The 72,089-nt window shown below is 39.0% G+C and overlaps 2 protein-coding genes and 2 pseudogenes across 2 annotated transcripts; all 4 read left to right on the forward strand.

Moving 5' to 3' along the window:
- The first annotated feature begins 9,576 nt into the window (after positions 1–9,576).
- LOC139187316 (olfactory receptor 6B9-like) lies at positions 9,577–11,120 on the forward strand (annotated as a pseudogene).
- A 20,141-nt stretch (positions 11,121–31,261) lies between these two features.
- On the forward strand, positions 31,262–32,404 carry LOC139187151 (olfactory receptor 2AG1-like). The gene has a single exon (XM_070803156.1). The coding sequence runs from the start codon at positions 31,262–31,264 to the stop codon at positions 32,195–32,197; it is 936 nt and encodes a 311-aa protein (XP_070659257.1). The 3' UTR covers positions 32,198–32,404.
- A 7,787-nt stretch (positions 32,405–40,191) lies between these two features.
- On the forward strand, positions 40,192–41,115 carry LOC139187152 (olfactory receptor 2D3-like). The gene has a single exon (XM_070803157.1). The coding sequence runs from the start codon at positions 40,192–40,194 to the stop codon at positions 41,113–41,115; it is 924 nt and encodes a 307-aa protein (XP_070659258.1).
- A 22,291-nt stretch (positions 41,116–63,406) lies between these two features.
- On the forward strand, positions 63,407–64,402 carry LOC139187153 (olfactory receptor 2D3-like; annotated as a pseudogene).
- Positions 64,403–72,089: the final 7,687 nt, after the last annotated feature.

Consider the following 72,089-nt stretch of genomic DNA (forward strand, 5'->3'; position numbering starts at 1 on the left):
ATTCCAATTATGTGCTACAACTTCCTTTTTACTAAATGGAAAGAAAAGAGCAAGTAATGGACTGCGCTTTTGAATGGTCATGAGGCGGCAGCATGTGTAAGTAGTTGCTGCTGTTTATAACTTAGTTTCTCAAAGAATCTTTGGAGCAGGATTTTGTTTCCTTGTATAGGTGCATACTGGTTCACATAATCTGAAAACTATACACATCTATGTACATGGTGAATCTAGTATTGCACAGATTTATTCTCCCATGTAGGATCATTCTACACAATGCATTTAATTCAGCAAGGACCTTGTCACATATAATGAACAGCACTGTGTACTCGTAAAAGGCCATGGACATGGAAGCTGGAATTGGCAGAAGTCAGTGTGGCAAGTTTGTGGAAGGAAAGTGATGACCAACCTAGATAGCATATTCAGAAGCAGAGACATTACTTTGCCAACAAAGGTCCGTCTAGTCAAGGCTATGGTTTTTCCAGTGGTCATGTATGGATGTGAGAGTTGGACTGTGAAGAATGCTGAGCGCTGAAGAATTGATGCTTTTGAACTGTAGTATTGGAGAAGACTCTTGAGAGTCCCTTGGACTGCAAGGAGATCCAACCAGTCCATTCTGAAGGAGATCAGCCCTGGGATTTCTTTGGAAGGAATGAGGCTAAAGCTGAAACTCCAGTACTTTGGCCACCTCATGAGAAGAGTTGACTCATTGGAAAAGACTCTGATGCTGGGATGGATTGGGGGCAGGAGGAGAAGGGGATGACAGAGGATGAGATGGCTGGATGGCATCACTGACTTGATGGATGTGAATCTGAGTGAACTCCGGGAGTTGGTGATGGACAGGGAGGCCTGGCGTGCTGCGATTCATGGGGTCACAAAGAGTCGGACACGACTGAGTGACTGAACTGAACTGAACTGAAAGTAATAGGTCATGAGTAATAGTTACTTCCCAGACAACCAGAGAGTGGAAGAAAACCAAGCTTTAGAACTAAGATTAGGATAAATCACCAGATTGATATTCCATAAAACTGTTACTATTCTGTTTCTCCAACTGATAATCACTCTGTCTAGTGGCCTAGGAGGTCACTAGGGAAATTTCTCTAACTTCTTCATCATTATTGCTCTTGAAAATCCTATAGCACATGTGAACCAAGATGTGTCTTTTAAAGAACAGTTGCCTCTACTGAGCAGTTGGCTCATTGTGTCCTGGAATTGTCCAGCTCTAGGTTCTGCCTGAATGAGGTCTGTGGGAAGAGTCAACATATAAAACCAGCCCAAGTTCAGTGGCAAAGAAACAGAGCAAGAGCAAGAAGAGAGGAGTAGGAAGAGGTGTACATTGAATAGATACAGAGAAAAAGCATATAAAACAGAAAAAATATCTCTCCCACCTTGGGCTCTTACCATCCAAAAGGGGTATTTAACAGGCCCAGAAGTAACTTTTGAATTTTGGACTTAAAAGTCTTGTCACATGTATGTATTAAGTTGATTTTGCCTTTTCTTTGAGTAAACAGAAGAAAAAAATTTCCATTTCCCTAATCCATCTGGACCTTAGTATCTCTCCCAACTGAGGAGAATTACAAAGTCATGGAACTCTTGCGTTTCACAGAGAAGCAATTTTCAAGGATTTAGATTAGGTTATTCCAAAACTTCTCCTTTATTTCCCTTCCCTTCCCCTTTTCCTTTTTATCCCCTAACTTCAAATCCTTTCAGGTGAAGAGGCAAAGACTCGCAGGGTGGCACAGGTGATTTTCACCAAACACCTCTCTAATGGTCAGAGTACTAGACAACTGAACCAAGATCTCCAAGCTAGACTCGACCAGGATGACCTACTTCACTTGCGTTCCTAAAACAAAAAAACAGAGTGCATCATGGTGAGGCATCTGATCTTAATAAACATCAAAATTTTTTTTGCTTATTTAGTGACAGCCATGCTTCAGGAACTAAGCTAGACATCTAGAGATAAAAAGATGACCAAGCTGCAAGTAGTATAAGATTGGTATTTTCAAGGTGTTCATAAATCTAGTAGTGATAATAAGTAAGCAAAATGATGCATGTTACCATGATATGATGCTCTTTAGTTCAAAATGTTACAAAACCAGAGAGCTGGAGTGATGGGCAGGAGGTGGTGATAGCAAGGGGTGGTTAGGCATAGTTTGATAGGGAGGATGAATCTGAGTAGGCATTTACCAGGTAGCAAGATTTAGAATGAATTTCAGGTAGAAGATAGAGTATGCACAACTGCATAGAGTCTTGAAGGAGGATGTTGCACTAAAACACATCAAATTCTTCAGTGGAGCTTGAGCTTGAATTGAGTAGCTGAGAAAGAGTATTAAGAATGTGGGGGTCAGATCCTGAGGCACTTGCTATGCAATGTAAGGAGTTCAGTTGTACAGTATGGTCACTGAAAGATTTGAACTGGAGAATCACTTGTTTATGTTTATATTTTAGTAAGATCACTCAGTCTGGAGGCAGGATACTATTTAGTATCTTTGTGTGTTGCCTTATACAGGCAAAAGCCCCTGTGTGTTCCCAGTCCTTTGGAGTGCAAGCCCACTCTATCTCTTCTGAAACTTGAACTTTTTATTTTCCTTTCCATCTACCTTCCCCCTGAATTGCACAAACCACCTTCCTCTATTTACAATATTCCTCTTGTTCTCATCTAACTTCTTCCTCCTTCTTGAGAAAATCTTTTTCCCATCTGTAGTATCTTCTAAGTAATACACATCAATGCATTTGTTTGATTTAGCAGGTGAGTCTATCCTCCTTTCTGAGCCAACATTCTTTTCCTAACAAAGACTTTCAGCTAGGAAATGGTGACTCAGTGAAACATGCCAGGTCAGTGGCTGGATTAGAGGTCAATATAGAGTGGGGAGAGGTCACACTGATGTAGATATATATAAGGGTCAATGTGGGTTGGGGGAAAGATCATCATGAATATTAGGATGTCTGGAATATTACATGGACTTAGGAGGCATGTTGCTCAAGACAAGAAAATTAGACAAACCAGATTTTGGAACTTTAGACTGATCTCTAAAAGCTCAGATGGATTGTGAAGGCTAAGTTCAAAAGTGAGGAATTTGTGCAAGAAAGACTTGGTTGAAAAGGAAATCGATGTCAGTATGATCAAGACCAGGGATCAGGAGAATGGGTGGTACAGAAAGTTGGAAAGAGCAGACTAGGGATGCACAAAACTGGGGACATTAACTGGGAGTGTGGCAGTGGGAAGAGAGGAGGGAAACAATAATTAAAGAAAGAGGAATGCTGCAGAGTAGAAAGAGTATAGACTTTGGAGGCCTACAGTGTTAGGTTATAATTCCATCTCCACCACTTTTTACTTGTATGAATTTAGCCAAGTTATTTACCTAGTATCTGTAATGGGGAACCAATAATATCTATTAGGTTGTTGTGAGAATTGAGTGAGATGAAGGATAGGAAAGACTGAGTACAAATTCTGCCATATAATAGACACCCAGTAAATGGTGGATATTTTTATTATTGGACAGGTTATACAGGCAAAGGCAGGGATGAGGAGTGAAGATGATGAAGGCCAAGTAGGAAAACTGCATGAGCATTCAGCAGGGAGAAAGTATAGGACAGTAGTCTCATGTGGGACTCATGTGTGCTCAGAATGGTGGGTGTATGCAGAGATCTTGGTCATGCCAGAGGCAATACTGTACTGGCTCAAAGTTTTAAGAATAAAATGTGGATCTTAAAAATCAAGGGAGTTCATAGACCTAGAGATGATCATGCTAAGTGAAGTAAGCCAGAGAAAGATAAATATGATATTGTTTATATGTGGAATCTAAGAAAAAAAGAATGATACAAATGACCTTATATACACAACAGAAATATAGTCCCATACATAGAAAACAAATGTATGTTTTGGTATGGTTACCAAAAGGGGAAGGGGAGGAAGGGATTAATTAGGAGTTTGGGATTAACATATACACATTCAGTTCAGTTCAGTCACTCAGTTGTGTCTGACTCTTTGCGACCCCATGAATGCAGCACGCCAGGCCTCCCTGTCCATCACCAACTCCCAGAGTTCACTGAGACTCACGTCCATCAAGTCGGTGATGCCATCCAGCCATCTCATCCTCTGTCATCCCCTTCTCCTCCTGCCCCCAATCCCTCCCAGCATCAGAGTCTTTTCCAGTGAGTCAACTCTTCTCATGAGGTGGCCAAAGTACTGGAGTTTCAGCTTTAGCCTCATTCCTTCCAAAGAAATCCCAGGGCTGATCTCCTTCAGAATGGACTGGTTGGATCTCCTTGCAGTCCAAGGGACTCTCAAGAGTCTTCTCCAACACCACAGTTCAAAAGCATCAATACTATATGTAAAACAGATAACCAACAAAGACCTACTGCACAGCACAGGAAACTGTACTCAATATTGTGTAATAACCTATAAAGGGAAATAATCTGAAAAAATAGATACATATGTATATATAACTGAATCCTTTTGCTGCAGAGTGAGTTATCAACTTGAAATGACCACAACACTGAAAATCTACTATACTTCAATAAAAAAACAGATATTTACTATCTTTTAAAAAAATAAAGAGGGTTCAGGCTAATGTTAGAGAATATGTAAATGGAACTCATTTTGTTTTCCATATGATGTCAGTGAGACAGGAAGTACTCTGTCAGAAACAAGGAGAATGATTTGGGAGAATGGCTCATTGAAACATGTATAATATCATATATGAAACGAGTCGCCAGTCCAGGTTCGATGCAGGATACTAGATGCTTGGGGCTGGTGCACTGGAACGACCCAGAGGGACAGTACAGGGAGGGAGGAGGGAGGAGGGTTCAGGATGGGGAACACGTGTATACCTGTGGCGGATTCATGTTGATATATGGCAAAACCAATACAGTATTGTAAAGTTAAAAAATAAAATAAAATAAATTTTAAAAAAAGAAAGAAACAAGGAGAAATACTGCATGACATCCCTTATATGCAGAATCTAAAAAAATGAATACAAATGAACATATTTACAAAGGAGAAACAGACTCACAGAGAACAAACTTGTGGTTACCAGCGGGGAATGATGTGGGGAAGGGATAGTTAGGGAGTTTGGGAGGGACGTGTACACATTGCTATATTTAAAAATGGGTAACCAACAGCACCTACTGTATACAGCACAGGGAACTCTGCTCAGTGTTATGTGGCAGCCTGGATGGGAGCAGAGTTTAGGGGAGAATAGATACATCTATATGTATGACTGAGCCTCTTCACTGTCCACCTGAAACTTATCAGAACATTGTTAATCAGTTGTATTCAAATATAAAATAAAAAGTTAAAAAAAGAGGTACTCTGTCAGATGTTATAGGACTCAGTGTATCAGAAATGGGGAGAAGGCAATGGCAACCCACTCCAGTACTCTTGCCTGGAAAATCCCATGGATGGAGGAGCCTGGTAGGCTACAGTCCATGGGGTCGCTAGGAGTCGGGCACGACTGAGCAACTTCACTTTCACTTTTCACTTTGATGCATTGGAGAAGGAAATGGCAACCCACTCCAGTGTTCTTGCCTGGAGAATCCCAGGGACTGGGGAGCCTGGTGGGCTGCCGTCTATGGGGTCGCACAGAGTCGGAAACGACTGAAGCGACTTAGCAGCAGCAGCAGTAGAAAGGTTTAGGAAACAGTGAGGGGTAACTGTATAACCTCATCTTCCAGCCTTGTCTTGATCCATTTCTTTCTTCCAGGCTATCAGTGCTTTCTAGTCAAAATGCAAATCATCCCATCACCAATGTTTTAATGCTTTGTGCCTTTGCATTTGCTTTTTGCTCTATTTGGTATTTCTCCTTCCCTTCAAAACTCTATGATGCTTTATTTCAGTTAAAATGGCACTTTTTAATGACATCTTTCTGGATTCTTTTAACAAAGAATTATTCTACCCTGGATTCCTAATACTCAGTATCCTATCACCATGCTTATTGCATTATATTCTAATTTTCTGACCCCTTCTTTGTCTCCTTTACTAGACAGCTCCAATGTCTATTTGTCTTGGTGTTTTCAGTGCATGGAACTACTTGACCCATAGTAGAGCTAAAGGTGTGGGGACTACGGTGAGAAGAGTCAGAGATTAGGAAACTAAGCAACAATTTTAAGACGGGAAAAACCTGCATATTACCAGAGAGGTAGTAACAGTAGAAAGTAAAGGTAAGGAAAGAGAGGGCTTGATGGGTGGTACAGTGTTCTGAAGCAGATACAAAAATATGATCAGAAAAGAAGGATTATATTTAGGAAGAGGAAGAACTGTTTGACCATTCTTAAAAGTCGTCAGAAATGACTCAGATAAGAAGAACCTGCCAGAAGACTTCTTAAAACATCAGTAAGATTAGGTTAGTCAACCGCTCAGAACTTTCCAAAGTGGCTCCAATCCACACAGAGTAAAAGCCAACATCATTACAACTGCTTGAAAAGCCCATGGTGACCTGCTCATCATCACCTGTCCTTACTTTTTTTACTTCACTTCTCCCACTCATTCTACTCCAACCATACTAGACCTGTTCTCTTTTTTTGGAAAACGATTTCATCAGTCAGATGACTGTTAGCTTCTTCGTGACTCTGCTCAGTGAGGCTTACCCTGACCATCCTGTATAAAACATGAACCTTCTACTCTGCCACACACTCTTAATTTTACTTACTTTGCTCTGATTTTTCCCCAGAATGTGTCAACTCCTACATTTATATCCATATTATATTTATTCAAAGTCTTGAGAATGACTGTATTTACTGCCTGTATCCCTTCACTAGCATGTAACTTCTTAAGATTAGGAGTTTTTTGCCTTTTTTTTTTTTTTTTCTGTTTTGTTCAGTGAGCTGTTTTAAGCATCTAGAACAGTGCCTCCTGGCATGTAATAGATGCTCAATGAATGTTTGTGTAAAGAATTTAATATATGAAAAGAGATAGGATTTCTGACAACAGTTTCCTGAAAAATGAGATGTAGAACAGATAGAGGGACCAGTCTTAGATAAGAAGTAAGGAAAGAATGAACAGAGATGTCAGAGTTTAGCATAATGATTTGGAAGTGGAAAACTAATCTCATTTGTCTTTATAAGAGGAGAAATTGTCTGCTGAGAGTTGGAGGAGAGTGAAATGGCAGATTAGAGATCAAAACCAAGAAATCTTTGGGAAATATAGAGTGAATCAATTTAAAACGTAGTGTAGGATACCAGCCATTGTATGTGGTTCAGTTGAGCTATGTGACTATAAATTTATGCTGATATCATCTGTCCTCTTTTGTGATTTTTCTCCAGTAGTGCTTACTTGCCCAGGTGCAGATAAAGCCTTATTGCTTTCTTTGAAGGCCACCGCTGAAGGCAATGTTAAGATCATCTTAGACCCAGGGGCTACCTATCTTACTTGTGGCTGTAACATAGAGGACTGTAATGGCTTGTTTCCTTATATTATCTTCTCAAGATCTGAATATAGAAATTCGACCTTTTCATCTTTACTTTCAAAATGCCATGTGGGACCAAGTCTCCAATGAGCGTGAAGTAGATCTTAATCTTATGTGCTTAGTCGCTCAGTCATGTCCGACTGTTTGTGATCCATGGACTGTAGCTGTCAGGCATCTCTGTCTGTGGGATTTCCCAGGTAAGAATACTGGAGTGGGTAGCCATTCCCTTCTGCAGGGGATCTTCCCCATCCAAGAATAAAGCCTGGTCTCCTGCATTGCAGAAGATTCTTTACCATCTGAGATACCAGGGAAGCCTAGATCTTTATCTTAACCACTAACAATTCTATAACGGAGAAGGCAATGGCAACCCACTCCAGTACTCTTGCTTGGAAAATCCCATGGACAGAGGAGCCTGGTAGGCTGCAGTCCATGGGGTCGCCAAGAGTCGGACGCGACTGAGTGATTTAACTTTCACTTTTCAACAATTCTATAAATTGTCTGCATCCATAATTTGTTGAATTTTTTAGTATTATAACCTTTTTTAAGGGAATTAAAGTTTGGTAACTTGAAGTTTACATCAGATTATAAAGTTAATAAGAGAGAAATCGTGGACTAGAATTCAGGTCTTCCAATTATTTGTCCCACTCTTCTGCAGTTTCCTTAATGTTGTAGTACCTTCTGAATATTGGGCTTTCTTTTGTCCATATCAAGTCTCTTGTTGTATTATTCTTTTGTGTTCTGTTATTCCTGAAATATCAGACACAAGTGAGTGTGCATTCACATGTAAAAATTCCTTCACAATCTTGTTCTGTAATTGATAGGATTTAGGCTATGTGCTTCCATAGCGCTTCACTCTCTTAGGCAAATTGACCTCCCTGAGAGAGTTGTTAAGCTTAAAGGATAATGCTTTTGAGTGGAGAAAGAAGCCAAATTTGAATCCATTTTATTTCAATTTTTCCAACACGTACAACCAACTACTTTATTAGAGATCTGGGCAGGGGCGGGGTGGGGGTGGGGAGGTGGGAGGGTGAGGCTACAAAGTACATATAAATCAGAAAAAATTACTAAATATTTGTGTGTGAGTGCTCATTCATTCAGTCTGACTCTGCAGCTCCATGGACTGAGGCCACTAGGCTCCTCTGTCCATGGGATTCTCCAGGCAAGAATACTGGAGTGGGTTGCCATTTCCAATTCCAGGGGATCTTCCCAACCCAACAATGGAACCTGCATCTCCTACATCTCCTGCTTGCTGCTGCTGCTATGTCGCTTCAGTCGTGTCTGACTCTGTGTGACCCCATAGATGGCAGCCCACCAGACTCCCCCGTCCCAGGGATTCTCCAGGCAAGAACACTGGAGTGGGTTGCCATTTCCTTCTCCAGTGCATGAAAGTGAAAAGTGAAAGTGAAGTCGCCCAGTCCTGTCCAACTCTTCGCAACCCCATTGACTGCAGCCCATCAGGCTCCTCCGTCCACGGGATTTTCGAGGCAAGAGTACTGGAGTGGGGTGCCATCGCTTTCTCCGACATGTCCTGCTTAGGAAATTTAAAATCTTATTCTTCTTTCCAGTTCCCTGATTTCTATTGGGCTTCTTAAAGAATATGTTTCTCTTTTAAAATTCATTTAATTTATAATCTCAACCCAATTTTTATCTGTTCTTTTTCTTCTGTCTCCATTAACAAAGAAAGTGTTTTTAAATTTCCTCAGATTATATATTGTGCCCTGGGAAGCCCAGGACCCTTTCAAATTGTCAAATCTCCTGATTTCCCACTCCCAAGGCAGCTTCTTAAATGCAACTTGCCCTCAAGTAGTGTCCATAATAAGGAGTTTCAGAGTCAGGAAGTAGATAGAATTAGTCAAGTAGCACTTCTTCCAGAAGTATAAAATATTTGAGCCAGTCTTTGAAGAAGATGTAGATGAATTATACAGATTAATGTGAGATCAACTGTGAACTATTCTAAAAATATGTAACTAGTAGATATGTATATATAATATTACATATGTATAAATGAAACTATTATGTATAGCTATTAAATATGTAATTATTAGCATTAGTGTTATTAGAAGTCATCTAAAACACTAAAATATATTTAATTATTCTAAAAGGGAAATGTTTACTAAAAAAGAAAAAAATTTTTGAAAAAAATTTATTCAATTTTTTTTAAAGCTGTGGGCCTAAAATAGGCAGTGAATTATTAAGTACTGTTGCCAGTGTCTTCAAAAGACATAGGGCATAGCTGAGGAGTAGACCAGGGTCAACAATTCTTCTGGCCAGGAGGGTCTTTCCTAGTTGATATTCTGCTTCTATTTTCTCTAGATTTCAAACTTCCTTGCTTCCTGGACAATCCTTGGCACTTTCTCTAATTGTGATGATTTCCTACCTTATAGCTGCCCCTGAAATCTGTGACTATGATGATAAGGAAAGGATTTCCCCCTAGTACTACCTGGAGGCCTCTTCAGATCCAAAGGCTGAACCCTGAATCTGACCTCACGATTCTACTTTGAGATTCTTAGCTTTGTGTCTATGTTCTATTTGTTTTCAGGTCTTGTTCTGACACCTGATTTTCTGGAGAAGATGCTGTGGCCTCCAGTGACCTAAATTATACCCCACGACCAGATTATGACCCTAGGGTTGTGTTTAATGTAGCCTGAGGGCCCCTTGAGCCAATGTGGATTCACTCTTCAATCTGGTGCTGCCATCATTAAATCTTTTGATGTCCTAATTATGTGGAAGGAAAATATCACTCATATTAGTGAATTTGTCCTGGTGGGCTTCCCTACTTACCCTTGGCTGCAAGTTCTGCTTTTCTTCCTCTTCCTCATCACCTACCTGTTTGTGCTGTTGGAGAATGTAGTCACCATCCTCACTGCATGGGTCACTGGATCCCTGCACAAGCCCATGTATTATTTTCTGGGCACCATGTCCTTTCTGGAGACCTGGTATATATCTGTCACCGTTCCCAAGATGCTGGCTGGATTCCTGCTTTGTCCCAATACCATCTCCTTCTTGGGATGCATGGCCCAGCTCTATTTCTTCATGTCACTTGCCTGTACAGAGTGTGTGCTCTTGGCTGCCATGGCCTATGACCATTATGTGGCTATATGTTGGCCTCTTCGCTATCCGGTTATGATGACCACAGAATTTTGTGTTCAGCTAACCATCAGTTCCTGTCTGAGTGGCTTTACTGTCTCCTTGGCAAAAGTATACTTCATCTCCCAAGTTTCCTTCTGTGGTAATAATATCTTGAACCATTTTTTCTGTGATGTTTCCCCTATCCTCAAATTGGCTTTCATGGACTCATCTGTGGCAAAGATGGTAGACTTTGTAGTAGCCATCATCATCCTTGTGTTTCCTCTCTCAGCCACTGTCCTTTCCTATGCCTTCATTGTCTCTGCCATCCTGCACATTCCTTCAGCCACTGGGCAGTGGCTTCTCTACCTGTGCCTCTCACCTTATGGTGGTAGTCATCTTCTACACAGCCGTGATCTTCATGTATGTCCGACCTCGGGCCATTGCTTCATTCAATTCTAACAAGTTGATCTCAGCCATATATGCAGTCTTTACTCCCATGCTCAACCCTATCATCTACTGCCTGAGGAACAAGGAGGTCAAAATTGCCATCAGAAAAACCATGGCAAGTGGCCGAGCTCTTTTCTTGAGAGATTCTCTTTGCTGAAGAGATTCAGATTTCAGATTTTCTTCTTTTTTTCATCATCTGCAATGATAAACATACTGACTTAATACAATAATTAAGGAATAAGAGGTTATATATCAAAGAAAATTCCCTTTTCTTTCTTGTATTAATTAAATTCTTTCTTTTAGGAGGCAAAGAGTTAAATAATCAGAACTCTAAAACACATACATTAGTAAAATCATTATAAAGTAATTCTATTTTTCAAGAAGATATTCAGAAATAGTTATGCAACTAGTTTTTAGAGTTATATTAATGGCATTTTTCTAGTTTAATTTTGTTTTGTTTTAAAAGCCCTTTCTGTCTTAGGAGGCATATAAAAAAGAGGCTCTGCGATGGTCAATGTAGTGACCTGTTGCTTGCTCCTAGTGGGTTAGGGGACTTGTTCCTTTTATAATCAACTGACCTTAACGATATCTCATTTAATTACTTTTTAAAATCTATGAAAAAATGAGAGAGAAATACCTTTCAGACTCCAAAAAAAACATTGCAAGATAGCGTGCAAAACTTACCATGGTAGAGAGAAAACAGGATTTTATATACATATATATGTATACATACATATATATAATATCTTGGCCCATTTTATAATAAAACCCACTTATAAAATGTATTATATGATATGTAATATAAATTTTTATAGTATAAAATACATACAATGTAAAATTTCCAACAAATGGGATATATTTATAAAATACATAATTTCACACTTTAGTTCTCTTCCTTTATTGGAACTGCTACATATATAATTTTGGGGGTGTTATAGTTGGGGCTTAGACTCAGAAAAACTAGAAGCAATTCATTAAAGCCCCCTAGTTTTCACGTAAAGTAAGCACTGGCATTAACAAGAGCCACAAAACTGCTTTTGTTAGTAATGCTTACTTGGCCTGGATGTATAAGATTTTTCCAAGTTTCCCAGAACATCTACCTTCTAAATTTTTTTTTTAATTTTGTAATGGTGGATGCAATATGCTAAGAAGTAGTACATGCTTTCATTCAGCCATTATAAAATGATAGAGGAAAAATGGATTCTGTCTGGCTTAGCAAACATATTGGATGAGCGAATTAACAAAATATGTTCTGCCAAGAGTTTAAGGATGGCAGGCATGCCATTTTACCCTAACAACTTAGAAGCCACATTTCATAAGTTTTAATTGGGTTCTTAATTTATATATTATATTTGTTTTGTTTTGACTTTACATTATAACTACATGGTCTTCCTATTTTGTATTAAGTTTTTATATGAGATCAGATGAGGGGCTTCCCTGTTGTCTCAGTAGTAAAGAATCTGCCTGCCAAGGCAGGAGACACAGGTTTGATCCCTGATCCGGGAAGATCCCACATGCTGTGAAGCAACTAGGCTCATGAGACACAACTATTCAGCCTGTGCTCTAGAGCCTGGGAGCTACAAGTGCTGAGCCCACCTACAACAGCTATTGAAGCCCACTTCAATAGAGCCCAGTACTCTGCAACAGAAGAAGCCACAGCAATGAGAAGCCCTTCTACTGCAACTAGAGAAAGCCCAGGCAGCAATGAAGAGCCAGCACAGCCAAAAATAAATAAATTTAAGAAAAAATATCAGATAAGATTGTTTTAATTTGGTTTTATAAGCTGTGGTAGTTTTCAACTTATCTAAACCTGATATGTTTTCCTGGCCCTCATGAGTTTTAGTCTAACCACTGCATAATTTCTAATAATATCCCTCGTAGCTCAGTTGGTAAAGCATTCGCCTCAATGCAGGACACCTGGATTCAATTCCCAAGTTAGGAAGAATCCCTCGGAGAAGGAAATGGCAACCCACTCCAGTATTCTTGCCTGGGAAATCCATGGACAGAGGAGCCTGACAGTCTGCAATCCACGGGATCGCAAGAGTCGGACGCGACTGAGAGACTTAACTACCACCACTACTATTTTTCTTTAGTCGAAAGGCACTGGTGTGGGTCATGGCCCTCATATAAGCACTAAAAGCAATGTAAGATACTTTATCTTGAATCATATAATTCCTATCCAAGTGGTAGACTTTTCAGTCTTTTGTCAAAAGATAGCAGTATATATTTATGCTTGAAAACCTTTATTAATCATTATTGTACAATTAATGTTATTTTGAAATCTCATGGGCTTCCCTGTTAGCTCAGAGGGTAAAGAATCTGCCTGCAATGCAGGAGATCCAAGTTTGATCCCTGGGTCGGGAAGATCCCCTGGAGAAGGGAATGGCAATCCACTCCAGTATTTTTACCTAGAGAATTCCATGGACAGACCACAGGGTTGAAAAGTGTCAGATATGACTGATCAACTAACACTTTCTTTCTGCTTTGAAATCTCATAAGATTGTTTTTTATTCTAAAAATGTTTTAATTTTAATTAAGCAGCTATATAATATTTATTATTACAACCTCAACCATTATCTATATTTATAAACTGACGTTCCTTTTCTGGTTTAGACCACCTGATTTAAAAATTTTCTGTATAGCCATTAGGCCATGTGTTATACAAATCCTCTGTGTTCTTACACATGTTCTATTTTACTTGATGAATTGTATTTCCAAGGGAGGTATCTTATTGTCCATACAACAGTTCATTTTTATCTCTCCTTTGTTACTTTTTGCTTTCAATATTTATTTTGCTTTAATATTTTTAATATTTTATTTTTAAATGTTTAAATCATACAGAAAAGTAGAGAAAATGGTATAACTGAAAACTTTGTCCACAATTCAGGTTTCCTAAATTAATGATTAGAGGCTGTACATACTACTAGGTGAAGTAAGTCAGACAGAGGAGAAATATTCTATGACATCCCTTATATGTGGACTCTAAAAAGTAATGATACAAATGATCCTTACTTACAAAACAAAGAGACTCACAGACTTAGAAAATGAACTTATGGTCACCAGGGGAAGGAATAGTTAGGGAGTTTGGAAAGGTTATGTACACACTGACCATTAGAAATGGTTTAAAATGGATAATCAACAAGGACTTATTGTATAGCACATGGAACTCTACTCAATGTTATGTGGCAGCGTGGATGGAAGGGGGGTTTGGGGAGAATGGATACATGTATATGGATGGCTGAGTCCCTTCACTGTTCACTTGAAACTATCACAACATTGTTAATCAGCTATACCCCAATACAAAATAAAAAAATTAAAAAAAAGTTGTACATGGATTTTATAATTATATTGCCTATTTAATATTGTACTCCAGTTATAACTATGCTACTATATTCAAAATCAGAAGAGTGGCTTTCAAGAAGGAAAGATGGAATGACTTGTAGCTGACTAGAAGCTTCAGAGAAGGATGGAAATAGGTAAAGGTTTTCCTGGACAACCATCAGAGAGTGGACCAGAAAAAGTAAGATAAATTGTCAAAGCTGATGGTAGCAGGAAGTCTTCCATGTAACTAAATTGGTAAAAATTTCCCCTTTGTTGCAGGAAAAAAATGTATTGACTGTATAAGTAAGGGTTCAATCTGATAAACCAGACCCAGTAGGAGATATGCATCAAAAGATTTATTACATGGAACTAACTTATGAAACTGTGGGAGTTGGTGACACTAATTTGAAATTCGGAGGGCAGACGGTCAGGAAGGGTAGCCTGGAACTCTTGGGCATGAGAGTAAGCTACTTCTCACAGGTGAAATTTCTTCACCCTCAGTTCTCCTCTTAAGGCCCTTCACTTGATTGAACAAAGTTCCTCTAAATTATCTAGAATAATCTTTCATACTTAAAGTGAACTGAACACGGACTTGAATCACCTCTAATAAAATACCTTCACAGTCACACATTAGTGTTTGATTGAAAAACTGGGAAATAAAGCCTAGCCAAGTTGATACATAAAATTGGTTACCATGGTCTTCCCTTGTCAACTTAGAGTTCACATTTATCTCCTTGAATCATGCAATCTCCAAAATAAAGACAATAACAAGGTCATTCTTCCACCTAACACAATACAACTATCCTGTGTAAAACCAAAACTATGCTAATTCTTCTCCAGAAGCTGTGAAGTCCTTGGGGATGTTCACACTTTTCCCTTGATACTGTAACTTAAACACTGTGGTATAAATGTATTTATTAATATATTTTATGCTAAATGAGATATAGGGGTATACATATATTTATAACAAAACACATATTTATAATATTCAACTATTACAAATCTTATTTCATTTCTGCAACTGGTCACATGGTCTTTACTAATGTTTGTAATTGTCTTTAACAACCCATTCCATATTCTCTTTGCTCTCAAAAAAGCACCTCAGCTGTCCATTGTTCTTTGCCTAGTATGGTGACTGAAACCTTCATTTCTGAAGGGTCTGGGCCATTAGAAATCCTGCCTGAAACAAGTTGTTGTAATTTTCCATTAACTTTAATCACGGTGCTAAGAGATTCCCTAAGGGATTTCCTGTATCCCAGTCATACTCTTCCGGGTAAGATCAGTGAATGTCGTGAGCACGGACACATTGCTGTATTTCAGTTTCTGTGAAACACACTTTGTTTATTGGTCAGAAGCAATGCATTGTGGAAAAACTACAAGAATGGATAAATTACTCTGTAAGTCTACAGATGGTAGCTTTGACAGAAGTACTGCATTTAGGGAAGGCAATAATATGTCAAAAGTTGTGTCTATTCCAGGAAGAACATAATGTTGCCTCTTCCATGTTGGAAGTGGTCCAAAGTAACCAGTCATCATCAGGTAATTGGCAGGAAATAGTGCCATATTAGGGACTCAATGTTGGTTTCTGCTGCTGACAGATTGGACTCTAGCTCTAGCCAGGTCATCCTTAGCAAGTATACATCAATGATTCTGAGGCCATGCACAAATTCCACCCCTGCCATCATGGTCATTTCACTTATAAGCCCACTGGGAAAGGACAAAAGTGGCTGGGGAAAAAGACTATTGTTCACAGAACAGGTCATCCATCCACTCATTAAAACAATAATTTTTTGATGAGGTCAACTTTTGGTGAGTATTCACATGGAACACAAAATACCTTAATGATTTTTTTTTTCCCATTCAGTTCAGTTCAGTTTTGTCCCTCAGTCATGTCCAACTCTTTGCAACCTTACGGACTGCAGCATACCAGGCCTCTCTGTCCATCACCAAATCCTGGAGCTTACTCAAACTCATGTCCATCGAGTCAGTTGGTTGGAAGCCATCCAACCATCTCATCCTCTGTCGTCCCCTTCTCCTCTTACCTTCAATCTTGCCCAACATCAGGGTCTTTTCCAATGAGTCAGTTCTTTGCATCCAGTGGCCAAAGTATTGAAGGATTTCAGCTTCAGCATCAGTCCTTCCAATGAATATTCAGGACTGATTTCCTTTAGGTTGATTGGTTTGATCTCCTTGCAGTCCAAGGGACTCTCAAGAGTCTTCTCCAACACCACAGTTCAAAAGCATCAATTCTTTGGTGCTCAGCTTTCTTCATAATCCAACTCTAACATCCATACATGACTACTGGAAAAACCATAGCTTTAATTAGATGGGACTTTTGTTGGCAAAGTAATGTCTCTGCTTCTTAATACGCTGTCTAGGTTGGTCATAATTTTTCTTCCAAGGAGCAAGCATCTTTTAATTTCATGGCTCCATTCAGAGAAGTATAATCACATTTCCTCTTCCCTGACTTCCTTGTCTCCAGTTTTTGAATCATGCTCCTTGTAAATCCTGGGCCATCCAGAAAAACCATTGATTAAGTATATAGATTTATACTTTTGATCATTTCTCTTACTAGGCAAAATGGACAAACAGGTGCCCTGGTCAAAGTTCTGCCCATTGGGACAAATTACCTTTACCATGGTCCTCCAGGGATGTACTGGAAAGGGGCTGTACTGCTGTAACTGTCCATGTTAGGGTGGCTCCTGCATATTGTGCAGAATCATCTGTAAACCATGTCCAGGTTTTCTCTTCCTCAGTCAACTAACTGGTCACAGAGAATTCCCCAAGATGCTGTACGTGTGGTGTAAGAGATAGAAGGTAATGTAGCAAGAATAAGAGCTACGGGCATTTGGGCCACTTCCCCATGCAACTTATGTCTTCATGGCTTGTTCAAGCCCTACCTCATACATACCACTTCCATTCCATAATGGGGCACTACTGTCCATGTCTAACCCTATAGCTTGGTGGGTCAGATAACACCCAATTTATAATGGCAGCCAGGTCCTTCATGGCCTATGGTTAAGTGTTCATTGTCTGACAAAGCCCAATCATAAGCTAAAAGCTGTTTCTCAAAAGGAGAGTAGTTATTCACAGAGATGTCAGGGATTTACTCCAAAATCCTAAGTGTTTGTTCTGTGATTCATATAAAAGGGTTTCTTAAAAGCTCTAAACAGCATCCCTATGTACTACTGACACTTTCAACACCGCTGTATCTGTTGGATCATATGGCCCACAAGACAGAGAATCTTAGACCTGTTGCAGAGCCTTTTCTTATTCTGGACCCTGCTTTTTGAGTCATTTGGTAGATGAGCTGGAATAGCTCACCCACGTGAGGAATATTGCCTTCAAAACCAAAGCAGCATACTAGATATTATGCGTCATTTTTCCTTACCTTACAAAGGATGTCTTGACATGCCCCTCACTGTAGTGGCGGCCTTCCCAGCCTGAACCCGGAGGTGTGATGCGCCCTTCCCTCCCTGGCGCAGGCTTGTGCTCCGTTGAGACAGTGGCCTCTCTGTCGCACCTCCCCACGGCAGCCCTCACTGAGCCTAACCTGGTCAGGCCACTGCTCCCATCACTCACCCACTGCGCAAGCAGGCAGGCAGGCAGGGCTCCGCTCCGGGTACGTCAGCTCCAGAGCCACCTCGGCACTCATGAGGCTGGCTGCTGGGGCCAGCAGCAGGCTGAACCCACAGTGCCTGTTGCCTCAGACAGTGATCATGACTGCCTGACGTGTCAGCCATCTTTATGTGGCCACCATGTTGTTTGCAGCCACCGAGGGCTGGAGGACGACACTGCTGGAGCAACCTGGAGTCGCACCTTTATGCTCTGGGTGCAGTGGCAGTGAGGCAGGCACCTGCTATTTGATGCTGCACTCAGCCTTCACCACAGTGCGCCCCTCCCCCAAGCAGGCGACTGTTAGTAACTGTCAACTAGCTGCCGTTATGGGGCCCTGGTCAGCCATTGGTCAGTGCCAAAATTGGCCCCTCCCCCTCTTGTTTATAACAGGAGCCCCAATTCCGACTGAGGGACAATGCTTTTTTGAGACTGCTAGTCTGCCCTCTGGGTCTTCCCAGGTGGTGCAAAGGTAAAGAATCCTCCCGGAATGCAGGAGACTCAGGTTTGATCCCTGGGTCAGGAAGATCAGATCCTCTGAAAAATTCCCATGGACAGTGAAGCCTGGAAGGCTATTGCCTTTGGGGTCACAAAGAGTCAGACACAACTGAACACACAGTCTACCATTTGCTCAGCCTGCTAGCTTCTGATTAAAGTCGTTATTCCTTGTTTAAACAACTCATCTCTCAATTTATTGGTCTTTTATGGGGCAAGCAGAACAAGCATGGGCTCGGTAACAATACCGCTGCTTCTGCTGCTAAATCTCTTCAGTCGTGTCCGACTCTGTGCGACCCCCATAGACAGCAGCCCACCAAGCTCCCCCATCCCTGGGATTCTCCAGGCAAGAACACTAGAGTGAGTTGCCATTTCCTTCTCCAACGCATGAAAGTGAAAAGTGAAAGCTAAGTCGCTCAGTTGTGTCCGACCCTTCGCGACCCCACGGACTGCAGCCTACCAGGTTCCTCCGTCCATGTGATTTTCCAGGCAAGAGCCCGCTCAGTTCAATTCAGTTCAGTTCAGTCCCTCAGTCGTGTCTGACTCTTTGTGACCCCATGAATTGCAGTATGCCAGGCCTCCCTGTCCATCACCAACTCCCAGAGTTCACTCAAACTCATGTCCATTGAGTCGGTGATGCCATCCAGCCATCTCATCCTCTGTCGTCCGCTTCTTCTCCTGCCCCCAATCCCTCCCAGCATCAGAGTCTTTTCCAATGAGTCAACTCTTCATATGAGGTGGCCAAAGTACTGGAGTTTCAGCTTTAGCATCATTCCTCCCAAAGAGCACCCAGGACTGATCTTCTTTAGACACCTAGAAATTTCACTTCAGTGGAAGGTACTTGAATTTTTGTCACATTCATCTACAATCGTCTAATAGGTAAATGTCTCATTGAAACGTCTAGAGTAATTGCTGCTTCCTGGTGTTATTGTTGTTCAGTTGTATCCAACTCTTTGCCACTCCATGGACTACAGCATGTCAGGCTTCCCTGTCCTTCATTATCTCCTGGAGTTTGCTCAAATTTATGTCCAATGCTATCTAACAATCTCATCCTCTGCCACCCCCTTCTCCATTTGCCTTCAATCTTTCTCAACATCAAGGTCTTTCCCAAAGAGTCCACTCTGCATCAGGCGGCCAAAGTACTGGAGCTTCAGCTTCAGCATCAGTCTCTCCAATGAATATTCAGGGTGGACTTACGTTAGGGTTGGTCTGATCTCCTTGTTCTCCAAGGGACTCTCAAAAATCTTTTCCAGCACCACAATTCAAAAGCATAAATTCCTCGGCACTCAGCCTTCTTTACGGTTCACCTCTCACATCCATACATGACTACTGGAAAAACCACAGCTTTGACTATAAGGATCTTTGTTGGCAAACTGATGTCTTTGCTTTTCAATACATTGTCTAGGTTTATCATAGCTTTTCTTCCAAGGAGCAAGCATCTTTTAGTTTCATGGCTGTAGTACCATCTGCAGTGATTTTGGAGCCCAAGAAAATAAAATCTGTCATTGCTTCTACTTTTTCTCTTTCTATTTACCATAAAGCTATGGGACCAGATACCATGATCTTAGTGTTTTGAATGCTGAGTTTTAAATCAGCTTTTTCACTCTCCTCTTTCACCCTCACAAGAGGCTTGTTAACTCCCCTTCACTTTCTGCCATTAAAGTGGTATCATCTGCATATCTGAGATTGTTAATTTTTCTCCTGGCAATCTCGATTCCAGCTTTGATTTATCCAGCCAGGCATTTTGCATGATGTACTCTGTATATATGCTAAATAAATAGGGTGACAGTGTACAGCCTTGTTGTACTCCTTTCCCAATTGGGAACCAGTCATTTGTTCCAGGTAAGCTTCTAACTATTGCTTCTTGATCCGCATATAGGTTTCTCAGGAGATAGGTAAGGTGGTTTGGTATTCCATCTCTTTAATAATTTTCCACAGTTTGCTGTGATCCACATGGTCAAGGCTTTAGGGTAGTCAACAAAGCAGATGTTTTTCTCCCTTGCTTTCTCCATGATTCAACGAATGTTTGGAATTTGATCTCTGGTTCCTTGACTCTTCAAAACCAACTTGTACATCTGGAAGTTCTAGGTTCGCATACTGCTGAAGTATAGCTTAAAGGATTTTGAGCATAACCTTACTAGCATGAGAAAAGAGAGCAATTGTCTAGTAGTTGGACTACAAGGAGATGAAACCAGTTCATCCTAAAGGAAATCAATCCTGAATATTCATTGGAAGGACTGATACTGAAGCTGAAGCTCCAATACTTTGGCCACCTGATGCAAAGAACTGACTCCTTGGAAAATACCCTTTTGTTGGGAAAGATTGAAGGCAGGAGGAGAAGGGGACAACAGAGGATGAGATGGTTGGATGGCATCACCGACTCGATGAACATGAATTTGAGCAAGCTTCACGAGGTGGTGATGGACAGGGAGGCCTGGTGTGCTGCAGTCCATAGGGTCACAAAGAGTCAGACATGACTGAGCGACTGAACTGAACTGTCCAGTAGTTTGAACATTCTTTGTCATTTCCTTTCTTTGGGATTAGAATGAAAATTGACCTTCTCCAGTCCTGTGGCCACTGTTGAGTTTTCCAAATTTGCTGACATATTGAGTGCAGCATTTTTACAGCATCATCTGTCAGGATTTGAAATAGCTCAGCTGGAATTCCATCACCTCCACTAGTTTTTTTTTGTAGTAAGGCTGCCTAAGGCCCACTTGACTTCACCATTCCATGATAAGAAAAAACAGTAAGCATAATATCTTTGTAGTAATGCCAGCCAAGCACAGCTCTTTGCATGAGGTCACTGCCATGCATTATTCCTCCCCTCTTCCCCTATGGTGTTACCAGGCAACAGTTGCCATGGGACTGGTAGTGAGAGGGTAACAGGCAGGAATGCCAGGGGTCTCCAAATGGAGGAAATAGGCAGCAAGTGTTAGACATTTTTTGTCTCTCCTTTAAGTAGCAGGAGGAAACAAACTCTCCAAGGAAATGTTTTTCTTAAGCTATGTTAATGAAACTATGTATTTGCTTTGGAATTTGCCTTTCTTCAAAATGATTCCACCTAAGACTAACCTTTTTTCTTTTTTCAAACCTTGGGCTGATAATAGCTCAACAAACCAGTATTCATATCAATTATTTTATGGCTGGGGGATGATATACCTCGTGCCAACCTACCTCAAAAATGCATATTGTGGGAAAGGGGCCTCGTGAAACTCCCTCAGCCTTGAGTTGTCTATCTTATCTGATTAATAACTTTCTAACAGACATAAAACAGCTTGCTAAAGCTAGCACGGGGGTCACTCTCAATCCCATTTTTTATGTCAATGTCAGAAGCTTTCCCACTCCCTTTTCACTTTAATAAAACTCTGCTATATGAAATTTCTTGAGTGATCAAGCCTGGTCTCTGGTCCCAAAGCTAAATCTTCTTCTTTGGAGATCATGAATCCAACAGTTCACCGTAAGCTATCTGTAGCTGTCATTCTTGGCCATTGGTCAGCACCATGTGGGCCCTGTTCACAAGCAGCCAACTATTAATGAGCCATGTTTATGAGGAATTCAGCCAAAGGCCCAGTGGGAAAGGTGGTTGTCATTTGGAGTGAAGTGAGAGGGGGATCCTTGCCTTCTCCCTAGGGTCTTCCAGCTCGCCTGGCCCTGGGCCAACGGGCAAGATGAGAGACCAAAGAACGAGGCTGGGGGCTGTGTCCTGCAGGTCTCCAGAGCCCTCACCAAGGCTACCCACTGGCTTAACCCAGGCCTTGAGGTAGTGGTAAGCTTCTCCCGCATCCCCGTTTCTGTGACCTAATAGCAGTGGCAGTCTGCCTGGGTTCACAGTCTACAGGACCTGGCTGACCCCCACCCCCACCCCACTGTTTGGGGAGCCTGAGAGCCAGTTGGGTCCTGGGTGCCTGGCTCCCTCAGTGATGACAGCTAGGCAGGGTCTGGGGACCTGGTCCTGAGGAAGCTACCAGCTGAGATCTACCTTCTCTTAGCCAAGACCAGGACCTTGGCAGGGGAGAGTTGTGCCTTGGCACCTCGCCTTTCTTGTCAGATCAGAAAATGACATTTGTTTGGTGGACATTTATAGGAATGTCATTAGCTGACCATGACTTAAACTCAAGAGCAAAGGATTTGACACCAAGAAGTTATTTTCTAAGAACATCATCATCAACTAACCATCAGTCTCTGTGAGTCAGACTGCTATGCTTACTGCTTGCAATCTGCCACCCATTACAACAGCCACAGTCAACTTATCTTTGATGATTAAGATATGACGATGGCCATGCCACATGAGATCCCATTATACCCATTGCGTTTAGAGATCCCAGTTCAGTGGTAGCAGCTCCCACTATAATTTCTGACCTACACAGAAGAGCAACCATGGGGCCCTTAAAGGATGCTGGGTTTTCTCTCATAAATTTGTTTCTCACAGTCATAGTGAAAGATGTATTCTCCCAGAGTGGGTGAGCAGGCCTTATTTGATAAACCCATTCCAACAGTTTATCTCCCAAAGCCTTTGGACAACTTACTCCACAGTATGTAAACGTAAATCTTACACTTTAAATTCTATTTACTGTGGTAGACCTACCCTTGCACCCATGTTTTAGCCACCAAACTAAACAATCTGTAGAGCCCTTTCTAACCTCTTGAGCTGAAACACTGAATCCAGGGTCTCTACTTAGTGGGCCATATCAATAAGTTAGCCTGATCCAACTTTTTTTCCTCCCACCAAAATTCCATACCCATGAGCTCCATCCCCACACGTATCTCCCAGATTTCTGTCTGTGTACATCAGAAAAATTATGCTGCTCCTTTGATTTATAACAACTCTCACCCTTTGAGTTTGCTGGAATGTGAGTCTACTTACAAGTTTGGAAGCAAAGAGGGAAGGTGAGAGTGGTCCCTGAGGAGAATCTGCAGTGTCTTAATGGCAACAATCTCAGGGGCATTTATTACATGTTTCTAAGGCAAATGAGGGCCAAATTCTCACGAAACAGCTAATTATTGGTCAAAAAATTAGAACAATGTCCTCAGAGTCATGGGAATCTATTTGTCCCTAGTCCAATTGTCAGGTTCCCATTCCTCCCTAAACAATACCCTCACTTTAACAGAAGACATCCTGGAAATTTAGGAATTCAATTTGCATTATAATTGAGCTACTAACATACTGAGACTCTGGGCATGATTTTGAGAAAGCATAGCTAGAGGTTTCTTTAGGGCCATATAAGGAGAATAACATTTCTACCCTTTTCCTCACACTTGAGAGTCATTGAGGCAACATCTGTAGGTCTTCTGACGCAGCAAACATCTACTCTTTGAACAAGAAATGCTCCTGGAGATAATTATGAATTCCCTGGCCTCTAATAATCTGCCCAGGGAGCAGAAGGGAATATGGAATGATGACTTATAGATCCTACTTTACCTTAAGAAGATGACTAAACCATGTTAATACAGGCCACTAATGTGTGTGTGTGTGTGTGTGTGTGTGTGTGTGTGTGTGTTTCTAGGAAGAGCTTGGTGGTGTGCTATGGTGGAATCTACAGAAATCCACCTCCTTCACAGACTAGACTGTCTAGCATCTTCTGTATTAAAATGTGAGCTTTGACTACAGTTTTCAATATCTTCCCCACAACCATATAAGGAGGGCAGAAACTACATATTTTCCACAACGGGGTCACTGAGCCTGGTACAAAGTAGAAATTAAATAACATTTGATGAATTCATAAAGAATCTCAGCATCAGAGAAAATATTTAAGGGCCTAAAATAGAGGCCATCAGCACTAAGTTCTAATCACCTGACTTAACTGAGCAGCAGCAAACTGACAAAACTGACATTTAAGGATACACGCATCCTTCCTCTGAATATATCCAGGATTATATCACTTAACAAATCTTCCACTGCCACCCCTCAGACCCAAGTCATTGGCTCCTTTCTGGGTCATTGCAAAAGGTTCCTAACCAGTCTGCTTGCTTCCTTTCTGGTCCCTGTAAAGTCTTTAACAGAGTAACAAAGCAAAGTCTTTAACAAAGTGACAATTCCTCTTAAACAAAATTCAAATTATTTCAATTTCCTATTCAAAGACCCCCAATAGTTCCCTGATTCACTTCGAACAAAAGTCAAAACCTTCACAGTGGTTCTATATGCTTACTCCACTTACTCTCTGACCTCATCTCCTCCTACATCCAACCCAGCTTGCTCATTCCAGTCCAGCTCCTTGGTCTCCTTGTTTGCCTGTCTCAGCTTGACCTCAGAACCTTTTCAGTGGCTCTTCTCTCTGTCTAAAATTATCTTCACATTTATGCTCAAAGGACATTTTCTCAGTAAGATCTGCTCTAACCCTTCTATTTAAAGTTAACAATTTCTTCCTACATTCTCTGTTCCTCTTACCTTTTTTAGCTCCAAAGCACTTGAAAACTCCTAACATACAATGTGACACTTATGATATTTTATTACTTGTTCTCCACCACCTAGAAGGTAACATCCCTAAGAAAGGATGGTTGGTTATTTTTTTCTATATTATTGCTATATAATGTGTTCAGTGCACAGTTGAAGTTAATACATATTGAACAAGAAAAGAAGACAGAATAATGGAAGAAAACAAAGCATGCAAAGTTAGGGTTACATATTGAATGAGAAAAAAAAAAGAACTATGGAAGGAAAACAGAGCAGGATACATTGTCTGCTTTAGTCTTAATTAATCTGCTCTGAGATACTCACTTGTGCTCACTGCAACAGTTACCTCCAGAGGAAAGACTGAGATAGAGTCCTGCTTTCACAGCTCTCCTGAGACCTCACTGGGTCTTCTCAAATCCCTATGAATTTGGCACAGATGCACAGTACTAGCCCAAGGCCTGGTCATTAGGTGTGAACTCAGGGATTGTAAATAGCCCCCCTTCCATGTTTCCTTTACTGGGGTGCAGAACTCATTTACTGAGAGATGAAAGGAGAGTTAAGAGGTCAGGAATCACACCCAGGAGATTTATTAAATTTCCTGTCTCCCAGCACTTCCAGGAAGGGGTCAATTCAGCTGGGGAAAGAGTTCCTTTTAAACAAAGCTTCTGAGTAGAGGGACAAAGTCATCGTCATCACGTAGGGAGGCAGAAGAGCCACCCCCAAGGACAGGGCCCTGTCTCACTGTGGCCCCTGAGAAAGTGAGGCCAGGCATTGCAGACCTTCCTTTGGGTCCTCTTCCTGGATCATCTGCACTGGTTTTCCTTTATTCAGCTCCAGAGCCAAGTAGGAGTGAAACTGTTTTTAAAAGTTAAGCATTCACCTTAGTTAGACAATTGCTTTATGACTAGGAAAATTCCTTCACAAGATGACTGGGCCAGAGATACAGCCTGTCTTAACCCTTCACATAAGAGAGGGGACAGGCTGTTTCAGGTTCCTATGAGACCCTTCTCTCTGAAGTGTAGGTCATTCAAAGACCAGGTGACCCATCCCAGAGAGGCCCTGCCAAGCCAGATGCATGGGAATGCCCTGACCCACTGATCCCACATACCTCCTCACAGCTGGTCCCCTTCACGCACTGGTACAAAATCTACTTTATTTACTCACCAATTTCTATTTGCCCTTCTTCACCCTCCAAACAAATACACAGCCAACAGTGATACCAGCAGTATCTCCTGTCTATCAGAGGTAAGGATTTTATCTCTGTTTGGGGGGTATTATGAGGTTTCTGTAAATGAATGATCAGGAAATGGGAGCAGGACCCTAGTTAGGAAATGTGGATGGTTAGGAAATGTTATTTGTTTCCTAGGTCTTGGACATGTCACTAATGTTGATCTCATTTATTAAACAAATAATCATCAAGGATATTCTCTAATTAAGGAGCTGTGTCGGAGAAGGCAATGGCACCCCACTCCAGTACTTTTGCCTGGAAAATCCCATGGGTGGAGGAGCCTGGTGGGCTGCAGTCCATGGGGTTGCTAGGAGTCGGACACAACTAAGCGACTTCATTTTCACTTTTCACTTTCATGCATTGGAGAAGGAAATGGCAACCCACTCCAGTGTTCTTGCCTGGAGAATCCCAGGGACGGGGGAGCCTGGTGGGCTGCCGTCTATGGGGTCGCACGGAGTCGGACATGACTGAAGCGACTTAGCAGCAGCAGCAGCAGCAGCAGCAGCAGCAGCCATATACTGAACAAACACTGTGAATAAGATGTAATCCTTTCATTTGAAGATTAGCATTAAAATATTTGACTGCAATAGTCAGTGAAGCCATTTACTCTGAGAGAAGCAAGGCAAACTTCTGGGAGGTAGTAACAGAGATGTTCTGAAGTACCAGGAAGTTTTAACTGAGAAAAAGGATTAGAGCATGTGGAATGTGAAAGGGGAAAGAAATGGCGCTTTCTAGGAAGAAGGAGCTGCAAGTGCAAAAGGCTAGAGGCAAGAGGAAACACAATTTCCTGGAGAATTTCAACTGAATCAACATGGAGGGACTTGGGGTCCAGACAGGGACAGAGGAGGGCAGAAAGGCTAGGAACCACAGGCAAAAATGAGGCAGGGGAGGTCAGCTTGCCAGATGATGAACTGATTTTGAGGGCAATCGATTAAGTATGTTAATAACCAAAAGGGGGGAACAACTTAAATGTCCACTGACAGATGAATGGCTAAAGAAAATGTGATATAATGGAATTTTATTCAACTATAAAGAGAAGGAAATCTGGTCCTGTGCTACAACACGTAAGAAATTGGAATACACTGTTAAGTGAAGTCAACCACAGAAGTCTAAATACTACATGATTCCTCTTATGTCATTTATAATAGTCAAATTGTAGCAGAAAGAATGGTGGCTTCCAGGGCTGCTGGGATGTGGAAATTGAGAGCTGCTGTTCAGTGAGAATAAAGTTTCAGTCATGCAAAATGGAAAAGTTCAGGAGATCTACTGTACAACATTGTGCTTATAGTTGACTGTACTGTACACTTAAAACTTTAAAAGAGTAGATCACATGTTGTTTGCTTTTTACCACCAATAAAAAAAAAAGAGAGAGAGTAACTGAACAAAAATTTCTGTAAACTGGTTTCTGTATACTGCTCATACTTTACATTTATTGAGAATCTATCAACATTCAGAAAACTAAGATCTTGACATCCGGTCCCATCACTTCATGGCAAATAGATGGGAATCAGTGGAAACAGTGAGAGACTTTATTTTGGGGGGCTCCAAAATCACTGCAGATGGTGACTGCAGCCATGAAATTAAAAGATGCTTACTCCTTGGAAGGAAAGTTATGACCAACCTAGATAGCATATTGAAAAGCAGAGACATTACTTTTCCAACAAAGGACTGTCTAGTCAAGGCTATGGTTTTTTCAGTAGTCAAGTATGGATGTGAGAGCTGGACTATAAAGAAAGCTGAGAGATGAAGAATTGATGCTTTTGAACTGTGGTGCTGGAGAGTCCCTTGGACTGCAAGGAAATCCAACCAGTCCATCCTAAAGGAGATCAGTCCTGGGTGTTCATTGGAAGGGCTGATGTTGAAGCTGAAACTCCAATACTTTGGCCACCTGATGCGAAGAGCTGACTCAATGGACATGAGTTTGGGTAAACTCTGGGAGTTGGTGATAGACAGAGAGGCCTGGTGTGCTGCAGTCCATGGGGTTGCAAAGAGTCAGACATGACTGAGTGACTGAACTGAACTGAACTCTGTGACTATAGCCATAAAAATATGTTAAAATATGACATGTAAAATAGTTATGAAAATTAAAAAATCATGAGATCACTGAAACAGTTGCATAGAGCTAAGATCACTCCTACTTTACAAGTGAGAAAAATGTGACAGCTACATGTTAAAATAAGATTATGTGATCAGTAGGAAAGATATAACTCAAGCCAGGGAGTTTGACCTTGCCTTGTGTTTTATTCACAATGTCTTAGACAAGTCAAAGTATAAATCATTATCACAAAATATCAACAAAAAGAGAGTGAGTGCTAAATTGGTGGTAGTAAGAAGGACACCATGATGAAGAATCAGCAAACTATGCACTTTGCAGGAGAAAACAGTCCTTGAATTCCAAGCTTTCACATAAAGTCCTATCCATTTATTCATTTACTCACTCTGAGAAAAATATATTCTCCATTCTCATGAAGGTTTCTAGTCCCTTGCTGCTGCTGTTGCTGCTAAGTCGATTCAGTCGTGTCCAACTCTGTGTGACCCCATAACTGGCAGCCCATCAGGCTTCCCTGACTCTGGGATTCTTCAGGCAAGAACATTGGAGTGGGTTGCCATTTCCTTCTCCAATGCATGAAAGGGAAAAGTGAAAGTGAAGTCGCACAGTCGTATCCGACTCTTAGCGACCTCGTGGACTGCAGCCCATCAGGCTCCTCCGTCCATGGGATTCTCCAGGCAAGAGTACTGGAGTGGGTTGTCATTGCCTTGTCCCTTAAACATACTCAATTCTTCTATTTATCACCTAACAAACTAGCTCCTCATGACTGAATTCCATCTTAAGAATCATATCAGTCACCAATTGTTGTTGATTCTACTTCCAACATGAATCTTGACTCTGTCATATCTGTGCCATTTCCCTGGTCTATCTTACATCAATGACCACAATCACCCCTTGCACATATCTCCCTGGGCCTGTTCTTGCCCATCTTCTACTTGTACTCCTCCATGGGACTATCAGAGTCATCTTTTAAAAGTATGAACCACTCTTGTGTATACAGATTAAAGACACCCCTTATATGTGGAATCGAAAAAGAAATGATACAAATGAACTTGTAAAACAGAAACAGACTCACAGATTTAGAGAATGAGCTTATGGTTGCCAGGGGAAGGATGAGGGGAAAGGATAGTTAGGGAGTTTGGGACAGGCATGTAAACATGTTTATGTATGGCTGAATCCCTTCATTGTTTACCTGAAACTATCATAACTTTGTTAATTGGCTATACCCCAATACAAAATAAAATGTTTAAAAAAAAAAAAACAGCTCTCAATTATAGCCTATATGGGATTCCATGGAGACTCAGTGGTAAAGAATCGGCCTGCAATGCAGGAGAGGTGGGTTCAATCCATGGGTCAGAAAGATCTCCTAGAGAAGGAAATAGCAACCCACCTCAGTATTCTTGCCTAGGAAATCCTATGGACAGAGGAGCCTGGCAGGCTACAGTCCATGGGGTCATAAAAGAGACAGACATGACTTAGTTAACAAATAACAACAACAGCAGTCCATATTCCCTGAAAGGCCAAACATAACTTGGAACATGTTTATCTCTCCAAGTGTCTCTCATTCAGTACCATCCTCACCAGTCTTCCTTCAGCTTCTTAGAAATTACAAGCTCTTTCCTATTTCAAATATTCTGCATATTTTATGTCCATTGCTCAGGTAGCTCTTCATCCCTCCTCAGCTGGGTAATTTATGTTTGTCTTTCAAAGCTGAGCTTAAAATTCACAGACTCAGAAGGCTTTCTTTAACTACCAATCTACATGAGAACCACTGTTCATTTTTTTTTCCTTTAGGACACTTTTCACAATTTATAGTTACACCTATTTTATTTATTTATTGGCTATGCCATGCAGCCTGTGGGAACTTAGTTCCCTGACCAAAGATTGAACTCAGGCTCTGAGCAGTGAGAGCTGGAAGTCCCAACCACTGGGCAGCCAGGGAATTCTCCACCTACCTTTCAATGCTCCTCATGAGTGTAACTGAATGTGGTCTGGTATTTCACATACTACGTACTTCCCTGTATGCATGGGAGCTAGCACAGTGCCTGGCACATAATAGGCACGAGAGGGAATGGTTCTTTCTCTCTTCAAAAATTTTCTTTTGCATCAAGGTATCATGGATTTGGATAGACTCAGAGAATTGGTGATGGACAGGGAGGCCTGGTGTGCTGCTATTCATGGGGTCGCAAAGAGTCGGACATGACTGAGCGACTGAACTGAACTGAACATTAATCCTTAGTCTCTACTCTCTCCTTTCTTCTCAAGTTTCAGGGAGGAAGTTAATCTAATTGGAGAATGAACTGGAATAAAATTCTCTCTTTTTCTTAGAAGATACAATGACCAGCACTTGTATCTCTTGTTCTCCTGTTCCGCCAGTCCTTCAGTGGGAAGTACTGCCCTGGTCCTGCTTTGCTTGTGACTGCAAAGGTAATTATGTTCATTTTGAGGTTGATTTAGGAAGTCCATTATCCACTGACACAGAAATTACATCCTGTAATTTCTACTTTATGAAAAATAAGGTGATGTTTTGGCTGCACAAATATCTCCTGTCTCAATTGCTTCACAACCTAGGTGGGAGAGAGGGAAATATGTGTTAGGCCTTCTCAAAGATACTGCATCTCCTGAAAAGAAGGGAAGGAAAAAGAAGCTGGATACCATATGTCTGGGCTTCCCAGGTGGCATTAGTGGTAAAGAACCTACCTGCCAGTGCAGGAGGTGTAAAGAGACATGGGTTCAATCACTGGGTTGGGAAGATCCCCTGGAGGAGGGCACAGAAACCCACTCCACTATTCTTGCTTAGAGAATCCCTTGGACAGAGGAGCCTGGCAGGCTACAGTCCATGGGGTCACAGAGTTGGACACGACTGAAGTGATTTAGTGTACTCCATATGTCTATATGACTATATTTTCCCTTTAATGTTTCCCATTGTTAAGTTGCTCCTGTTTCTCAAGAGGAGGAAGCGGGATGGTGAAGCAGAGAAAATGCAGAATTACTGCCCAAATGGAACTTCCCTAATATTGAAGGAAACATCAGAAACAGGAAAGAAATGTGCTATTTTAACAATCAGTACATACTTGGTGATTTAATTTATGAATGAAAGACTAATACATGGTATGATAAACTGAGCAACTAATTTCTTTCAATCAAGGGCTGTAACATTATAAAGGCAAGGAGTCCCCAGTGACCACATCAGAACTACCTTATCTGATTTTTCATAATTTCAGATAATGAAAAAAACCCACAGAATGGAGCTCTATAACTCCACCTTGGAAAGTGGTTTCGTCTTGGTGGGGATTCTGACTGACAGTGGGTCTCCTGGACTGCTCTGCACTACAATCTCAGTCCTGTACACACTGGCCCTCACCAGCAATGGCCTGCTGCTCCTGGTCATCACAATGGATGCCCGGCTCCATGTGCCCATGTACCTCCTGCTCAGCCAGCTTTCTCTCATGGATTTGATGCTTACATCTGTAGTTATTCCTAAAATGCTTGTGGATTATCTGCGTGGAGAGAATGCCATCTCCTTTGAGGGCTGTGCCCTTCAGATGTTCCTAGTACTGACCCTGGGTGGTGCAGAGGGCCTCTTACTGGCCTTCATGGCCTATGACAGGTATGTGGCCATTTGTCATCCTCTGAACTACATGGTTCTCATGAGGCCGAGGGTCTGCTGGCTCATGATGGCCACCCCTTGGACCCTGGCATTCCTGAATTCTGTGATACACACTTCATATACCATGCATTTTCCTTTCTGCATGACCCGGGAAATCAGGCACCTCTTCTGTGAGATCCCACCCTTGCTGAAATTGGCCTGTGCAGATACCTCCAGGTATGAATTCATGGTGTATGTGTCAGGTTCCGTCTTTCTCATGCCTTCCCTTGCTGCTGTCCTTGCCTCCTATACGTTTGTCCTAGCTGCTGTCCTCCACATGTCCTCAGGAGAGGGAAGGCAGAAAGCCCTCTTCACGTGTTCTTCTCATCTGACTGTGGTGGGAATGTACTATGGAGCTGCCATGTTTATGTATGTCCAGCCCAGCTCCCACCACAGTCCCCAACAGGACAACATCCTCTCTGTATTTTATATTGTCATTACTCCAGCACTGAACCCTCTCATCTATAGTCTGAGAAACAAGGAGGTAATGGGGGCCTTCAGGAGAGTATTAGGGAGGTTTTCTCTTATCTAGGATGGTGGCTGCCAGTGTGATATTGAAGCCCTATAACTCCTAGATGGTGCTTCATATCCACTCCTGGTTTTATGTGGTTCTTCTACATTATGAAAATTCTGAAAATCTGCCATATTAGAACTAAGTCCTCATTTGGTCTTAGAGACACAACTTTGTCTCTATCAGCTCTGTATTTTGATAGTTAAGAAGCATTCATTTATCTGATCAATATCCCAGGATATGTTTGAAATTCTTTTTCTGTTCTGACAGAGTGACCTTACATTTTACTTCAGTAGTTTCTTTTCTTACCCTCTGACAATCCTATACCCAATCACAGAGAAAGTTAGCCAGATTTTTTGCACAGCTCAATTTAAAGCAGAAATAAAAACTAGAGAGGAACATGAAGATAAAATGAAGATAGAAATGTTGAATTTTACTTGTTGCTATTGACAGAATTTCTCAGTTTTTACCTTCCTATTAGTGAGCATTTATAGTCATATAATATTAGACATTTTACTGTGGGCAGACCTTCCCAGGTTTATATCAGAGTCCTAGACACTGGAAAAAAAATTCTTACACAGTTACCTATGCTTTGGTTTCTGCATCAACTCTTCAAGCTACTCATGTTGTATCAGGACAGCCAAGTACTTTCTTTTCACATTATTTACAAATAAATCACATTATAAATTATTGATGCCTTAAAGGTCATGTGTGAAAGCAGCCAGCACACTTGGTAATGAGCATCATAATTCAAGAGCTCCCTAATGGGAACATGCTCCTTTAAAGCCTCGGCCCTGATTGGTACTCCTGAATAGGAATTAATGGTCAAATCGACATCTGAAATGGAAGCAGTCTTACCAGTATCTGCATCATCACCACTTACACTTTGCCCAGTCACCTTGTTTTTCCTTTATTAACTCCTTTCTGCCTCAGACCCTTTGAAGATTTCTTAAATTCTGAATTTAAAATGAACTCCTCTGCTCCACATACCTTGCCTGGAAAACTTTAGCTACTCTGTAATGCTTGAAGCTAATTACATAAGGAAACAAATTTTAAAAAGATAACTTTCCATGAAAAAAAAAAGAACTAATATTTCCTTTGGACAAGATTTAGCAAAGATCCAATCTATCAGTAAGTTCTGTGGTATTTCTTTCCCTAAAAACATCCCAGTTTTCAACACTCAAATATTCCACTCTGGTCCCAATTACCATTATCTCTGCCCTGGACTTTTACTATAGCAGATTACTAACTGGTCTTCATAATACCAGGAGCTAGATAATATACCCTTATTCTAATGCATAATGTATCTACAAGTAATATATACATATGTATGTATGTCTTTCCCGGTAACTCAACTGGTAAAGAATCCTCCTGTAAGGCAGGAGACCCTGGCTCAATTCCCGGGTTGGGAAGATCCCCTGGAGCAGGGATAGGTTACCCACTCCAGTATTCTTGGATTTCTCTGGTGGCTCAGACAGTAAAGAATCCGCCTGCAGTGTGGGAGACCTGGATTCCCTGGAGGAGCATGGCAACCCACTCCAGTATTCTTGCCTGGAGAATCCCCATGGACAGAGGAGTCTGACAGGCTAAAGTCCGTGGGTCACAGAGTCAGACATGACTAAGCAACTAAGCACAGCACAGCATGTATATATATAAATAAACTGGTTCTATATATGTACATATAACATTCTTACGTATTCACCATCTAGCATTAGCAATACCACTGACGCCTTTGCTTCTCTTCCCTAGTCTCATCTTTTTGCCTCTCATCAAATGTTCCAGGTCCTGATGGCAACAACACAGCCCTCAGCTGTTTTATCTCACCACACACACATCACAATCTGGATACATAGCTAGGTTTGTTTATTACATTTTTCTTTCAATTTTTATGAATTATTTTAAATTTTTTATTTTATTTTAAATTATATAAAATATTTACCTGATTAAAAAATCAACCTATGAAGTAATATCTATCCCAAGAAGTCTAGCTGGTGTTTTTGCCCTCTACAAACTTCTCACTCCCATTCCCTACAGCTAATGATATATACATGCTTCTTGCATAATTATTTATTTGCAACTTATTGAGATTATGTTTGTAACAATATTTGTGAATGTTCCATATACACTGGAAAGAGATACAATTTTATTATGATAGTTTGCAGTTTGATATGTGTTTGTACTTTTTAATTGATTATATCTTTAGCTTTTTTATTTTTGCTATTTTTTGTCCATTTGCTCTGTCTTGAATTGGGAAAGGTTTATCAAAATCTCCTTTATATATATATTTCTCTATTCCTCATTGCAGCTTCTGTACAGTCTGCTTTTTAAAATTTATTATTGGATATATAAATATTAGTTACTTTTAGCCTTTAGAATTATAAAGATTAAAGCAGGACAAATACTATCCCCATTTCACAAATAAAATGATTCTCAGAAAGAGTTGATGGTTTTCCATATTTATACAACTACTAAATGTTCTAATTAGAAATGATCTGTCCTTTGTTTCTGCTGAACAAATTATCTTTATTCAGTGCTAACTGAGCAAATACTACTCTAATTTTCAGCTGCCTTTAACAGAGAAATAGTCAGTGAGCTGTATTGTCCAATTACCCTTTGACATCATTGTAAAAATGTATTATTGTTGATTGTTCAAAAGTAAAAACAAAGTAGCATCAGTGAAATAACTGTGAATGAAAAAAGTCCCTACACACCGCTATAGAATTGTGACATATTTTTGAAGATCTATAGCTAACAGAGGGCTTCCCTGGTAGCTGAGCTGGTAAAGAATCCGCCTGCATTGCAGGAGACGCCGCTTCAATTCTTGGGTTGGGAAGTTCCCTTGGAGAAGGAATAGGCTACCCACTCCAGTATTCTTCAGCTTCCCTGTTGGCTCAGATGGTAAAGAATCCTCATGCAATGAGGGAGACCTGGGTTAGATCCCTGGGTTGGGAAGATCACCTGGAAGAGGGCATGCCAATCCACTCCAGTATTCTTGCCTGGAGAATCCCTATGGACAGAGGAGCCTGGTGGGCTACAGTCCATGGGGTCACAAAGAGTCGGACACGACTGAGTGACTAAGCAGAGCACACAGCACATAGCTAACAGGAAAGAAAGTGAAAGCGAAAGTCACTCAATCGTGTCAGACTCTTTGTGACCCCATGGACTATACAGTCCATGGAATTCTCTAGGCCAGAATACTGGAGTGGGTAGCCATTCCCTTCTCCAGGAACAGGAGAAACATATCAAAATATGTTTTTGATATATTATCAAAAAATAGCAAACAGGAGAAACATATCAAAAGAAGAAATAAATCAATCAGTAAGTATAGAATCAGATCTGTGTGCCCATGAGTGTGTGTATGTGTGTACTCCAAGATTTACACAACAAGAGTTTTTACTCCCAGATGAAATATAAATAACTTGTGTGAGAAATAAATCCTGATCAAAAGCCCCTGGACTTTGATTGTTCCTATAATTGCCATCGTAAGACTTTTCTTTACCCATTAGCCCTAAGGATAAGATATTCCAATAGCTAATTTTCTACTCCAACAATTATAAAGTTGAAATTGATTAACTATGTTCCCATTCCTAGAAGAAAACATAGGGCGAAATTCCTTAACACTGGTCTTGGCAATTATCTTTTGGATCTCAGACCAAAGACATAGACAACAAAAGCAAAATAAACAAGTAGGGCTACATCAAACTAAAAATCCTCTCCACAGCAAAGGAACCATCAGAAAAATAAAAGGGAAACCTACTACACAATGGGCGAAATATTTTCAAATTGTATTATATGTATGTCTGACTTATTTTACTAAGCATTATATTTTCTAGTTCCATCCATGTTGATGCAAATGGCAATGTTTTTATGGCTGATTAAATTTCAGACAGAGACAGATAAAATCTAAAATATAATCTAGATGAATCTTTGTGGAAAACAGAAACAGACTCATGGAAAACAAATTACAGTTACCAAACAGGAGAATGGGGTACGGAGGACAAATTAGGAGTATAAAATAGGTAAGCTACAAGGATTTACTGTATAGCACAAAGAATTATACCAAATATCTTATAATAGCCTATAAGGAATATATTCTGCAAAAAAAAAAAAAAAAAGAATCACTCTGCTGTACACTTGAAACTAACACAATATTATGAATCAATTATTCCTCAATTAAAAAATGAACTTAAAAAAGAAAAATAGAATTTTCTTTACAATATACTCACAAATTGAAAATATAACATGACAAACAGATTTGAATAAAGAAAAAGCAACAAAGATGTAGTGGAGATAATTTGCAGTAAATTAGTCCCATTTCTCTGGATAGTTGTAAGGACATATGAAATCACAAGGAGATTTCATAAACCAGAATACATAATGACTTGATTGAAAAAAGAGGTAAAAATTAACAAGAAAGAAAGATAAGAAAAATTTAATCACATATCTATAATATAAAGAATTCAGTTTGGATTCAACAGAAAAATTATAATGAGAAATATAACTTGACTGATATATTTTAAAAATTATATCCGAGCAATTAATAAATAATTTTCCTACTGTCATAAAAGGGAAAGAAAGACGGATGGAAAAATTTAGTAGCAAAGATAATAAATGACTACAGTATTTTTCTTTTATTAAAAAGAACTAAATATCGATGAGTAAATAAAGCATTAAGTAGTTTAAATCTAGCATGTTTCAGAAAAATACAGATCTGTCTTTAGTATATAGTTCAAACATTTGATTTTTACATAAAGTATCTCAAACCTATTATTTTCTAAGACGAGTTAAGCTTTTGTAAAAGATAGCCATAATATCCTCAAATTAACAATAATTTTAAAAGCAGTTAAAGTGAGAAATATGGGAAAAGATGCACGTTTCCACTTTTCTAAGGATTTAAATTAAAGGATGGACAACTGCCTGTCAGCATATATTTTACATATTGCTTCTGCTCCCAAGAAGAGAGACTTGATTCTTCCTCATATTCAGAGCCTATAGAATTTTTTCTTTGATTAGACAAACTCTGGGAATTAGAGGATATTCACAGAACTCTATGATTATAAACAAAAGAAAGAAAAATCTACAAAAGATCCCATGGTATCTCATTGTGTAGAGATAATAGAAGGAGGTATGCTTAGCGATACCCTGGGGACCTCCTGCTGGCATCATCTCTCAGGATCACATCTTTTATGATCCTCTCAGAGAAAGACTCAATTCAGTGTTGGTGCTTAAAAAAGTAGTGTAAAATTTACCCAAGAAAACAGTCAGAGACTGAAATAGAATCCACGGGAAAGTCCGTTTCATACCCAGCTGTTAGGAAAGAGGACTGAGAGTCACCGTCATTCAAAACCAAACTCTGGATGTGCAGCTTGGATCTCTCGATCTCACTCTGCTGGACTCACTGGCAGGTCTGCTTACCTACAGCTCCCCATCTCTAGAACAAACTCATCCTTGGTCTCCAGGTAAGGAGGAAGATGCTGAAGGCATCAAGTCTCTGCAGAACCAGAGTTTGTCCTGGGAGAAGGGCTGTGTCTTTATTTTTACAATCCACAGTCTATTTGGGAGAAGAGATTTTTATTTTTCTCTCTTCTCATGAATTCTCACTCTTAGAAATCTTGCTACTGGGTACTTACCGAGGTGGTCAGTTTGTGTGCTAAAAGGCACAAGAAATCAAAAGATCCATTGTCTCTCAAACTCACTACCCGTTTTCAACTATAAGAATCTTCCTGTGTTCTTACCTTTCATCCCGGCTACATAGGTGTTCTCTTCCTGTTTCACTTTTTCCACACTCTCTGGGTGATTCCCACTGAACTCACAGGAAAATACCTAGGACACAAGACAGAGCTTCTTGTAACGTACTCGGCATTATCTGGGAGGTGGGAAGAGTCCAAGCACCGGAGTGCTAGTGTGAGGTGTGTGGACGCTTCCTGCTCCAGTACCTAGTATTCAGGCTGCTGCCACATTGCACGTCTGCTTTCATGGGTAAGAATGAAAAAGAGAACAGGATGTATATTGAGGATCTGTTCCTATTTCTACTGGAAGAGGAACAACTACCACTGACGCCTCTCACTTATACCAGCATTCCTGGTGGTCACACCTAGTGTTACACCCTCTTTGTGGTCACAGGATCTCCCCATCCCAAAGACACCATGAAGCTGGACCTGCATCACCTGTGTCTTCCAAATTTCATGGTATGCTTTTAAAAGCATTATTAGCTTAGGAGTGTTTGAGTGCAGGTTTGTGACAGTGCCTGTGAGTATGAGAGGAATCTATTCGTTTCTGCATGTATTCAGTCATTCATATACCAATCCAGTCAGTGAACATTTGCTAAAAATTTACTATATACTGGGTGATGCAGTCATATGGATTCAGATAGGATTTTTACACTGAAGAAACATAAAACCTAGCCTGGGAGACAGGCTTGTAAACAAATAATTATGTATAAATTAATGAGAACTTTAAAAAAACATGTAATTATATACATATATAAAAATTCATCAAATTGTACACATGAAATATGCACAGTTCATTACAAGTAAATTTACAATGATGAAGCAGTGAAAAAAAATGGGTTTATCAGAAATCATTGGGAAATGAAATCAGTAGTGGATTATTTTGGCTGCTGATGTTGCAGTTTATCAATGATTCTCCTGTGTATTCCCTTTACATTGTATCAATGGAAAAGATATTTCTCATTTTGTTTTATCAATTCCTCAAATTATTTCCTGACTCTGCCTTCCTGGTCCCTCAAGGCCAATATATTATACAGTTGGTTCAGGCTGGATCCATTGCATTTCCATCTGGATAGATATTTATGAATAGAAACCTCACTGTAACCACGTGGTCTTTGAGTCCTAATACTTAGCAGTTCATGAGCAGGTGGTCCAGTCACAACTGATCAGGCCACATTTGTCCTATATTGCCAGTTAGATGTGTGGTTTTATCTTTGAAAACAAACCCTTGTATGTCGGCAGTCTTCGACTCCACCTCCCCCTACCCGCCCCGCCACCCCCCCGGCCCCCCACCCCATCCCAAGATATCCCTGCCAGGTAACTGACTTTCTGCTCTGACATCTCCTTCATTGTAAAGGGCAGTTCTAGGACTAGTACTTCAGCCTTTCCCTGGAATATCAGACTCCAGCCCTGATTCCTAGCCATTTGCCCATGACCCTACTACCTTTCCTAAGTCTTTCTAAACTCTTTCCCCAGGAGCTTGGATTCATCAGGTTATTCCTTGCTTATTCCTGAGGTAAAGCTATAGACTTTGAGTAGCGTTTACTGCCTGGCTGCAGAGCATTGAACCAGTGCCTGATGCATGTCTCCGACTGATTGGACTTCTGATACATCTGCAGCATGAAGGAGCTCGAACATGGTTATGCCAGATAAGACACTGCAACTCTGCAGGCAGCTGTTGTGGCTGCACTGGGTCACCACAAAAGGCCCTCCCTATTTCCCAAGTGCGTGGTGCTGCCTAAGTCTAGGCTGGTCTCCACTATCCTGCTTCTGTCATACAGAAGTCTGATCATGCCTTACTCTTGAGCACTTCCACTGAACCTTGATTCCCTGATCCAGTGAAGAATTTAGAACATAATCAGGACTGTGGATTATAAAATCATATAACATGGTCTCATAAAATTTACTTTCTACTTGGAAGGATGATAAGGCATCTCTTGGAATCACAAAGGAAAAATTAATTATTTGTTCTGCTTCTTGATGAAATAAAAGTGAAAGTCTGACTAAAAAGAAAACTACAAAAAATAAAAACCTGGGTTCTCTACTAAATGCAGAAAACTTTATAATTTTTCAAATCCACATATTAGTGTTCTTTTTAGACAGCTTCAGTAGAAATATGGTGGTGGAAATTTTTAGAAATTCATGTCAAATATTTATAAGAATTTTTTAAAAATCAAATACACTTTTTATTCCAGTGAGATCTTTACTTTCAGGATCTGATGCTCAAATGTAGTCAGATTTTTATAGCTCTATTGATGCTTATTGTGTAGACAGGAATAAACATCCATGGGCACAAAAAACCAAACCTGTCTGACTGAATTCATCTTGCTGGGCCTTTCTTCAGATCAGCAGACCCAGATCGTGCTATTTGTGATATTTCTCATCATCTACCTGCTGACTGTATTTGGGAATCTGCTCATCATACTGTTAATTCATACTGACTCTCAACTGCATACACCAATGTATTTCTTCCTTAAAAACCTGTCATTTAGTGATCTCCTTTTCTCTACAACAATTGTCCCCCAGATGCTATTCCATTTGCTGGTAACAAGAAAGACCATTTCCAAGTCAGGGTGCTCAATTCAGATGATTTTTTTTCTAGTAGCAGGGTGTACAGAAAGCTCCCTGCTAGCAGTGATGTCCTATGACCGCTATGTGGCTGTCTGCAAGCCCCTTCACTACTCTACCCTCATGACCCAGAGGATTTGTGTTCAGCTGTCCATAGGATCTTGGACTAGTGGAGCACTTGTGTCTCTAGTAGATACAGCATTTACTTTATATCTTTCATACCATGGCCAGAACATAATTGATCATTATTTTTGTGAACCTCCTGCCCTCTTGAAGTTGGCTTCAGAAGAAACCTACAAAGCTGAGATGGCCATCTTTGCCATGGGTGTGATAATTCTCCTCGGTCCTCTCTCCCTTATCCTTTTCTCTTACTGGAATATTCTCTCCACTGTGATTCAGATACGGGCAGGGGAGAGGAGACTCAAGGTCTTTTCTACGTGTGGTTCTCATCTCATTGTTGTTGTCTTCTTCTATGGATCAACAATATTTACCTATATGCGTCCAAATGCCAAGAAAATGAATGAGGGGGATAAGGTGATCTCAGTGTTCTATTCAGTCATAACATCTATGATGAACCCATTCATTTATAGCCTAAGGAACAAAGATGTTAAGCAGGCATTTAAAAAATTATTTGGAAGATAGAGTCCCTTAGAGCCAATGATCTCTGTATTGACATACCATCATGGGGATGAAGACATTTTAAAGTGGTTCAACATCTGTAACAGCTTTCTCTCTGACGTGTCTCTAGGCTGATACATCAGTAAGGCACATAGAGGTGACCTTGTATGTCTAGAATGTTTCAAGTTTGTCTACTGCCTCTTTTTTTTTTTTAACTATTTACAAATTTATTTTATTTTTATTTTATTTTATTTTTAAACTTTACATAATTGTATTAGTTTTGCCAAATATCAAAATGAATCCGCCACAGGTATACATGTGTTCCCCGTCCTGAACCCTCCTCCCTCCTCCCTCCCCATACCATCCCTCTGGGTGGTCCCAGTGCACTAGCCCCAAGCATCCAGTATCGTGCATCGAACCTGCCTCTTGATCTAGATTACTCTTTGTGTTTAAAGATTATTATTATTATGAGGCAAGTAAAATAGAGCTTTGCTCTTATATTGTATAGTATAATATTATATTGATTATATTTATATATTATATTATATGAATACTTAAAATATTGAATAGGATCTTCATTTACACTGCACTATTCATTCACTAATCCATATTCACCCAGTGATATTACCTTTTGATTCTAAACTTCACAGATAATTGTTAGTCTCATCCCATGCTAACATCAAATACAGTCTCCAACAGATCTTGGAGTCCTACGCTAGACTCTAAAAGTTCTAGTGAGAAGATATCAATGACTTTTCTAACCCTGAAACTCTGATACTGGACCCTTGGCTTTTTATTTGTTTCATTTCCTGCAGTCTCAAAATACTCCTGTAGCCAATTCAGATGCACATGGTGGCGCTGTTGGCTCGGACAGTAATGTGTGGGACCTCAGATTCCAGTAAGGATGATACATCTTCTGTATATCAAGCACTGTTTCTCTCCAAGGATCGTTGCTGGCTAAGGGAACTAGATGGAGAGGAACACTGCCTACATCAGAACTCTCAGGTCCTTTACCTGTGACACAAATACACCACAGTTGCTCCCCCTCGGACATGCTCTCCCCTCTTCTGCAGGTTTGACTTGCCAACACCCATCAGTCCTCTTTTTTGCAAAGTGGAAGAGAATCACTGACATATGAGAAGCAATCCTAGAAGGTGAAGATTGCTCTGTAGGATGAAAGGATGCCTTTGGTCATTTCTAACTCTGCTATAACCCTCTGTAAGAGCAGAAGCAGCATCACTGACAGACCTGTAGCTTCTAATCAACGTCCAGCCTGGAACACTGCCCCTCCCTTAGAAGAAAATCCACCATCCTCTTCTCCCCTGCCCTGAACTAAAGACCTAACTCTAAAAATCAGAAGTTTGAGCAAACTCCCGGAGATAGTAAAGGACAAGGAAGACTGGTGTGCTGTAGTCCATGGAGTTACAAAAAGTCGGACGTGACTGAGCGACTGAATGACAACAGCAAAGATCTAACTGCAAGTATTAAGTGAAATTTCTTAATGCTTCACTGGTAAGTGTGAACACTTCCGATTCACATCCATGGCCTGTTTCAGGGCTTGTGAGCAATGAAAACATAGTTGGGGACCATCTCAATCCATTGTCCATTTCTCTTGGCAGAGGTCCCACGACGCAAACTCATTACATTACTTTTTCCTCCATTTCCAGACTTACATGTACCTCCTGACTCACCCCCACCTACCTGCTATGGAGCCATATGTAGGGATTCTTGTCATATGAAGACGAGTGCTGCTAACCACAACCAGATCATCCAGATCATCCTTTCACAAAGTGAGAAGATTATGGAAGCACTTATCTTTTACTGAGCAATTTCTCCTTGGAATTCTGCTCTCACTTCATGACCTTCTCTTTAGGCATCTGCAAGATGATTGTGGGTGAAGGATGGCATGAACCAGGAATAATGAGAAGCCCTCATGAAAGTCAAATTTGCCACATTGACTTCTGCCAATTCCAGCTTCCATGTCCATGGCCTTTTATGAGTACCCAGTGCTGTTCATTATATGTGACAAGGTCCTTGCTGAATTGAATGCATCGTGTAGAATGATCCTACATGGGAGAATAAATCTGTGCAATACTAGATTCACCATGTACATAGATGTGTATTGTTTTCAGATTATGTGAACCAGTATGCACCTATACAAGGAAACAAATCCTGCTCCAAAGGTTCTTTGAAAAACTAAGTTATAAACAGCAGCAACTACTTACACATGCTGCCGCCTCATGACCACTCAAAAGTGCAGTCCATTACTTGCTCTTTTCTTTCCATTTAGTAAAAGGGAAGTTGTAGCACATAATTGGAATGATTGTTGCACAAGTGGCCATGGGTCACTTTGAGTTATAGAAAACTCAAACAGTATAAGAAAATACAGATACTTAAACACATTTTTTAAAGAAAACACCCACCTCCAACTGGATGCCAGACTGTTGATGACTGTGCAGCAGAAGATAGATGAATTACAGCATGTGTGAAACTAACAAGCTCCTGAAGTTGCCACAATCTGGGAACTATTCATGTTTTCTAGAGCAAATAGTTTTTCAAGTTTTAAAAGAAATAAATTTCCTTTCATTATGCTACAGGTTGTATGATTGTTATTTTTGTATTAAATCAACCCATATAATATTGCTTTCAAAAGCACAGTTTGAGCTTATTTACACAATGAATATCTAATTGATTTATTAACTAAATATTTATTGAGAACTCTTCTAGGTACTGAATATATAGGAATGGACAGTTTAAAATTCCTATCCCCACTGAATTTACATTTTAGAAGAGGGCAATAAAAATGAATTAACAATAAAACACATAATATGTCTGATGGTGATAAGTGCTTTGAGAAAATAAAAGCAAGGAAAGGTAGGCTGCAGTTTTAAGCAGGTGGTCAAGAAAGACCTTTCTGAGAAGGTCATCTTATATCTTATATCTTAAAGGACATCTTTTATCTTGTAGAAATCAGCATTTGTGCTGTGACCAGAAGGTTGAGAAGAAAGAACCAACCAAGAAGAGATTTAGAGAGGAGGGTTTGTGCAGAGAAAATATAGAGTCTTGGGTTGGAATGAGTTTTTTTGCAACAAGGACAGAAACAGATCAGAATGTTTGGAGGCTGATGAGTGACAGGGGGAGTGCAATGAACGAGGTCATAGACATAGGCAGAGGACAGATTGGTAGGGTCTTGGTATTAGCTTCCTGGGGCTGCCATAACAAATTTCCACAAACTCTGTGACTTAGATCCGAGTTCTATGAATAGAAATTCATAGTTCTGGAAGCCAGAAGTCTGAAGTCAAAGATATCTGCAGATTATGCTCTCTCGGAAAGCTCTAGTGGAGGAGACTTCCTTGGCTTGTGGAACCATAACTCCAATCTGTGCCTTTGTCTTCAAAATGCCTTGTTCCTTCATTCTCTTTGTCTTCCACATTTCTTAAAAAGGCATCCTTCACTGGGTTTAGAGACCATTAGCTCAGGAGGATCTCATCTTGAGATTTCCCATAATTACTTCTGCAAAGAACTTTGTTCCAAAAAATCACATTCTGATATTCCAAGTAGACATCTTTTAGGGTGACACAATTCACTTCATTACAACCTTGGAAGTCCTGAAAAAAGTGGTTGATTTTATGTTCAATAGAAAGCCATTCCAATATGCTTTTTAAAGGTCCCTTTGACCATTATTTTCATGGCCGCAGTCACCATATGTAGTGATTTTGGAGCCCAGAAAAATAAAGTCTGACACTGTTTCCACTGTTTCCCCATCTATTTCCCATGAAGTGATGGGACCGGATGCCATGATCTTCGTTTTCTGAATGTTGAGCTTTAAGCCAACTTTTTCACTCTCCACTTTCACTTTCATCAAGAGGCTTTTGAGTTCCTCTTTACTTTCTGCCATAAGGGTGGTGTCATCTGCATATCTGAGGTTACCGATATTTCTCTCAGCAATCTTGATTCCAGCTTGTGTTTCTTCCACTCCAGTGTTTCTCATAATGTACTCTGCATATAAGTTAAATAAGCAGGGTGACAATATACAGCCTTGACGTACTCCTTTTCCTATTTGGAACCAGTCTGTTGTTCCATGTCCAGTTCTAACTGTTGCTTCCTGACCTGCATACAAATTTCTCAAGAGGCAGGTCAGGTGGTCTGGTATTCCCATCTCTTTCAGAATTTTCCACAGTTTATTGTGATCCACACAGTCAAAGGCTTTGGCATAGTCAATAAAGCAGAAATAGATGTTTTTCTGGAACTCTCTTGCTTTTTCGAAGATCCAGCAGATGTTGGCAATTTGATCTCTGGTTCCTCTGCCTTTTCTAAAACCAGCTTGAACATCAGGAAGTTCACGGTCCACATATTGCTGAAGCCTGGCGTGGAGAATTTTGAGCATTACTTTACTAGCGTGTGAGATGAGTGCAATTGTGCAGTAGTTTGAGCATTCTTTGGCATTGCCTTTCTTTGGGATTGGAATGAAAACTGACCTTTTCCAGTCCTGTGGCCACTGCTGAGTTTTCCAAATGTGCTGGCATATTGAGTGCAGCACTTTCACAGCATCATCTTTCAGGATTTGGAATAGCTCAACTGGAATTCCATCACCTCCACTAGCTTTGTTCGTAGTGATGCTTTCTAAGAACCACTTGACTTCACATTCCAGGATGTCTGGAGAAGGCTAAGCACCGAAGAATTGATGCTTTTGAACTGTGTTGTTGGAGAAGACTCTTAAGGGTCCCTTGGACTGCAAGGAGATCCAACCAGTCCATTCTGAAGGAGATCAGCCCTGGGATTTCTTTGGAAGGAATGATGCTAAAGCTGAAACTCCAGTACTTTGGCCACCTCATGCAAAGAGTTGACTCATTGGAAAAGACTCTGATGCTGGGAGGGATTGGGGGCAAGAGGAGAAGGGGATGACAGAGGATGAGATGGCTGGATGGCATCACTGACTCGATGGACGTGAGTCTCAGTGAACTCTGGGTGTTGGTGATGGACAGGGAGGCCTGGCGTGCTGCGATTCATGGGGTGGCAAAGAGTCGGACACGACTGAGTGACTGATCTGATCTGATCTGATCTTGGGCATCATTTGGAGACTGGATTGTAAGTGGACAAGGATAGAAGCAAGAAAAGCAATCAGTAAGACTGAGCTTTGCTATGGTGACCCAGGAGAGAGATGATGGTCTTCTCTAGACTTGTAGCAATGGAGAGGTAGAAGAGATGGTAAGACTTAGGAGTAGATAGGAAATAGAGATTAAAAAAAAAGAAGAAGAATGAAATATCTCTGCTAAGGCTTTGAGCAATTCTGTGTATGATGAAGAGGACTCAAAACAGAGGGAGTTTGGATGGAAAATTGAGAATTTTCCTTTGGACTTGTTTATATAGTCCTGTATTATATGTTTAGTTCTCAAACAGTCTTCTGTATTTGAATAGTTATAATAAAGCTTTTGTTTAAACAGTCATGACATCTTAAATTGCATCTTGTACCTCTAGTTTTTTTTTCCCCCATTAGCTGAAAATAATTAAAGCATTCTTACTATAGCTGCAGACAGGGATTCTGAAATCTCCTGGCACTTTTTATTTGGGAGGTATCATCAAGATAATGCAGCGTACACATATGTCAGCTGTATTTTATATGAGTGATATCATCATTATTGAAAACTATTTAAAAAATTCTGACAGAACTTGGAGACCTCAGAGTTCCTCAGACTGACCTGAAAAACAGTAGTGAAGAAATTCACATCAGGTAAGATTCAGGTATTTCTGTTTGTGAGTACCATAAAAAATGCCCCAGGGTATCTGTCATTGTAGAAAGCTTAAAAAAAAAAAAAGTGAAAGTGCAGCTTGCTCCAGGGAATGCCCTGTTTACAATAGCTCTTAGGATGTTAGGTTTAAAGACTTCCTTCAAGGAAGATCCTCCAGAGAGGTTTGGAATTTTAACAAAAAGGCACACCTTGGCTTGATATAGAGTAAGACATATAGCCCAGGTAGTGTCCAAACCTTCAGAATATTTTGTAAACTGCAGTGGAGGTTGACTGTTGGGACATGGATCAGCAGACTGCAGAAACCGCAGCTTTCTTCACTCATCAACTTCTCTCTTCGTCACCACTGTCCTGTGTTTGCCTCGTGCACCTATCATCCAGGTGAGAGTGGGTGGGGTAACTATGGAGCACTGATTCTCTCAGGGAGTCTGAAATCTCAAGTCTGTTATTCGGAATTGGGCTTTGCCTTTCACTCTCCTGTTCCTCTCTCTTTTCAATCTGGTTTCTAGAAAGAATACTTGCTTGTCTTTTGCTGCTTCTCCTGAATAAAGGCCTCATGAATCCTTTTCCGCAACTCCAAGGAGGAGGATGAAGCTATTAACCAGGGATACTAGAGTGACTGCAAGGCTGTGGATATCCACTGCCTTCCTTTTTGCATCAAAAGCTAATCTGCCAGATTCTCCTCTGCCTATTGCTATCTCAGTGCTCTCCTTTCAGAGACTGCTTCCTCCCTCCTTTTAACCACTTAGGTTCGAACACTGGGAGGAAGGAAGACCAGGATGGAACCTGAATTTCCTGTCCTGGCAGGATCTTGTTGTGTTTGGAGGTCCCTGAATGGCCACACAAGGCTATGTGAGTGTGCTCATTCGTGTGTGCTGACATACACAGATCTTGGTATCTTGTCCTTTATCACACTGAACTTGTCCTTCTTCATTTGGATGTGGCTGACAGTTCACTCACTCTCTTTAATCTGGTAATCTAGGATTTAACCTAGGATTTTAATCTTTAACCAAGGATTTTCTAAGTCAAGATCTTCCACCCCAGGTCAGAGTTCGATGTTCCAACAGCTAACATAGCCCTCTTTTTTCACTTTTATTTCTCTTGAGAGAGTGAATGTATTGGTGTGCTGTGTAGGCATGAGTCTGTTTATTGATTCATTTAACTCATTTTTAAACCTCTACTATGTGTCAAGGGATGTTAGTATACAGATAAGTGAGATAGATTTTACTATCTTGAAAAAACAACTTAGTCCAAGAAGATGGATGTTTAATCAAATACTTCATGTACAGTGTAATCTTTTCATGAAAACAAGGATGTATAAATCTTTTTCTGGACATTGTGAAGAGAACAGTCAGTTCTACCTTGTATTCTGATTACAGACCTTTAAGAAAGTGATTACATTAAAGCTGACTCTAGGTAACTAAATGGGTGGTTAAAATAGAGGAACCAGAAGATTTATGTGAAGGAATGCAAAGTTTTAGAGGGCTATAGATGATTGTTTTGACTGTAGTCTAAGATAATAGGTTAAAAAGAGAAAATTTATGATGTATATGTTGGCAGAAGACAGATCACCCAAAGAATTTGAAAAGAAAAAAATGCTATGAAATTGAGAAGAGAATTCACAATTCTACAGTCGTATCACTTGCATTTTTTCTGATTTGTTTTCTCTCGTGGCTTGAGACAACCAGAAATTATAAGTAAAAATTCAGGATGGGGTTCAGAGGACATAACTAAGATGTAGAAAAATAAGAGAAGAAAAGCAGAAAGTGATCCTACAATAGCAAAAGTGAGAGATTTTTAAGAAATATTTATAGTTAAATTATGCCAAATTCCTTAGACATTGAGGATGATATGGGATGAGAAAAAGGTCATTGAATGGACAAAAGAGTATCTTTGATTTCAACACAATGATAAAATTTAAAAAAAGAGACTAAAAGGATTTGAAGAGCCAATGATATGATAAAAAAATAGAAGTAATGGGTAATGAGTAACTGATGAATTTACGAATAGAAGTCAGATAACAACTAGGACTAGTGTGATAAAGGAAGGTTGTGCTGATTCTCTTTTTTTTTTTTTTTCCTAGAGGAAAAAGTTAAGGTAGTTAAAATTTAAAAGTTACTCAACTATCTTAAGGCTCAGTTTCACTATTTATGAAAAATGATTGGGTAATATAACCAAAGAGTAAGATCATTCTAAAGAATGAATGGGATAATGACTATCAAGAGTTTAATGCAGGACTTCTCAATGAAAAGCAGCTTTAAGAAACAATATTTATAATGGTCCAGAATATAAAGTCAGAGGATAAGAAGAGGCAAGAGATGAGAGTGAAGAGGTAAGCAGGCACCAGATAACAAAGGATTGAGTGAAAGATTACTTATTTTCTGTATATAAAACAATTTTTTATTAAAGATATAAAATCACATAAAAATGGAAAGAAAAAATTTTTATAATCCCATCACCCAGAAAGACACACACATGAACACCTTGGCCAGGCAAGTTTTTAAATGAGAATATTTTTAAATATAAAATATTTTTATAATTCACATTTCATCTTAAATGTTTTGCAAAATTTTGATATTAAATAATTTTACAGTTTTGGGGGGTGCATAGTATTCCATCATTTGGATGGTCTATATTTGATTTTTTGAGAATATTTCTTCTTTTAAAGAGTTGTAGTTATAATATTGTAATAAAATCCTCACAGATTTATTTTATCCATATTGTTTTTTGACAAAATATTATTATTCATGACAAAATAGTAAGTCTGAATTTACTATATCAAAGTATACTGCTCATTTTAATGCATTTTTTATATGTTGACAAATTACCCATCATGCAGGTTTTAATATTTTTGTTTCCCCAAAAACAAGAACTTCATTATCATTGAATACTACAAATTTTAAAAATTCATGCCAATGTGATGGTCAAAAAGAACATCTAATTTTAATTTGCCTTTTCTTGTATTGAGGTTGAAATTCACTAATTATGAATTGTCAATTCATGTATATACCTTTTCCCTATAGTATTTATAATTTATTTTCTGATTATCATTAGACTTTTTAATACTAATTATAAAATTAATATCAAGGATATTAATCCTTGATCTCCTACATTTGCTAAAGTTTATTTTTCCACGTCGTTGTTTACTTTCAATTTTTGTTTTGAGAATGCATTAAAAAAATTTCCCCAGCTTTACTGAGGAATAATTGACAAATAAAAATTGCATATATTTAAGGTACAAAATGTGAGGTGTTGATGTATGTATACACTGTGAAATGATTACCAAAATCAAGTTAATTAATATATCTGTCTCTTCACAGTTACTTTTGGGGGGGAGAAAAATGAAAATCTATTCTCAGCAAATAAGTGTATAATACAATATTATTAACCATAGTCACTGTGCTATATGTCAGATCTTCAGAACTTATTCATCCTGCCTGATTGAAACTTTTTACCCTTTTATCAAGATTTTCCCATTTTCCCTACTTGCCAGTCCCTGGTAACCACCATTCTACTCTCTGCTTCTATGAGATCAATTTTTCAGATGCCACATATAAATTAAATCATAAAGTACTTGTCTTTCTGTCTCTGGTTTTTTCAATTAGCATAATGTCCATCAAGTTCATCCAAGTTGTCACAGATGGCAAAATTTCCTTCCTCTTTAAGACTGAATAATATTCCATTGCCTATGTGTGTGGGGTCTGTATCACAATTTCTTTATCCAATCACCCATGAACAGATTCTTAGACTCTTTCCATAATCTTGGTTATTGTAAATAATGCTGTAATGAACTTGAGAGTGCAGATGTCTCTCTGAGATACAAATTTGACTTCTTTTGATCATATATCCATAAGTGGGACCACTGGATCATTTGGTAGTTCTATTTTTAATTTTGAGGGGAAATTCTATACTGTTTTTCAAATCGCTTCCCACCAACAGTGTAAGTGGCCCCCTTATCTCTGCATTCCATCAAATATATGTTATCTTTTGTCTTTTTAATAGTAGTTCTAATAGGCATGAGATTATTTGTCATTGCGGTTTTATTTACATTTTCCTGATGATTAGTGATATTGAGCCTCTTTTCATATCCCTGTTGGCCATTTGTATGCCTTCTTTTGAGAAATATCTATTCAGTTCTTTTTTTTTTTTTCCTTAGCTTTTTTTTTTTTAATTTTATTTTATTTTAAAACTTTACAATATTGTATTGGTTTTGCCAAATATCGAAATGAATCCGCCACAGGTATACATGTGTTCCCCATCCTGAACCTTCCTCCCTCCTCCCTCCCCATACCATCCCTCTGAGTCATCCCAGTGCACCAGCCCCAAGCATCCAGTATCGTGCATCGAACCTGGACTGGTGACCCATTTCATACATGATAGTATACATGTTTCAATGCCATTCTCCCAAATCTTCCCATCCTCTCCCTCTCCCACAGAGTCCATAAGACTGTTCTATACATCTGTGTCTCTTTTGCTGTCTCATATACAGGGTTATTGTTACCATCTTTCTAAATTCCATATATATGTGTTAGTATACTGTATTGGTGTTTTTCTTTCTGGCTTACTTCACTCTGTATAATAGGCTCCAGTTTCATCCACCTCATTAGAACTGATTCAAATGACTTATTTTTAATGGCTGAGTAATACTCCATTGTGTATATGTACCACTGCTTTCTTATCCATTCAGCTGCTGATGGACATCTAGGTTGCTTCCATGTCCTGGCTATTATAAACAGTGCTGCGATGAACACTGGGGTACACGTGTCTCTTTCCCTTCTGGTTTCCTCAGTGTGTATGCCCAGCAGTGGGATTGCTGGATCATAAGGCAGTTCTATTTCCAGTTTTTTGAGGAATCTCCACACTGTTCTCCATAGTGGCTGTACTAGTTTGCATTCCCACCAACAGTGTAAGAGAGTTCCCTTTTCTCCACACCCTCTCCAGCATTTATTGCGTGTAGACTTTTTGATCGCAGCCATTCTGACTGGCATGAAATGGTACCTCATAGTGGTTTTGATTTGCATTTCTCTGATAATGAGTGATGTTGAGCATCTTTTCATGTGTTTGTTAGCCATCTGTATGTCTTCTTTGGAGAAATGTCTATTTAGTTCTTTGGCCCATTGTTTGATTGGGTCATTTATTTTTCTGGAATTGAGCTGTAGGAGTTACTTGTATATTTTTGAGATTAGTTGTTTGTCAGTTGCTTCATTTGCTATTATTTTCTCCCATTCTGAAGGCTGTCTTTTCACCTTGCTAATAGTTTCCTTTGTTGTGCAGAAGCTTTTAAGTTTAATTAGGTCCCATTTGTTTATTTTTGCTTTTATTTCCAATATTCTGGGAGGTAGGTCATAGAGGATCCTGCTGTGATGTATGTCAGAGAGTGTTTTGCCTATGTTCTCCTCTAGGAGTTTTATAGTTTCTGGTCTTACGTTGAGATCTTTAATCCATTTTGAGTTTATTTTTGTGTGTGGTGTTAGAAAGTGTTCTAGTTTCATTCTTTTACAAGTGGTTGACCAGTTTTCCCAGCACCACTTGTTAAAGAGATTGTCTTTTCTCCATTGTATATTCTTGCCTCCTTTGTCAAAGATAATGTGTCCATATGTGTGTGGATTTATCCCTGGGCTTTCTATTTTGTTCCATTGATCTATATTTCTGTCTTTGTGCCAGTACCATACTGTCTTGATGACTGTGGCTTTGTAGTAGAGCCTGAAGTCAGGTAGGTTGATTCCTCCAGTTCCATTCTTCTTTCTCAAGATCGCTTTGGCTATTTGAGGTTTTTTGTATTTCCATACAAATTGCGAACTTATTTGTTCTAGCTCTGTGAAGAATACCGTTGGTAGCTTGATAGGGATTGCATTGAATCTATAAATTGCTTTGGGTAGTATACTCATTTTCACTATATTGATTCTTCCAATCCCTGAACATGGTATATTTCTCCATCTATTAGTGTCCTCTTTGATTTCTTTCACCAGTGTTTTATAGTTTTCTATATATAGGTCTTTAGTTTCTTTAAGTAGATATATTCCTAAGTATTTTATTATTTCTGTTGCAATGGTGAATGGAATTGTTTGCTTAATTTCTCTTTCAGTTTTCTCATTATTAGTGTATAGGAATGCAAGGGATTTCTGTGTGTTGATTTTATATCCTGCAACTTTACTATAATCATTGATTAGTTCTAGTAGTTTTCTGTTGGAGTCTTTAGGGTTTTCTACGTAGAGGATCATGTCATCTGCAAACAGTCAGAGTTTTACTTCTTCTTTTCCAATTTGGGTTCCTTTTATTTCTTTATCTGCTCTGATTGCTGTGGCCAAAACTTCCAAAACTATGTTGAATAGTAATGGTGAAAGTGGGCACCCTTGTCTTGTTCCTGACTTTAGAGGAAACGCTTTCAATTTTTCACCATTGAGGATAATGTTTGCTGTGGGTTTGTCATATATAGCTTTTATTATGTTGAGGTATGTTCCTTCTATTCCTGCTTTCTGGAGAGTTTTTTTTTATCATAAATGGGTGTTGAATTTTGTCAAAGGCTTTCTCTGCATCTATTGAGATAATCATATGGTTTTTATTTTTCAATTTGTTAATGTGGTGTATTACATTGATTGATTTGCGGATATTGAAGAATCCTTGCATCCCTGGGATAAAGCCCACTTGGTCATGGTGTATGATCTTTTTAATGTGTTGTTGGATTCTGATTGCTAGAATTTTGTTAAGGATTTTTGCATCTATGTTCATCAGTGATATTGGCCTGTAGTTTTCTTTTTTTGTGGGATCTTTGTCAGGTTTTGGTATTAGGGTGATGGTAGCCTCATAGAATGAGTTTGGAAGTTTACCTTCCTCTGCAATTTTCTGGAAGAGTTTGAGTAGGATAGGTGTTAGCTCTTCTCTAAATTTTTGGTAGAATTCAGCTGTGAAGCCGTCTGGACCGGGGCTTTTGTTTGCTGGAAGATTTTTGATTACAGTTTCAATTTCTGTGCTTGTGATGGGTCTGTTAAGATTTTCTATTTTTCTTCCTGGTCCAGTTTTGGAAAGTTGTACTTTTCTAAGAATTTGTCCATTTCTTCCACATTGTCCATTTTATTGGCATGTAATTGTTGATAGTAGTCCCTTATTATCCTTTGTATTTCTGTGTTGTCTGTTGTGATCTCTCCATTTTCGTTTCTAATTTTGTTGATTTGATTTTTCTCCCTTTGTTTCTTGATGAGTCTGGCTAATGGTTTGTCAATTTTATTACTCCTTTCAAAGAACCAGCTTTTGGCTTTGTTGATTTTTGCTATGGTCTCTTTTGTTTAGTAGAATGAAAGAAATCTTAAAAATTAGGGCAGAAACATTCAGTTCCTTCTTTTTAAAATCAGGTTATTTAAAGTTTGTGTTTCCTTGTTAATTTTCTGTTTAGTTGATCTATCCATAGGTGTAAGTGGGGTATTAAAGTCTCCCACTATTATTGTGTTATTGTTAATTTCTCCTTTCATACTTGTTAGCATTTGTCTTACGTACTGTGGTGCTCCCGTGTTGGGTGCATATATATTTATAATTGTTATATCTTCTTCTTGGATTGATCCTTTGATCATTATGTAGTGACCTTCTTTGTCTCTTTTCACAGCCTTTGTTTTAAAGGCTTTGTTTTATCTGATATGAGTATTGCTACTCCTGCTTTCTTTTGGTCCCTATTTGCATGGAAAATCTTTTTCCAGCCCTTCACTTTCAGTCTGTATGTGTCCCCTGTTTTGAGGTGGGTCTCTTGTAGACAACATATGTAGGGGTCTTGTTTTTGTATCCATTCAGCCAGTCTTTGTCTTTTGGTTGGGGCATTCAACCCATTTACATTTAAGGTAATTACTGATAAGTATGTTCCCGTTGCCATTTACTTTATTGTTTTGGGTTCGAGTTTATACATCATTTTTGTAATAGACCAGTTAGACCTAATTGATATCTATAGGTCATTTCATCCCAAAACAATGAATTTCACCTTTTTCTCAAGCGCACATGGAACCTTCTCCAGGATAGATCACATCCTGGGCCATAAAGCTAGCCTTGGTAAATTCAAAAAAATAGAAATCATTCCAAGCATGTTTTCTGACCACAATGCAGTAAGATTAGATCTCAATTACAGGAGAAAAACTATTAAAAATTCCAACATATGGAGGCTGAACAACACGCTGCTGAATAACCAACAAATCACAGAAGAAATCAAAAAAGAAATCAAAATTTGCATAGAAACGAATGAAAATGAAAACACAACAACCCAAAACCTGTGGGACACGGTAAAAGCAGTCCTAAGGGGAAAGTTCATAGCAATACAGGCACACCTCAAGAAACAAGAAAAAAGTCAAATAAATAACCTAACTCTACACCTAAAGCAACTAGAAAAGGAAGAAATGAAGAACCCCAGGGTTAGTAGAAGGAAAGAAATCTTAAAAATTAGAGCAGAAATAAATGCAAAAGAAACAAAAGAGACCATAGCAAAAATCAACAAAACCAAAAGCTGGTTCTTTGAAAGGATAAATAAAATTGACAAACCATTAGCCAGACTCATCAAGAAACAAAGGGAGAAAAATCAAATCAACAAAATTAGAAACGAAAATGGAGAGATCACAACAGACAACACAGAAATACAAAGGATCATAAGAGACTACTATCAACAATTATATGCCAATAAAATGGACAACGTGGAAGAAATGGACAAATTCTTAGAAAAGTACAACTTTCCAAAACTGGACCAGGAAGAAATAGAAAATCTTAACAGACCCATCACAAGCATGGAAATTGAAACTGTAATCAAAAATCTTCCAGCAAACAAAAGCCCCGGTCCAGACGGCTTCACAGCTGAATTCTACCAAAAATTTAGAGAAGAGCTAACACCTATCCTACTCAAACTCTTCCAGAAAATTGCAGAGGAAGGTAAACTTCCAAACTCATTCTATGAGGCTACCATCACCCTAATACCAAAACCTGACAAAGATCCCACAAAAAAAGAAAACTACAGGCCAATATCACTGATGAACATAGATGCAAAAATCCTTAACAAAATTCTAGCAATCAGAATCCAACAACACATTAAAAAGATCATACACCATGACCAAGTGGGCTTTATCCCAGGGATGCAAGGATTCTTCAATATCTGCAAATCAATCAATGTCATACACCACATTAACAAATTGAAAAATAAAAACCATATGATTATCTCAATAGATGCAGAGAAAGCCTTTGACAAAATTCAACATCCATTTATGATAAAAACTCTCCAGAAAGCAGGAATAGAAGGAACATACCTCAACATAATAAAAGCTATATATGGCAAACCCACAGCAAACATTATCCTCAATGGTGAAAAATTGAAAGCATTTCCTCTAAAGTCAGGAACAAGACAAGGGTGCCCACTTTCACCATTACTATTCAACATAGTTTTGGAAGTTTTGGCCACAGCAATCAGAGCAGAAAAAGAAATAAAAGGAATCCAAATTGGAAAAGAAGAAGTAAAACTCTCACTATTTGCAGATGACATGATCCTCTACATAGAAAACCCTAAAGAGTCCACCAGAAAATTACTAGAAATAATCAATGACTACAGTAAAGTTGCAGGATATAAAATCAACACACAGAAATCCCTGGCATTCCTATACACTAATAATGAGAAAACAGAAAGAGAAATTAAGGAAACAATTCCATTCACCATTGCAACGGAAAGAATAAAATACTTAGGAATATATCTACCTAAAGAAACTAAAGACCTATATATAGAAAACTATAAAACACTGGTGAAAGAAATCAAAGAGGACACTAATAGATGGAGAAATATACCATGTTCATGGATTGGAAGAATCAATATAGTGAAAATGAGTATACTACCCAAAGCAATTTATAGATTCAACGCAATCCCTATCAAGCTACCAACACTATTCTTCACAGAGCTAGAACAAATAATTTCACAATTTGTATGGAAATACAAAAAACCTCGAATAGCCAAAGCGATCTTGAGAAAGAAGAATGGAACTGGAGGAATCAACCTACCTGACTTCAGGCTCTACTACAAAGCCACAGTTATCAAGACAGTATGGTACTGGCACAAAGACAGAAATATTGATCAATGGAATAAAATAGAAAGCCCAGAGATAAATCCACGCACATATGGACACCTTATCTTCGACAAAGGAGGCAAGAATATACAATGGATTAAAGACAATCTCTTTAATAAGTGGTGCTGGGAAATCTGGTCAACCACTTGTAAAAGAATGAAACTGGACCACTTTCTAACACCATACACAAAAATAAACTCAAAATGGATTAAAGATCTAAACGTAAGACCAGAAACTATAAAACTCCTAGAGGAGAACATAGGCAAAACACTCTCCGACATACATCACAGCAGGATCCTCTATGACCCACCTCCCAGAATATTGGAAATAAAAGCAAAAATAAACAAATGGGACCTAATTAACCTTAAAAGCTTCTGCACATCAAAGGAAACTATTAGCAAGGTGAAAAGACAGCCTTCAGAATGGGAAACAATAATAGCAAATGAAGCAACCGACAAACAACTAATCTCAAAAATATACAAGCAACTCCTACAGCTCAACTCCAGAAAAATAAACGACCCAATCAAAAAATGGGCCAAAGAACTAAATAGACATTTCTCCAAAAAAGACATACAGATGGCTAACAAACACATGAAAAGATGCTCAACATCACTCATTATCAGAGAAATGCAAATCAAAACCACTATGAGGTACCATTTCACACCAGTCAGAATGACTGCGATCCAAAAGTCTACAAATAATAAATGCTGGAGAGGGTGTGGAGAAAAGGGAACTCTCTTACACTGTTGGTGGGAATGCAAACTAGTACAGCCACTATGGAGAACAGTGTGGAGATTCCTTAAAAAACTGGAAATAGAACTGCCTTATGATCCAGCAACCCCACTGCTGGGCATACACACTGAGGAAACCAGAAGGGAAAGAGACACGTGTACCCCAATGTTCATCGCAGCACTGTTTATAATAGCCAAGACATGGAAGCAACCTAGATGTCCATCAGCAGATGAATGGATAAGAAAGCAGTGGTACATATACACAATGGAGTATTACTCAGCCATTAAAAAGAATACATTTGAATCAGTTCTAATGAGGTGGATGAAACTGGAGCCTATTATACAGAGTGAAGTAAGCCAGAAGGACAAACATAAATACAGTATACTAATGCATATATATGGAATTTAGAAAGATGGTAACAATAACCCGGTGTACGAGACAGCAAAAGAGACACTGATGTATAGAACAGTCTTATGGACTCTGTGGGAGAGGGAGAGGGTGGGAAGATTTGGGAGAATGGCAATGAAACATGTAAAATATCATGTAGGAAACGAGTTGGCAGTCCAGGTTCGATGCAGGATGCTGGATGCCTGGGGCTGGTGCACTAGGAGGGCCCAGAGGGATGGTATGGGGAGGGAGGAGGGAGGAGGGTTCAGGATGGGGAACACATGTATACCTGTGGCAGATTCATTTTGATATTTGGCAAAACTAATACAATTATGTAAAGTTTAAAAATAAAATAAAATTGGAAGAAAAAAAAAAATCAGAATCTCAAAAAAAAAAAAAAAATCAGGTTATGTATTTTCTTGCTATTGTGCTGTTTGAATGAATGTGTAGAGATTAAAACTGAAGTAAAATAAGTTTTTTTTTATAGTATGCACTTTTGTTGTAATGCTCAGAAAGGTATTCTACTACATGAGATCAATGGATAATTACCTTATTTTTAAATGTTTAAGGTTATTTATATGTGTGTATCCATGTGTAATGAACAGACACATATCCTTCACCCTTCTGTAATGTTTTCTTTGTAATGAATGAAGTGGACACATTTCATTTGTTTGTCAACTGTAGACATACCTCAGAGATACTATGGGTTCGGTTGCAGACCACTGCAATAAAGTGAGTATTGGAATAAAGTGAGTCATGTGAGTTTTTTGGCTTTCTAGCACATATAATAAAAGTTATATTTACACTAAACATACTAAAGACTATTAAGTGTGCAATGACATTATGTCTAAAAAACCAATTTACATGCCTTAATTTAAAAATACTTTATTGCTAAAAATCTAACCATTATCTGAGTCTTCAGCAAGTTACAATCTTTTTACTGGTGGAGGGTTTGAAATATTGTGAGAATTACCAAAACATGATATAGATACACTAAGTGCAAAAATGCTTTCTGGAAAAAGTGGTGCAAATTGACTTGCTCAACTCAGAATTGCCATAAATCTTCAATTTATTAAAAAAAAAAATGCAGTATCTGCAAAGCACAGTAAAGTGAAGTGCAATAAAAAAAGGAATGCCTGTGGTCAATTATTCCAGCGTGATTTGCTGAATAATATGTGCTTTACTGACTTATCAGAAGCATTTACACAATTCTTGCACAGCCTTTGAAGGTTCTATTTCTATTCTGATCCAGTGATATATCTTTCCATTTTTACATTATTCTAATATTATTTTCATTGTTACAATTTGTATTGCTTGTACTGTATTATCATTGTAATTCATTCAGGTTTTTCATTTTAAATAATTAAATTTTCTTTTTTACTTAGAAAATGCAGGCTACGTTGTACAAATCAAACAATACAGACAGGCTTAAAAAGTAAAAGTGTGATCTCAGTCACTTGCCCTGCTCCCTCAAGAATTCTACTTTCTGGGGATAATAACTGTTAACAGAATAATTTCTATTGATCTATAAATCATGTATACAAACTATTCTTCTATAGCACAATAGACTTTGTAAGAATCCTTAAATATGGTTATTTTTATTTTTTATGCTTGAATTTTGAGAAAAAGCTGGGTTCTAATGTTAGACTTATCTGACAATAATTTCCCTTTTAGACTTTCAGTAATAAAGGAGCTTTTAAATAGCTATAAGTATATTTTATTATGTCAAACTCTAATAAGTTAGATGATCAAATTATCAAAACTGATTAATGCATTTGAATCTTATTATTAGGTATTTGACATTTTATTTACTATTCTCTTCACTTTCATATATGTTTGGAAATTTCCATAGTAAGACTTTCAAAAAGAGAGAAAAACATGACTAAATCAAACTATTAAGTTTGTCTTTGCCCTTCATTCCATATACCTAGAAGCCTCTCATCATTCCCTATCATATTTGACCTTAACATTGAATTCTGCTAGCAACACAGATCCACTTCCAAAGGATGAACAAAGGGCAAAAGAAAGAAAAGTGTAAAAACAGGGAGAAGAAGCATTTTCCTCACTCAGACCTAGCAGCCATGTGTTACTATGCTTTGTCCTTAATTTTCCTAATCTTTCAGTTACTTCTAGATTACAATCCCATTACTGTAATGGGATATTATATAATATTATGGGCTAGCTTTGTTTACTGTCCTAATTTCTTTAAATGGTTTGTATGTTATTTAATGTTTACATAAGCACTATAAGATATGTATTATTAATCTCATCATTTTGCAGATGAGGAAACCAAGGCACAGAAAAGCCAAGTAATTTGCTATTGGTCACACATCAACCAGAAAAACTAGGATTTAAACCCTGTAGTTTAACTGCAGAGCCCCAACTGCCAATCCGTGAGTTATGCTGTCTCCTGACAAATGGCAGCAGCCCATGAGCAGTTGACTCTCACTGTAGGAGAAATGACTGTGGGAACACAGATATACCACAAATATACATGTATACACAGATACACACACCCATTCACACTCCATTTAAAAGTTTAAAATTGTCACACATACAAAGTGTGACAATTTATGTATTTATGTTATACAGTTATATATAATTGTTTTGTAAGTCCTTTATATATTGAGGGTAATTTTAAAATTCTGTTAAAGTGTTTGCAAATATTTTCTCAGATTTATTTATTTTAAATTTTGTTTAGAGTGGCATTCTGATATTCTTAAATTGCCAGTTTTTTTAAAATTTTTTTTATTTTATTTTTAAACTTTACAATATTGTGTTAGTTTTGCCAAATTTTTCTTTATGATTTCTTTCTCTTTGTGTGTACGTGTGTGTGTGCTTGTTTAGGAAAGTTTTTACTACCAAAGATTGAATAGACTGATAGATAAATCAAAAAATAGATGGATAATCTAATTACATAGAAAACTAAAGTGTTTTTAAAAATTAGATAATTCAGTTGGGATTAAATATTGCTTATACGACCAGTCCTGGGTGTTCATTGGAAGGACTGATGCTGAGGCTGAAACCCCAGTACTTTGCCCACCTCATATGAAGAGTTGACTCATTGGAAGAGACCCTGATGCTGGGAGGGATTGGGGGCAGGAGGAGAAGGGGATGACAGAGGATGAGATGGCTGGATGGCATCACCGACTTGATGCACATGAGTTTGGGTAAACTCCGGGAGTTGGTGAAGGACAGAGAGGCCTGGAGCGCTGCAATTCATGGGGTCGCAAAGAGCTGGACACTACTGAGCAACCGAATTGAACTGGTACTTACATTATATGTATGTATAAATATGTTTATATAAACATGTATGTTCTAAAGTTAATATCCAATTGTTCTATATCATTTAGAAGTGATACACTTCAGATGCCACATTTGTAAAATATAAAATTTTCATACATACTAGGAAATGTTTCTGTTCTATAATATATTTATTGGTCAAATGCTTTATGCCAGTTCAGTACATACAATATTAGTAAGGAAGGAAATTTTTATTATATATTTTTATCTGGTTGGATATGTTTCCTCTGTTCCCTCATTTTTCTTTTCCACACCTCATTTTCTACTATAAAATTATGAATCTAGAAGAAATTAAAAATAAGTTTATTAAATTCCAGACTTCCCTGATGGCTCAGAAGGTAAAGCCTCTGTTTACAATGCAAGAGACCTGGGTTCGATCCCTGGGTTGGGAAGATTCCCTGGAGAAGGAAATGGCAACCCACTCCAGTACTCTTGTCTTGAAAATCCTGTGGATGGAGGAGCTTGGTGCAGGCTACTGTCCATGGGGTTGCAAAGAGTCGGGCATGACTGAGCGACTTCACTTTCACTTTATTAAATTCCATTACAAAAATCTGTGAATTTGGTTGGAATTTCAATGAATTTATGGATGAATTTGGATGAAATGAACATCTTTACAAGATTATGTTCCATGTAAGTCAGACACAACTTAGCGACTGACTGAATTGATGCATAAAATTAATCTGCCTATTCACTTATTCAAATATAATGTTTCATGGTTTTCTTCACATAAGTCTTTGAATGTTTTTTAACTGCACACTGTTAAGTTTAGCAACTGTGAAGGAATTCTTTTTTTTACTAAAATTTCTACTTATTTTTCACTTACTCATCTTACTAAACTTGCTTTGGATCCTTTTGCATTTTTTAAAGATGTACAATTAGAGATCTGGAAATAGTCAGTTTTCTCAATATTTTTCCTTGAATTCTCTCTATTGTCCTTTAGGCAGGACTCCTCAAAATGCTTTAAAATATGTTCAAATATGCCTGTTATTTGTGTGCCTATAAATATGAGTTTGAGTTAACTCCAGGAGTTGGTGATGGACAGGGAGGCCTGGTGGGCTGCAGTCCATGGGGTCACAAATAGTCAGACACGACTGAGTGACTGAACTGAACTGATAAATAGCTCCGCCATAGTGGATGAGCTCTAAAACCCTTAAAATGGAGAAAGTCTGTGGATTTATCTTCAAGGATTGGAGAGAACTGGGCTAAACCTTAACCTTCTCTACAACCAGTTTTTTAGTAGGAAAGGAACATAATTGCAGAATATAGAAAGGGTGACAAAGGCTTAGATGTACCAGTTTGAAAATTTCTGAGTCTTTGTTTCATCATCTGTATTTGGGGGATAATAATAATTAACTCATGGAATTAAGATTTAAAATTAAAAGGATAAAGAAACAATAATGACTGGCCCCAGGAGAGTGCCTGACACATGATAATTAGTATGATTCTTGCCAAAAGGCTTTGTGCAAAGAGAGAGAAAAGAGTGTTGAGGACAGAATAAGGCATATTTAAAGGACACCACAGAGTACAATGACCAAAGAGGCAGCTATTTTTACTGATGCACCTCAGCATCCTCCTCACATTGAGAACAAATGACAGATGAATTTGTTTAAGGGCCGGGATTACAAACAACAATATCTTCCTTAACTTCCCTTTCCTGGCTTCAGAGCACTTGTTTAGGATTACTTTGTAAATATAAAGACAAAAATCTGCCTTCACAAATGTTGTCAGTTTGCAGCATAAAAATCTAACTGGTTTAAAGCAACTGCAGTATGTTTGTTTCCCAAATTTATGTAAAAGAAAGGATGCACTGTGAGCAGCTCTTAAAATCTTCTCAGAACTATGTGTAGTCCAGCCAAGGCTCGGTCACATAGTATATTCAAGATGATTGCTGGCTCTCTGGTTCTACTGAAAGATTCAAGGGCAGAGAAAATCAGAAATGGATGACAGAAAATGACAGAAACTGTCAGAACTACCAAGCAAAAAGAAAACTCTTTCTTCTAACATATGGAAGCAAATAAAAGTTGGAAGTCAATGGCCCAGTTTTGTATATTGATTGATAAAATACTTGTTACTCAAATAGTTTTTAACTGATCAATATGTGTGTGCTTTTTTTTCTTGGTGTTGACCTATAAGGAATATTAAATATTCATGGAAGAAGGAAACCAAACATATGTGACTGAATTTGTCTTCCTGGGCCTTTCACAGGATCCACACACACAAGTCCTGCTCTTCTTCCTTTTTCTGATCATCTACCTGCTGACTGTGCTGGGAAATCTGCTTATTGTTGTGCTCATTCACATAGATTCCAGGCTCCATACACCCATGTACTTTTTCCTTAGAAACTTGTCCTTTGCTGATCTCTGTTTTTCTACTACTACAGTTCCCCAGGTGCTAGTCCACTTCCTAGTAAAAAGGAAAACCATTTCCTTTGCTGGATGCTCAACACAGATAGTTGTTTTACTTCTGGTTGGGTGTACTGAGTGTGCACTGCTGGCGGTGATGTCCTATGACTGGTATGTAGCTGTCTGCAAGCCCCTGCACTATACCACCATCATGACACATCGGGTATGTGCCCAGCTGGCCACAGGGTCCTGAGCCAGTGGAGCATTTGTGTCTCTGGTGGACACCACATTCACGTTGTGTCTGCCCTACCGAGAGAACAATATCATTAACCATTTTTTTTGTGAACCTCCTGCCCTCCTGAAGCTGGCTTCTGCAGACACCTACAGGACAGAAATGGCCATCTTTGCAATGGGTGTGGCCATCCTCCTAGCTCCTGTCTCCCTGATCCTGGTCTCCTACTGGAATATCATCTCCACTGTGATCCAGATGCAATCTGGGGAGGGACGGCTCAAGGCTTTCTCTACCTGTGGCTCCCATCTCACTGTGGTTGTCCTCTTCTATGGCTCAGCAATATTTGCCTACATGAGACCAAACTCCAAGATAATGAATGAAAGAGATAAAGTGATCTCTGTTTTCTATTCAGCAGTGACACCCATGCTGAACCCCATCATTTATAGTCTGAGGAACAAGGATGTCAAAGGGGCTCTCAGGAGGGTAACTGCAAAATAGTGTTTTTGAAAGTGGGAATCTCTGATTTTGATGACAATTTTAGGTATGTGGAGAGAAGTGACTTTTTTATAAAATTTTCCCATTTTCATTCCATTCCTACACTTCTGTTTTCTTCTCCTATTTTCCCACGTCTTCTCAAATAAGTTCAGCATATTGCCTAATCAAGGCAAGGGACCTTGATAGACACAGGAGAGTAATATAGAAAGGAAAAGAAGGGAGAAAAATATAGGAAGAAAGGGAAAGAGAAAAGAAAGGAAGGAAGGAAATGAAAGGTTTATGAATAAACAGTCACTACTCTTCAAGCCCATACAAGCTAATAAGGAAATCAAAACAAGTAGACAACTATACATCAAAAAAACAAAGACGCAAACAAAACTATCACAAATACAAGATTGTATTTCTGGCAAATGGATTCATTTTCTTCATACTTGCATGCATTCATCAAATATATTTTGAGTACATCATATATTTCAGGTATATTTCTGGAAGATCAGGCTATAGATGTAAAAAAAATAAAGTCTTGATGGTGTTATATTTCTAGCATAGCTTAAAATTCTCATTTTAACAATATCTGAAATTTTAAAGAGAGAATATTTAAGGAACAGCAAATGGCAGAATTTTTCTAAGAGTATGTATATGTTGAGGGAGAGGGTGGGAAGATTTGGGAGAATGGCATTGAAACATGTAAAATATCATGTATGAAACGAGATGCCAGTCCAGGTTCGATGCACGATACTGGATGCATGGGGCTAGTGCACTGGGACGACCCAGAGGGATGGTATGGGGAGGGAGGAGGGAGGAGGGTTCAGGATGGGGATCACATGTATACCTGTGGTGGGTTCATTTTGATATTTGGCAAAACTAATCCAATTATGTAAAGTTTAAAAATTAAATAAAAATTAAAAAAAAGAAAGAAAATAATGAGCTATAAAGACGAAAGTAAGACAGAGTCTAGATTCAGAAATACTCTTTTTTTGTACTGAAGAATTTGCCCAGCACGTAATTCTGAAAATGCTGAATATGGGTAATTTATAAGACAGTAATAGATAGTGAGGATGAAGTTAAGAAAATGAGAACTGTGGCACTACTTTATGCCTTGGTAAGGCATTTATAATGTAAACCATAGTTTTACGTATTATGACAAAATGATTCCTAGGTCCTTTTTTGAAAATATTGTTCAATACACAGTGGGGTAGGGAAGTTGATCTTAGGAATCTCCTTTTGTAATGAGTCCCAAATGATTCTTAAGCACACTAAAAATTGTACACTGCATTTTAGGTAATGGAATGGCTTTTGTGGAAGCAAATTGTATCATTTTTTGCTTAATACCTGATTCATCCATTAGGCTGCAAATTCCATGGCCGTAAAAACCGTGACTGCTTTGTTGATCTCTATATTATCATTTATAGTAAACTATCCAGCCATTGTTATTGCTCAAGAAATACCATTTTCAAATGAATGGATAAAGCTAGAGTTTAAAAGAGAGATATGGGCTGGAGAAATAGATCTTCAAGTTTACTGTAAATAATTGCAAGTGAAATTTGACATATCTCAGGATATATGCCAAAGGTTTTAATCAGAAAACCAAGCTTATGCATTGCAATCTTGAAGGAGTTATATTAAAATGCAAATTCTTGGTCCTATTATAGACCACAGGGGTGGCAAAGATGGAGGCAATACAGATGTTTTGTAACAATATCCCAAGGTAATTCTGAAGTGCAATCGTGGATGAGATGTGATGTTCAATAAAGATAGTGGGAAAGAATCCAAGACAGAACCTTGCAGTTACTAACATTTCAAGGTGGAAGTATAGCCAATGAAGTCTGAGGCAGCAAGAATCAGAGAAACAGATGGAATGTCAGATGTGGTGAGAGGAGTGACCGTCCAGGAAAGATTTCTCAAATGACTCAGAGTTTTATGTATTATTGATAAAAGCCTATTGAATTCATCAATTTTGTCATTATTGACCTTGGCAAAGATTATTACAGCAGAATAATTGAATGGCATAATTATAGACTTTTGGAAATCATACAGAATCAATTTGTGAGGAGGCAACTTTTAAGTTGAAAACTGAAGGATGAAGGAGTCAACCAGATAAACGTGTGATGGGGGATGGGGTGGTGGTGGTAAAAGGCTAGAATCCTTTTCTTTTTACTAAGAGAGGCTTTTCTCACCCCTAATATAACAAAAATATTATATGTTATCTTCCAGTTCTAGTTCTAGTTTTGATACCCCAAATCTGGATTCACCTTTTGGTGGGTATCAAGTCAAAAGACACACCTAAGGCAAAGTCAAGAGAAGGAAGGATTTCTTGTTTCTTGACTTTTCTGTATTCTTTTGCTCCCTTAAGATCATTAATTGCTGAGACCTGCTCAAGGGCTAGCAATATGGCCAAACTTAGAGCACAAAATGGTTTAGGTGAAAAATGGCTTCTTCCTATGTCAAGAAAGCCATGCCTGGTTCTCTTTATACAGTGATCCCCTACCTTAACTGCTCACAGTTTTCCTTTATGTAAAATAATACTATTTGCTTTAGCATAGTAGTCAGCACACTTTTTCTGCAAAGGGGTAAAAACTAAATACATTCAGGCTTTGCAGGCCATACTGTCCCATCACAGCTACTATTGCAGTGGGACAGCAAGTCATGGACAATACAAAAATGAATGTGTTCCCACACAACTTCCCTGGTGTGTTTACCAGTCCCTGTTCTAACACATAAATCTCAGATCTCAGTGGTTTAACAAGCAGAAGCTTATTTTTCACTTACACAAATTCTAGTTGAGGGATGGAGTGGAAGATGTGTAGACCTAGGTTGACAGAAGTTCTGCTGTTTGCAGGTTTCATGGTTATCTTGCATGTCAATATCCAGAAAAATGAAGATTAAAAGGTTTTTCATTGGCAGGCTTTGTGCCTTAGGAGGAGCACACATCATATTCCACTGGTTGAAGTTCAATCACATGGTCCCACATATGCACAGAAACAAGAGGGACATGAATCTGGGGTGGGCAGCCTGACATTAGACTGTTTTAACCATTAGATCTTAAAAAAATCTGGAATTTATTTTAGGAGAATATATATATATATATATATATATATATATATATATATATACATATATATATATATTCATGTATTGTGAATTAATATGTTACTATTTTCTTAAATATTTAGCCAGTTTTTCTAGTATCATGGTTACTCATCTTTTCCCATTAATATCAAATACACCATAAAATACACTAAATTTCAATATGAATATTGCCTATTTATCAACCACTACACTTTATTATATTTCAATTACTGTAGTTTTAGTTGGTAGGACATATCTCTTATATATCATCTATTCTACAATTTTCTACTTCTTAGCTTGTCCAAATTCACTTTTTAAAATGCCATTAAAGCTTTGATAGTTATAAATTTGAATTTATAGGTTATTTAGCAAAAAACTAATATATTGTATTTAAATAAAATAGTAATCTTTGTATGTACGAACATAGCATATTCCTTTATTTCATCAGTGAAGATATATACATGCACTTACATGCATATACATTGCTATTGTAGAGACTCTTCTACATCCATACCTCAATTTTTATGGAGAAGAAGCTATGACACACACATAGCAGAGTCCATGCTCTCACGGAATTTTCATTTTGGAAAGTGGAAACAGAGAGTGAGCAGGTAAACCAAGGTGTAAGAAAGTTTTGCATGATAAATACAATGAAAAAAATTAAAACACAGAGTGTGATAATGCCTTTTGGTTTGGGTGCATGCCATTTCAATCAGTAACCTTTTTGAAAAGTTAAGATTTTTAAGATGAGATGTGAATGACAAGAAGTAGTAAGACAAGCAGATCTGACAGAAAAACAGGCTAGGACAACAGCTACAAACTGGCTCTAAAGCAGAAATAATTTTGAACCGTGTAATGGACAATAGGGAGGTCAAAGGAGTTAGAGTGAATGTAAGAGAGCATGGTTTCAAATATGGACTGACTGGTAGACACAGCGAGATCATGTGTATCCTTCTTGAAAAGTGAAATGCTCTGACATGTTTATGATGGTCAATCTTAAACCATCATGAATAGTTTAAGGAGGGAGAAAGGGAGAAAGCAGATTATAGAGGGAAAACAATGGAAATAAGAAATAGCTACTGTGGAACAATAGGCAACAGATTATGGTGACTGGACTAAGATGCTTTGGGGAGAGACTGCAACAAGTGCCCACATTTGGAATGTATTGCATGGATGAAACCAACAGGATTTACTGGAGTCAATAAGCAAAAAGAAAAAACAATGTCTATCATTTGTTGTACTATAAATGGTAGCAGCACAGCATGTTTAAGCTACTAGAGAATAAGCATGTGTTTGTATGTGCATGTGAGTCCTCCTTTTCAGCATAAATACATATCTGTAGACTCACACATCTACACATGTCAAACATACCTTTTGCAAGTGTAAGGATATTTCAATATAGCCTTGAGATAATGGAAAACTAATCTTGTTTGTGTGCTTGTTTATTGTGAAATAATAAACATATCTGTTTACTTACAGCCTTTGCTGATGCCTTGTTTTTCTTTTACTCATTTCAGTATTTTTCGAATTTTAGGCAGCATTAAAAAGTCTCCATGTCAAAAACAAAACAAGGAAAGATAAACAAATAAAAAACACCTGTTGCACTGTCCAAACTGGGGAGTTTCCATGATGGCTGATGTTTGGAAAAAGGAGGAGTGAACATGATGCAAATACATCCAAACCACTACTAGTGTGGGCATTAAACTAGGCTGCTGACATGATCTTTTAAGAAGGTTGTGTGTGCATGCTCAGTCACTCAGTCGTGTTCAACTTTTTGTGACCCACCCGGACCATAGCCCAGTAGGCTCCTTTGTTTCTGGAATTTTCCAAGCAAGAATACTGGAGCAGGTTGCCATTTCCTCCTCCAGGGTATCTTCCCGACTGAGGGATCAATGTCTCCTGCATCTCCTGCATTGGCGGGCGAATTCTTTACCACTGAGCCACCTGGGAAACCCTTTTAAGAAGGTCAGTTGGTCTAAAATTTGTACAAAACTCAAGTCCCTGACCCTGATAACTACATCTCATCAGCTGTATGGTCCTTGTTTAGGCTTCCCAGTTGAAACTTTCTTTTTTGGGACCTTATATTGGTTCACTATGGACTCCTCCAAGTCAGAAGTCATGTCTGAAGTTTGCAAAACCTCCCTCCCCATTTAATACTGTAGTTAATTGGGAAAACAAAGAGTAAATTTTAAATACAATGTGATCAAATAACAAATGCTGGAGAGGGTGTAGAGAAAAGAGAACCCTTCTACACTGTTGGGGAGAATGTAAGTGCAGCCACCCTAGAAAACAGTATAGAGATTCCCCCAAAAGAGAAAAATTGAATTACCATATGATCCAGCAAGCCCACTCTTGGGCATCATCTATCTGGACAAAACTACAAGTCAAAAAGCTACATGCACCCCTTTGTTCATACCAGCACTATTCACAATAGCCAAGATGTGGAAATAAACTAAATGCCCATTACCAGATGAATGGATGAAGATGCGATATAGGTATACAATGGACTACTACACAGCCATAAAGAAGAATGAATTAATAATTAAGTATAATTACAATATTTAATTATGATATAAATAACTATAATTAAATAATTATATTATATTGAATACAATTAGTATGTATTTATTTACTTAATTATATACTTGATTTAATATTAATAATTAATTATAATTATCATGTGCTGTGCTTAGTTAGTCATGTCTGACTCTTTGTGACCCCATGGACTTAATTAACAACAAATGCATTAATTCATTCTTTTTATGTCTGAGTAGTATTCCATTGTATATATGTGCCATACCTTCATCTGTTCATCTGTTAATGAGCATTTAGGTTACTTCCATGTCTTGGCTATTGTGCGGAGTGCTGATACGAACAGAGGAGAGCATGTATCTTTTTGACTTGTAGTTTTTTTGACATGTATCTTTTTGACTTGTAGTCCAGATAGGCGCCCAGGGGTGGGATTGCTGGAGCATATGGTAACTCAGTTTTTTTTTTTTTTTTAAGAACCACTAAAAGGTTCGTCTAGTCAAGGCTATGGTTTTTCCTGTGGTCATGTATGGATGTAAGAGTTGGACTTTGAAGAAGGCTGAGCGCTGAAGAATTGATGCTTTTGAACTGTGGTGTTGAAGAAGACTCTTGAGAGTCCCTTGGACTGCAAGGAGATCCAAACAGTCCATTGTGAAGGAGATCAGCCCTGGGCTTTCTTTGGAAGGAATGATGCTAAAGCTGAAACTCCAGTACTTTGGCCACCTCATGTGAAGAGTTGCTCATTGGAAAAGACTGTGATGCTGGGAGGGATTGGGGGCAGGAGGAGAAGGGGACGACAGAGGATGAGATGGCTGGATGGCGTCACTGACTTGATGGACGTGAGTCTGGGTGAACTCCGGGAGTTGGTGATGGACAGGGAGGCCTGGCGTGCTGAGATTCATGGGGTCGCAAAGAGTCGGACACGACTGAGCGACTGATCTGATCTGATACTGTTTTCTATAGTGGCTACACTAACTACATTCCCACCAACAGTGTCGGAGCATTCTCTTTTCTCCACACCCTCTCCATCATTTGTTATTGTTGATCATATTGTATTTAAAATTTACTCTTTGTTTTCCCAATTAACTACAGTGTTAAATGGGGAGTGGAGTTTTTGAAAATTTGGGACAGGACCTCTGACTTGCAGGAGTCTATACTGAACCAATTTAAGGTCCCCAAAAAGAAAATTCAACTGGGAAACCTAAGCAAAGACCATATAGCAGGGACAAGGACCTTGAGTTTGAACAACTTTTAGACCCACTAACCTTCTTAACGGAGAAGGCAATGGCACCCCACTCCAGTACTCTTGCTTGGAAAATCATGTGGACAGCGGAGCCTAGTAGGCTGCAGTTCATAGGGTCGCTAAGAGTCGGACACGACTGAACGACTTCCCTTTCACATTTCACTTTCACGCATTGGAGAAGGAAATGGCAACCCACTCCAGTACTCTTGCCTGGAGAATTCCAGGGACAGGGGAGCCTGGTGGGCTTCCATCTATGGAGTCGCACAGATTCGGACATGACTGAAGCGACTTAGCAGCAGCAGCAGCAACCTTCTTAAAAGGGTGGTTATAGGAAGATGGGGGCTTCACCGATGGCTCAGATGGTAAAGAATCTGCCTGCAATGCAGGGCACTGGGTTTATTCCCTGGGTCAGGAAGATCCCCTGGAGTAGGGAATGGCTACGAACAAAGCTAGTGGAGGTGATGGAATTCCAGTTGAGCTATTTCAAATCCTGAAAGATGATGCTGTGAAAGTGCTGCACTCAATATGCCAGCACATTTGGAAAACTCAGCAGTGGCCACAGGACTGGAAAAGGTCAGTTTTCATTCCAATCCCAAAGAAAGGCAATGCCAAAGAATGCTCAAACTACTGCACAATTGCACTCATCTCACACGCTAGGAAAGTAATGCTCAAAATTCTCCAAGCCAGGCTTCAGCAATATGTGAACCGTGAACTTCCTGATGTTCAAGCTGGATTTAGAAAAGGCAGAGGAACAAGAGGTCAACTTGCCAATATTCGCTGGATCATGGAAAAAGCAAGAGAGTTCCAGAAAAACATCTATTTCTGCTTTCTTGACTATGCCAAAGCCTT

The sequence above is a fragment of the Bos indicus genome, chromosome 15 (assembly GCF_029378745.1).
Source record: "Bos indicus isolate NIAB-ARS_2022 breed Sahiwal x Tharparkar chromosome 15, NIAB-ARS_B.indTharparkar_mat_pri_1.0, whole genome shotgun sequence".
NCBI classification, from domain to species: Eukaryota; Metazoa; Chordata; class Mammalia; order Artiodactyla; family Bovidae; genus Bos; species Bos indicus.

Bases quoted from the DNA above. Each gene is read 5' to 3' on its own strand.
- LOC139187151 (XM_070803156.1), top strand. From the start codon at position 31,262: ATGGAGCTCTATAACTCCACCTTGGAAAGTGGTTTCGTCTTGGTGGGG.
- LOC139187152 (XM_070803157.1), top strand. From the start codon at position 40,192: ATGGGCACAAAAAACCAAACCTGTCTGACTGAATTCATCTTGCTGGGC.